The 72,089-nt window shown below is 44.3% G+C and overlaps 4 protein-coding genes across 4 annotated transcripts; 2 read left to right on the top strand and 2 right to left on the bottom strand.

Moving 5' to 3' along the window:
- Positions 1–23,302: 23,302 nt before the first annotated feature.
- eif3ba (eukaryotic translation initiation factor 3, subunit Ba) lies at positions 23,303–30,985 on the top strand. The gene is made up of 19 exons (XM_048246896.1): positions 23,303–23,534; positions 24,378–24,570; positions 24,667–24,786; positions 24,898–24,955; positions 25,057–25,185; positions 25,579–25,736; positions 26,147–26,278; positions 26,408–26,474; positions 27,374–27,420; positions 27,525–27,735; positions 27,957–28,029; positions 28,340–28,462; positions 28,541–28,619; positions 28,737–28,875; positions 29,016–29,141; positions 29,461–29,538; positions 29,650–29,758; positions 30,093–30,205; positions 30,425–30,985. Exons 1-18 carry the CDS (start codon positions 23,432–23,434, stop codon positions 30,191–30,193), a joined length of 2,046 nt encoding a protein of 681 aa, XP_048102853.1. The 5' UTR covers positions 23,303–23,431; the 3' UTR covers positions 30,194–30,205; positions 30,425–30,985.
- Positions 30,986–33,077: 2,092 nt separating this feature from the next.
- chst12a (carbohydrate (chondroitin 4) sulfotransferase 12a) lies at positions 33,078–40,746 on the top strand. Its single transcript, XM_048246850.1, has 2 exons — positions 33,078–33,149; positions 37,037–40,746. The coding sequence occupies exon 2, from the start codon at positions 37,092–37,094 to the stop codon at positions 38,406–38,408; it is 1,317 nt and encodes a 438-aa protein (XP_048102807.1). The 5' UTR covers positions 33,078–33,149; positions 37,037–37,091; the 3' UTR covers positions 38,409–40,746.
- Positions 40,747–49,930: 9,184 nt separating this feature from the next.
- LOC125296385 (QRFP-like peptide receptor) lies at positions 49,931–53,312 on the bottom strand. Its single transcript, XM_048246275.1, has 2 exons — positions 53,099–53,312; positions 49,931–52,562 (listed from the first exon to the last, which is right to left on the bottom strand). Exon 2 carries the CDS (start codon positions 52,447–52,449, stop codon positions 51,055–51,057), a length of 1,395 nt encoding a protein of 464 aa, XP_048102232.1. The 5' UTR covers positions 52,450–52,562; positions 53,099–53,312; the 3' UTR covers positions 49,931–51,054.
- A 983-nt stretch (positions 53,313–54,295) lies between these two features.
- On the bottom strand, positions 54,296–60,919 carry grifin (galectin-related inter-fiber protein). The gene is made up of 4 exons (XM_048246547.1): positions 60,868–60,919; positions 58,332–58,411; positions 54,962–55,124; positions 54,296–54,702 (listed from the first exon to the last, which is right to left on the bottom strand). The coding sequence occupies exons 1-4, from the start codon at positions 60,877–60,879 to the stop codon at positions 54,538–54,540; spliced, it is 420 nt and encodes a 139-aa protein (XP_048102504.1). The 5' UTR covers positions 60,880–60,919; the 3' UTR covers positions 54,296–54,537.
- Between the last annotated feature and the right edge of the window lie 11,170 nt (positions 60,920–72,089).

Here is a 72,089-nt window from a genome sequence, read left to right as displayed (position 1 = left end):
TTCAAATGCGAAATAGTATTTTGTCATTTGTATTTCATTGGGTTAAAGGAAATGGCTCTGTATTTCGTATCAAAATACTTTATTGGTGTGTATTTTTGTATTTTAAAAATACGGCAAAATACTATATGTGAAAAACACAAAAAAAGTAGATACTACACACAGGTGTAATAATTGGTAATTAGGCAACAATGGTTTATGTTTATCGCAATCAGCTAATGTGAGAACAGCTGTGTTCAACAACACTTACAGCTTTTCAGTGACAGCTATTGCTGAACCATCAGCTCTGGTCTGAAGCACTGGTGTGAAGTCGTACGCAAGTAAAGACAAGCAAGTTTACCTCTGCAAGTTCACATAAGGACACTGTCAAAGGCAACCATGTCCCATTGTCTCCATGCCAATCTTCAACAGAAAAATGTCAGATATCTCAACCACAATGATATCAATAGATGGTAAGGTGTGGAGTGTGTTGGAATTCCCTTAATTGTAGCATCCTTTTCTGCATTCCACAGTGGGGAGAAGTTCACCTTGTTTAATTAAATAACAATTCTATTTCCTTATTAGCTGCATACTTGAGGTTGGATATTGAGGCACGTCAAGTCTCTCACATACTGGAACTTCAAGATACATAGCCGTGTGATTTTCTTATTCAGTTCTGCACTGGACTTGAATTACAAATTTAAATACAGATACACAATTATGATTTTGGCCTATTGATTATAATGTGGTTAATTGAAAGCTCTGTCAGTCATTTGGATAAGCATCAGCTAGATGACAATGTAAATGTAAATTCTTGAATTATTCTTAATTCTGATCACACTACATGAACTTGCATACGGTACAATAGGGGCCAAATTGTATTGTTTTTTACTATATAGTTTTAATAGGCTAAATGTTTGGGATAAAAAAAGCTTTTTTTGCAGTGCTTCCTATACTTCCTTGAAAAGTATTTTGAGTAGGCTATTTTCTAAATACAAAAATACAGTATTTTATTTTGATACATAATATTTTGTAGTTTATTTTGATATATTAAAAATGAGGGTATTAGGTATTTTATTTTGAAATACATTCTGATGTATTTTGCCCATCCCTGCTGTTCCCAGCATAAGCACAACACTGCGATGGTTAGCTTGTCACCTGTGAAGATATACATGGATTTCTATGCAACACAAAACATCGTCATAACCAAGAGGCAGAAAGCCATAGAGCAATGCAAAAGAGCAAAAGAATAAAATGAGTTTTTGTGCTGAAAACTGCACCAATTCGAAATCACGATGGTCTGGCTGGTGTTCACATCATCGCAGTTTAACGGTAAACAGCAATCAGAGGTGTCTAATTTTATGCCATAAATATATTGTTTTTATAGACGTAAGTTGCACGCGCTACGAAGAGCTTCCATTTACTGCACCATGCTACTGTAGTGCGGTTTGTCTGTCAACATAAAAAAAACTCCGGGTACCTACAATTTTCGCACAACTTGGTGGAAAAGTGTAGCACAGGTTGAAGAAAACCTAATCATGTTTGGACTCAAAAGGAACTTCAAAGTATTTCCCATATAGTAGCCTTTTAGCTCACAACGACAGTGAAAGTGGAACTTGGAAAGTGGAAGTCTCCACCGAGTGTTGCATTAGATGCACAATCAATGTGAGTCGATGCGTAAAAGTATCAACTGGTAGGTAACAAAGGTAGCCTAATTTTGCAAAATGTGATGACTGCACACAAACTTGGGCAAAAACGTTTAGTATACACTTGTGGTGATAGCCTACAGTTAATGTGAATCGCTGACTATGACCATCTCCATGCATGTTCAGTAGCCTATATTTTTCATTTAGTCAAGCAGTGACATGTGGTTTAATCAGTGTTGGGCAAGCTACTTCAAAATCGTAATATATTATGTATTACTTATTACTGTCATTTCAAAGTAATTCATTACATTATAATATTACTGTCTCTGAATTGTAAGGCATTACACTACTATTGTATTACTTTTAAGTTACTTACTCTTTGCCTGTGAACCCAGACCCGCTTTCGACTACTTCTTTGATCTCCAGCCCGGTAATCTTGACCTGCCTTCCGTCTCTCTTCTACTTAATACAGCCCAGCCCTTGACTGTACTGCTGCTTCGTTTCAATTGCTGTTGTGTGTGTGTTTCCCCAGGACTTCCCGGATCATCCAGCTCCTGCCATTGCTGCTTTCGGCTATTGGGGGAACACACACACGCAGACTCTTGGAACTCCCGAACCCCTGAAACCCCTGTAACCCCTACCCTTAAATAAACATTCTAACGTGGCGCTTTTGTGGTCCTCGGCCCTGTTTGGTGTCTGACAGTACGATCTGACCAAACATGGACCCAGCGCCGGGTCGAACCAGCATGGAAACCGGCGAACCAGAACCACCCACCGCCATGCAACGCCTGGAAGAGACTGAGAGAGAGGCAAACCGCAACACTGCTGACACTGCCTCCCTACTTCAAGCCGCCTACCAACAGCTTCAGCAGTTCCAGCAGCAACAGCAACAACTTGCAATGATCATTCAACTTCTCACCGGCCCAGCACCCGAGTCTCCTGCCCAGTCCACTGCTGCCGTGGCTGCCGGAGCCCCAGAACCCAGGATCGGCAACCCAGAGCGGTTCAGCGGCGACCCAACCCAGGCAGGCAGGCGTTCCTGACGAGCTGCGTGTCCAGTTTACCCTGCAACCCAGGACTTTTGCCACTGAAGGGGCGAGGGTGGGATTCGTGATCACTCACCTGGCGGGCGAGCCGACTCTGGGGAACGGGCGGAGTTCGGCCCAGACCCCAGCATGTGCAACCTTCAACCTATTCGCAGAGGAGATGCTCAAGGTATTCGATTTGGAATCCACCACAGCCGAGGCATCTCGGACCCTGATGAGTATTCGCCAAGGCAGAAGGACTGTTGCGGATTACTCCATTGACTTCCGAACTGTGGCAAGTCGGAGCTCCTGGAACATGGAAGCATTGGTGGATGCCTTCCTCCACAGCCTGGCGGACTACATAAAGGACGAGCTGGTTTCCCATGATCAATCCCCCACTCTTGATGAAGCCATTGCTCTGGCTGTCCGCATCGACCGCAGGATCCAGGTCCGTCGTCGAGAGAGAGGGCGCCAGAGTCCATCCACCAGCACACGGAGTGTCCCAACTGCCCTTCTGTCCGCACCTGCCACACCGTCTAACCAGCGGACCAGTCTGAACCCGATGGAGATCGGCCAGCCTCCCTAACCCCTGCAGAGCCAGCGACGCATCACCTCAACTTGTGCCTGTACTGTGGTGGTGATGGTCATCGAAGTCGCCACCTGTCCAGCAAAAGGCGGAGCTCACCAGATGTAGGAGGAATCGGATGAGCTCAATGAACATTCCGCCCTCCATCAGCCGTAAACCCCTCATCCAAGTCTGTCTTTACCTGTCTGATTCCACCCACACCCTGGCGGCCCTGGTGGACTCTGGCAGAGAAGCAAACATTATTGACACAGGACTTGCTTTCGTCAGCTGGGCTTGAAAGCCATCGGCTTGTCCACTCCTGTTCCAGCCCGGGCCCTGGGCGGTCACGTAATTGGCACAGTTACCAGCATCACAGCCCCCATCTCAATGATGGTGTCAGGAAACCACCGAGAGACCATCCGCTTCCACCTGCTCAGCTCCCCAGGCCAACCCCTAATCCTGGGCTACCCTTGGCTCCGTCTCCACAACCCTCACCTCGATTGGGCCTCGAACTGTGAAAGAGTGGGGAAATGCCTGCCACCTGACCTGTTTTGCGTGCTGCCTCGCTGCCCCCCCGGCTCCGTACCCCCAGCACTGCCCCGACATTTCTAATGTCCCTGAATGTTACCATGGCCTCCGAGAGGTGTTTAACAAGACCAAAGCCACATCTCTGCCCCCACACCGTCCGTACGACTGTGCCATTGATCTCCTCCCTGGGACTGCTCCACCCAAAGGTCACCTCTACTCACTATCCCCTCCTGAAAGAAAAACTATGGAGGTTTACATCAGGGACTCCCCTGGCAGCTGGACTCATCCGCCCGTCTTCCTCGCCAGCTGGTGCGGGTTCTTCTTTGTGGGAAAGAAAGATGGTTCTCTTAAGCCCCTGCATTGATTATCGAGGTCTGAGCGATGTCACAGTGAAGAACCGGTACCCTCTGCCTTTACTCACCTCTGCTTTTGAGTTGCTCCAGGGATCCACTATTTTCACCAAACTGGACCTTAGAAATGCTTACCACCTAGTCCGAGTAAGGGAGGGTGACGAGTGGAAGACTGCATTCAACACCCACACCGGCCATTATGAGTACCTGGTAATGCCATTTGGCCTCACCAGCGCCCAGCGGTATTCCAGGCGCTGGTGAATGATGTGCTGCGGGACATGCTGAATAAATTAGATCTTATTGTGTACCTGGGCGACATCTTAATTTTCTCCCAGAACTCTGTCCGAACACACTCGTCATGTCCAGCTGGTTCTTCAACGGCTCCTGGAGAACTCCCTTTATGTCAAAGCGAGAAATCACGAGTTCCACGCTCAGACTGTGTCGTTCCTGGGATACATTGTCGCTGAAGGCAATATCCAGATGGACCCCAAAAGGTCTCGGCAGTTACCTCCTGGCCAGTTCCGGGGAATAGGAAGAAGTTGCAGCAATTCCTCGGGTTTGCCAATTTCTACCGAGATTCATCCGGAACTACAGCTCCGTCGCCGCTCCCCTCACAGCTCTGACCAGCATCAAACACCCCTTTTCCTGGACCCCAGAGGCCAACACAGCCTTTCATACCCTCAAGGCCCGGTTCACCACTGCCCCATCCTCCAGATGCGGTTCAGACCGGCAGTTAGAGTTGTCGAGGTGGATGCCTCAGGCGTGGGAGTCGGGGCCATACTCTCTCAGCGGGCAGAGGAGGACAACAAGTTGCACCCTGTGCATTTTTCTCTCGCCGGGCTTTCACCTGCAGAGCGCAATTATGATGTTGGAGACCCGCGAGCTGTTGGCAGTCAAGCTTGCCCTGGAGGTGGCGTCACTGGTTGGAGGGGTCCACAGTTCCGTTCCTGGTCTGGACCGATCACAAAAACCTCAAATACATCCATAGCGCCAAGCGTCTTAACCCCAGACAGTCCAGCTGGGCCTTGTTTTTCACCAGATTCAACTTCACCCTGTCATACCGCCCAGGTTCTCGGAACACCAAGCCGGACGCTCTCTCCCGTCAGTTTCATAAGGATGGCGCCCCTTCCCAGGAACCTGCATAAATTCTGCCCGATCCCTGCGTCCGTAGCTGCCCTGACCTGGGATATCGAGGAGGAAATTCAGGAGGCCCTCCGTGACCATCCCAGTCCCAGTGCATGCCCAGGCGGTCGTCTCTTTGTCCCAGAGAATTTGAGGTCCCGGGTCATACAGTGGGGACACAACTCCCGCCTTGCCTGCCACCCGGGCTCCGCCCGCACCTGCCATCTCCTTGCCCAGCGCTTCTGGTGGTCTGCTTTGAGAAGGGATGTCCGAGAATTCGTCCGTGCCTGCCCCACCTGCAATCAGAACAAGTCCTCCACTCGGCCCCCGCTGGTTTTACTCCAGCCCTTGCCTGTGCCCACCGCGACCCTGGTCCCCGCGTCTCCTTGGACTTTGTAACTGGCCTCCCACCATCAGGTGGGATGGCCGGTCATTCTCACTGTGGTTGACCGGTTCAGCAAGATGGCACACTTCATTCCCCTCCCTAAACTGCCATCTGCCAGAGAGACTGCCCAGGCTGTTCTTGATCATGTCTTCCGTCTACACGGGCTGCCCAGGGATGTTGTCTCTGACCGAGGTCCGCAATTCACCTCCACATTCTGGAAGGAGTTCTGCTGTCTTCTAGGGGCCACAGTGAGTCTCACCTCTGGGTTCCAGTCCAATGGTCAATCCGAGCGGGCAAACCAGGAGCTGGAGAAGGCGCTGCGGTGCATGGTTTCTCGCAAACCCCAGGCTTGGGCACAACAACTGACGTGGATAGAGTATGCTCACAACTCCCTCACCTGCTCTGCCACTGGTATGTCACCTTTCCAGTGTGTGTATGGCTACCAGCCCCCCCTGTTCCCCAGCCAGGAGGGAGATGTGTCCTGCCCGTCTGCCCTCGCCTATGCCCGCCGTTGCCGTCGTACCTGGTCACAAGCTTCGTGCCCGCGCTCAAGTCAGCTGTCAGCTATGCCACTGGGGCTAACGCCCGAAGATCGCCCGGCACCCGCCTACCGTGTTGGCCAGAAGGTGTGGCTGTCAGCCAAGGATCTCCCACTGCGGGTGGAATCGCGTAAACTGGCACCTCGATTCCTCGGCCCGTTCCCTATCCAGAGGGTCATCAGCCCAACCGCAGTCCGGCTCCAGTTGCCAACCTCCATGAGGGTGCACCCTACTTTCCATGTTTGAAAGTCAAGCCCGGCGCGCATGAAAGCCCGCTGGTCCCCGTGCCGCTTCCTCCTCCTCCTCCTGCGCCTGTTGGCGGTGGGCTGGTGTACACCGTTCGGCCCTGCTTCGTCCAGGCGGTAGGGGCCTCCAGTATCTCGTCGACTGGGAGGGCTATGGGCCTGAGGAGAGAGAACCTGGGTGCCAGCCAGTCGGATTGTGGACCCGGACACTCATCGCCGACTTCCACCGCCTGCATCCTGATCAACCTGCAATCCGTGGGGGCCGCCCCAGAGGGGTCCCTAACCCGTCCTGCCCGCCCGGCTTCCCTGTCCTGTGCCTGACCCTGACCCTGTCTCGGTACCTGTCCGTCTTCTATCCACGACCCTCCAGCTCCCTCCGAGGATGAGGATGTTCACTCGGACTGCTCGGAGGAATTCTAGCCCTCCACCGGCTCCCCTCCGCCCTCCCGGCGTGGTGTCACTCTTTTGGGACTTCTGGGGCCGTCCCTTAGGGGGTTCTGTCATGAGCTCTCTCTGCCTGGTAACACGCTACTGATTAAAGTCTGATGACCTCCACCTGTTCCTGCTCTGCTCTGCCTCACCCTCGTTTACCTACCAGCTGCACTGCATTCACCACTCATCATGCCCGTATATAAAGCCTTGCTTTTCAGTCCACACTTGTCAGATCGTCTGCAAACCCGCACCAGTTACCTGCCTGTCTTGGAAAACGACTCTTACTCTTTGCCTGTGAACCCAGACCCTTTCGACTACTTCTTTGATCTCCAGCCCGGTAATCTTGACCTGCCTTCCGTCTCTCTTCTCTGAATACAGCCCAGCCCTTGACTGTACTGCTGCTTCGTTTCAATTGCTGTTGTGTGTGTGTTTTCCCCAGGACTTCCCGGATCATCCAGCTCCTGCCATTGCTGCTTTCGGCTATTGGGGAACACACACACGCAGACTCTTGGAACTCCCCTGAACCCCTGAAACCCCTGTAACCCCCCTACCCTTAAATAAACATTCCTAACGTGGCGGCTTTTGTGGTCCTCGTCCTGTTTGGTGTCTGACATTGCCATTTGTATTTCATTGGGTTGAAGGAAATGGCTCTGTATTTCGTATCAAAATACTTTATTGGTGTGTATTTTTGTATTTTAAAAATCTGACAAAATACTATATGTGAAAAAAACACAAAAAAAGTAGATACTACACACAGGTGTAATGAATAATTGGTAATTAGGCAACAATGGTTTATGTTTATCGCAATCAGCTAATGTGAGAACAGCTGTGTTCAACAACACTTACAGCTTTTCAGTGACAGCTATTGCTGAACCATCAGCTCTGGTCTGAAGCACTGGTGTGAAGTCGTACGCAAGTAAAGACAAGCAAGTTTACCTCTGCAAGTTCACATAAGGACACTGTCAAAGGCAACCATGTCCCATTGTCTCCATGCCAATCTTCAACAGAAAAATGTCAGATATCTCAACCACAATGACATCAATAGATGGTAAGGTGTGGAGTGTGTTGGAATTCCCTTCCTTGTAGCATCCTTTTCTGCATTCCACAGTGGGGAGAAGTTCACCAACACACATCCCCAACATACTTACAGCACACTGCCCACACACACACTACACACACTGTGACGGCCTGTTAGGCCTTCTGCATATTGACTACTTGTTTTCAGGTGTGCTTAGGACTTAACGAGCTGATGAGCTGCACCTGTACACTGGAGTCCTGATAAGAGGACTGCTTCCTCTCCCCTTAGCAGGGCCATTCTTACTTTGGGTTTTGGACATGCAACACTGCACTCAGACACATTGCAAACACACAACATCCATGCATTACTGATGACTGACTTTGACCCACCTTACACTGTTTGTTTGTTATTTGGTTAGTTTGGTTAATAAATCCATATTTTAGTGAAAGATCCAACCTCTCGACTCCCTCTTGTTGTGGCCTTACCCCTAGGTCATAACACACACACACAGTCACTGCTCCACTCCCCTCCCGCCCACACACACATCTTCACTGTCATCACTCACATACATCATACATACAGTACTCTGCTTGCAATAGTAAGTCCCTGCCCCCCCCCCCCCAATACACAGCACATTGTCTCATGAGGAAGCTTCCCAACACACATATTGCACACTGCCCTCTCCCCACATACACAGCACACTATCCCATCTCCCCTGTCATCCCCCAACACACACACCAAGACCCCTGGCAGTTGGGTTAGCCCCCCCGAGCCGTGGATCTGCCCAAGGTTTCTTCCTTGGTAAGGGAGTTTTTCCTTGCCCCTGTTGCTCTTGGGTGCTTCTTGTTGGTGCCCCCACCCAATCCCAATCCTCCCCCCACCTTTTTATGCAGCCCTTGCCACTTAATCTACTAAACCCCTCTTCTACTGCACTCTTTACCCCCACCCCCATTAATGCACAAATAGGCTGACACCAGACATCATTTCACTGCATTTCTTACTTCCAGTAACTATATGCATGTGACAATAAACTTCCTTGTATCCTTGTACCTTGTTTAATTAAATAACAATTCTATTTCCTTATTAGCTGCATACTAGAGGTTGGATATTGAGGCACGTCAAGTCTCTCACATACTGGAACTTCAAGATACATAGCCGTGTGATTTTCTTATTCAGTTCTGCACTGGACTTGAATTACAAATTTCGGCACAGATACACAATTTTGATTTTGGCCTATTGATTATAATGTGGTTAATTGAAAGCTCTGTCAGTCATTTGGATAAGCATCAGCTAGATGACAGTGTAAATGTAAATTCTTGAATTATTATGACCGCCGCGCAGCGAAGCGGCAATAAGGACCTAGGTAATGTTACCGTTAGCGTTGGTTGAGTGATGGAGGCATTTGATTTATTGCATTTGTAGAAAACTATAAATGCGGTTATACCAAGCAAATGTATAGCAGCACTGTTTGTATCTTTCGACTGTCATTTATTGCACGTGCTACAAAATCATTCTGTGCAATGGAAGATTTACCAACGTTACACCGGTCTGATACAGTTTTGCCTATACATGCGTGAGACTGAGGCGCCTGTTTATTTTGTTTTAAGTCGCGTGCAGGGTGTGAGAGGGGGAATCGATGTGCTTTGATTACAGCTTGGTAGTTGTAGTCTGTGAAATTAAAAAGCACGTGTGTGTGAAGTATCCAAACAATGACACCTTCATTTCATTATGGCTGCTTTAGCAAAACACTTTAAGCTACTGTGTAGTGGGTCCCATTTAGAAGTGGCTACTTCATTCGCGCTTTCCTTGACTCATGGAGCTGCGTGAATGTTATTACAACTTTTTAAGCGATATGACAGTTTAAGTCCGCTTGATACTGTAAAGGCGTAAGCCATTGGTTTCAAAGGAGATTTTATTTGTGTCGCCAGCATAGCCTATTGACAATTTATGTTGTCAATAGGCCTACCTTATAATTCTACCTGTAGCTTAGGGAAGCTAACAACTTTCTATTAGGATCTAGTTTGTTAGTTACTGTTTTGTCATAACTCCCTGATGCATTTTTGCATTTAGAATAGCCAGAGCGTGTATATCTCATCGGAAAATTAAACAATATCGGGTGCCTATGGACTAGGCTGGGTGAACCCAGCCTGATCTGCCCGCTATTTATTTTTTGATTTCTTAAAAGATTGAGCTTGGTCTGATGAAAGCCAGACTAGCCATGGACCTCAGTTAAACAATGCAAGGGAACATGAATCAGCTTATATTTGCACTAACAATAACGGACAAAAGCTCTTCAACTTTGGCCCGTTAAAATGTGTATGAACAGTCTAGCGACGCATTTCATCAAGGCCCATTTGGACATGTCAGTTATTTGCACCACTGGTTAGATGTAAAACAGCATTTCGTTTCAGACTAGGCAACTGTTACTTAATTTGTGCATTAACAATAACGTTTCAGACTACTGTTACTTAATTTGTGCATTGACAATAAAGTATTACATGAACTAAAGATGACTAAAATCTTATGTAGAAGAAGAAACATTCACAAAAAATCCATCCATCCAAAAATGACCTTTGTTTTTTGATAGCTGTTGAAAATGGCATGGAACTGACAGAGATGTTTTTGTTTATAAATACATAAAAACAAATAAATAAATAACATTATGCTGATACCTTTTGCTTTTCCCAAATACAATGTAGCCTACAGGTGTAAGTGACCTTTCATCAATCCAGTTGCAATGGATGAACTGTGATGAACTGCCCTACTTGTGATTGTTTAGAGATTTTAAAGGTTTTATAACAATTCTACATCTTCTTTGGCTATTCTACAATCTATTCACCTTTTCAGCACCAGTAGGGTACTTTCTGTGCAGCCGCTTTTACACTCAGGCATGCCAAACAAGCATACACAAAAGTTTCAAGAGTGGGGGATGGAGTAAAATATGGAGACAAATTGAAGTGTGATTTATTTTCGCGGAACGGATGTACAGGACTGAGCGGCGGTCATATTTTGTACCGCTATGCGGTACATCTAGTTCTTAATTCTGATCACACTACATGAACTTGCATACAGGGGCCAAATTGTATTGTTTTTTACTATATAGTTTTAATAGGCTAAATGTTTGGGATAAAAAAAGCTTTTTTTGCAGTGCTTCCTATACTTCCTTGAAAAGTATTTTGAGTAGGCTATTTTCTAAATACAAAAATACAGTATTTTATTTTGATACATAATATTTTGTAGTTTATTTTGATATATTAAAAATGAGGGTATTAGGTATTTTATTTTGAAATACATTCTGATGTATTTTTGCCCATCCCTGCTGTTCCCAGCATTAGCACAACACTGCGATGGTTAGCTTGTCACCTGTGAAGATATACATGGATTTCTATGCAACACAAAAACATGCGTGCGCAACCAAGAGGCAGAAAGCACCATAGAACAGCATAGAGCAATGCAAAAGAGCAAAAGAATAAAATGAGTTTTTGTGCTGAAAACTGCACCAATTCGAAATCACGATGGTTAGAGAATGTTAAATATGTTCAATATCCCTCACGGAATGCATGTCTTCGCCAAAAATAACAAAATACGATGTTACATTAATAATGCAAATGAACGGCAAACTTGAAATATAGTCTGAAATTAGATGTTATTATCATTGAGACAACAGGGGTATACAATAAAATCCGATTGTAGCTTACAGCAGCCGACTATTTAGGTTAAGTTTTTTTCGCTTTGACGGCCACCAAGCGTCTTCTGCCTCCCACGACTCTTGTGGCATCTAGTTATGTTGGTAAACGGGAAACCCGTGTATATGCTAGGCCTAAGTGACTGACCTATCTGGGTGCGTTTGGAGATGCCTGATGAAATCAGACGTTGTTAAATAGGCATAATTTATCCTGGTGCCACGCGACCTTGCATGTAGCTGTTAAACTTATTTCCTCTGTGTAACGGTTATTGTAACTGAAAGTAATGATAAAAGGCACAACTCGGGGAGGACTTCTTGTCACCATGGTCAATGCATTTTTTTTTTTATATAACTGTGAGTGTCGCACATAAGCGCATGCGTTCGTTGCACATTATGGCAAAGGCAAAAAATTCACAATTTAAATTAAAAAAAAAAAACATAGTCCAGTATGTGAATGGGCTCGCGGTACCCTGGATGCGGGTGAGGCAATGCTGGACTCTGGGAGGTGGAAGGAGGCTCACCAGGCAAGATGTACAAGCATAGGTGGTGGTTTATTCTTAAAAAAGGTGCAGTTCCATGAATACCCACATGGGGTGAAATGCCAAACGTAGTATTGCAAAATAATCCAAAAATAACCAAAGATGCAAATTAAATAAATGTCCAACAAAAATACTGGGTTTTTAGCTATTAGCTTGTAGCTCCCGGTTTGGCACAAGCAAAAAAAACAACCATATCTTTAGCCAGTCAAAAAAAAACACAAGTCAGCAGAGCATTGTACTTACAGCCATCAGCATTTAGCTCTCACCCCAACGCTTCCTTGAACAGAAATGAGGCTCCCTTTTAACAAGGAAACCCCTCCCTTACAATTTGACACCAATCAGAGCCAAGTGGCTCACCCCATTTCCCCCGTACAGGTAAGTATATCACACAAAAGTATTTACACAAACAATAAATCCCTCTAAATCAAAATATACATAATCGCGATTATCCACCACCAATATACATTCATAACAACATAACAACAAGGAAATAAACATTCATATCATGGCTAAATATAAGCCATCCCCCCCCCCCCAATGTTCACAATGCACGCTCCCACAGCTCCGAGGCTGGAGAGAAAACCCCTCCTCTCCCAGCGAGCGCGCTTCGCATGGGCAGATGAGCTGGAAGCGGCAGACAGGTAAGTTGGGTATGCTTGTGTTCGTGGCTATGGGGAAATGAACGGTGGAAAATGAGACATGGCAGTGGGGCCCTCACTACGTGTCAAAGATGGTATGTAAATTACTTTGTAATGCAGAAAGGAAGAAATGATAAATGAGTGCGTTTTCCTGTCGCTGGAGCTCTGTCGCGTGAAAAACGCCAAAAATCTGAGGCTGTTGCAATGGCGCCAAAACTTTTCCCCAGTCCTGGCATGTTGCCCAAGTTCCCAGCAAACATACCAACATTGTCCACAAGCATTACATTGTTCATCAAAGTCCTGGTGTGTTTCATACGTGTATGTGTGTGAGTGTATGCGAGTGTGCGTAAATATGAATGTTATCACGAACTCCGGCGTTGCTTTTTTTGGCGCAACGTAACCAGGGTACCTGCTGCGAGTATCCTCGCAAAACGCTACTCTATCAAGAGTTCACAGCGTGGCAGTGAGGAGGGGGGAGATCACCTCCTCACATTTCCCACCCCTTCTGGAGTCTCGACAACTGGGTGGCGAGACAAAAAGTCGGCCACGGCGTTCTCCTTGCCCGCCCGGTACTGCACCGTGAAACGATATGGCTGCAGTGCCAGGAACCAACGCGTGATGCGGGCATTGGAATCTTTCATGCGCCCCAGCCACTGCAAGGCACGGTGATCCGTCTCTAGGACGAAGTCTCTGCCCAGCAAATAATATTTCAGGGAATCAAGCGCCCACTTGACCGCCAGGCACTCAAGTTCTGTGACCGCATACCGAGTCTCCCGGGAAAACAACTTGCGGCTGATGTAGGCCACAGGTTTCTTGTGCTCCCCCTCCCCCTGGAGAAGCACCGCCCCCAGCCCCACTCCAGACACGTCCGTCTGCAGCGTGAAGGGCTGTGTAAAGTCTGGGCTCTGGAGTACTGGATCGTGACACAGCGCCGCCTTCAGGTCCTGAAACGCCCTCTCCTGTTCCGGCCCCCATGGAATCCCGCTGGTGCCTGACTTCCGGGTCAAGTCAGACAAAGGAGCCGCTCGCCAGGAAAAGTTTGGCACGAACCGACGATACCAGCCCACCAAGCCCAGAAAAGACCGGGTCCGGGGCCTGGGGCAGTCCAGTATCGCCTGGACCTTGTCTGTCTGCGGCCGGATGACCCCCCGGCCGATCACGTGGCCCAGGTATTGCACCTCCTCCCGGGCCACGGTGCACTTGCGCGGGTGGATGGTTAGCCCCGCCTCCTGGATGCGCCGGAGCACGTCACCAAGGTGACGCAGATGTTCTTCCCAGGAGTTGCTGAAGACCACGATATCGTCCAGATAAGCCGCTGCGTACTGGTCAGTGCCGGCCAATACCCTGTCCATCAGCCGTTGAAACGTGGCCGGTGCCCCCTGCAGTCCAAAGGGCATGACCACGAACTGAAAGAGTCCCTGGGGTGTGCGAAAGGCCGTGCAAGGCCTGGCTTCCTGGGTCAAGGGAACTTGCCAGTATCGCTTGCACAGGTCTAAGGTGGTGATGAAGGTCGCTTTCCCCAGTCGCTCGATTAAGTCCTCCAGTCGCGGCATGGGGTAAGCGTCAAACCTGGACTGGGCATTGACACGGCGAAAGTCTATGCAAAACCGCATAGTGCCATCTTTCTTAGGCACCAACACTATCGGGTTACTCCACTCACTGGTTGAGTGCTCGATCACCCCCATAGCCAACATCTCCTCCACCTCAGCCTTGAGGTGTGGCAGCAGGCGTTCGGGGACCCGGTACATCCTCTGACGCAACGGGGTTGTGTCCTTCAGAGGAATGGGGTGCTCTACCAGTGTGGTGTAACCAGGCCTCTCCTGAAAAAGGTCAGCTGGGATGACTCGTGCCAGCTCCTCCTGCTGGCGAGTGGACAGGTGGGACAGGTCAACAGTTGCCGACAGCTGGCCAGTTGGGAAGAATTGCTCCGGCGTCTCTTCCTCTTCCGCCACTGCCTGCACCCGGAGCTGCAGACTGATGTCCCGGTCATGCCATTCCTTTAGGAGGTTGACATGAAACACCTGGGTTGGCTTTCTTCTCCCAGGGAGGTTAACCTCATAGGTAGCTGGACCCATCTGCCGTACCACCTCATACGGCCCCTGCCACTTGGCCAGGAGCTTCTGCTCAGAGGTGGGCAGAAGCAGCAGAACTTTCTGGCCCGGCCGGAGTTGTCATTGCCGGGCAGCCTTGTCGTACCAGGCCTTCTGCTGCGTCTGGGCCTGCTCCATGTTCTCCCGCACCACCTCAGCCATCTCCTCCATCTTGTCCCTCATTTGAAGGACATGGGCCAAGACGCTGCGGGTCTGTGGTGTCGCTGGTCCATCCCAGGTCTCTCTCAAGACGTCCAGTGGCCCCCTCACCTGCCTGCCATAAAGCAGCTCAAACGGTGAGAAGCCGGTGGAGGCCTGGGGCACCTCCCTGTAGGCAAAGAGAAGGTACGGCAACCAACGGTCCCAATCCTTGCCATTCGCTGCTACAAACTTTCTCAGCATGGCCTTGAGAGTCTGGTTGTAGCGCTCGACAAGGCCATCTGTCTGAGGGTGGTATGGGGTGGTCCTGATGCCCTTGATGCCAAGCAGGCGGTACACCTGCCTCATGGTACGGGACAGGAAGGCCGTGCCCTGGTCAGTCAGCACTTCCTGGGGGATGCCTACTCTAGAAAACAGCTGAAGTAGGGCCTGGGCAATGGGACGGGCAGCTATTTTGCGGAGAGGGAAAGCCTCTGGGTAGCGCGTCGCGTAGTCACAAATGACTAAGATGTATTTATGGCCACTCTGGGTCCTCTCTAGGGGGCCTACAAGGTCCATAGCTATGCGGCTGAAGGGGGTCTCAATAACAGGCAGGGGCTGTAGGGGGTATGGGGTTGTCTTGCGGTTAGAGGTTATCTGACAGGTTGGGCAACTTTTGCAGAACTTCTGGACATCGGTGTAGAGCCCTGGCCAATAAAACCTTGCCGCTATCCTATCGTAGGTCTTCGTCAGGCTAAGGTGTCCAGACCACGGGATGTCATGCCCCATTTCTAACACCCTCCCCCTGAGCTTTGTAGGCACCACCAACTGCTCTGGCCTGCCCTCTGCTGGCTGGTGATACAACAGACCCTCTCTTACCACATAGTATTCCCCAGAAAAGTTGGTAACAACATCTGTACTGTCACTGTCCTTAGCAACACGCTCAAATGCTACCTTCAGTGAGTCATCCTCTCTCTGCATCTGCTCAAAATTCTCCGGGACCTCACCCACATCAATATCTGAAAAGCAGTCAGTCACATTCTTCTCCATACTGCCCACAAGTCTGGCCTGCCTACGCTGTCGTCGAGTCCTTCTGGTCCTCACTCGAACTGGAGGGCTGATTTCAGCATCGGCCCAGGCTAACTCGTCCATGTGTTCAGCATTCCTGTCCTCGTCTTTATTGGTTTCTTGGGCCTGCCTTTCACGCTGAGCCCGAGTCATAACAAGATTCACTGGATTTGTGGTGTGCAGCAGATCAGGAAGCACCACAATGTCCTGGCCAATAACCACTGGGTGACTAAGTCTTTCCACAACACCCACAGTAACTTGATAGGTCAGACCCTGCACTTCCAAGTAAATCTCCGCAACAGCATATTCATGTTCATCCCCATTAACACACCAAACCCGTAGGCACCTCCCCCCTATGTAATCCCGTTTCTCCACTAGGTGGGGCTGTACTAGTGTTTGCGTGCTGCCAGAATCTAAGAGGGCCATAGCATGTTTACCATTTACAGTCACTGGCATTGTCTGAACTTTTCCCATGAAGCCTGCACTACCCTCATCTGGTCTCGGGATGCAGCTATGACTGGAGTATTTGGGCTTCCTATTGGGACAGTCATACTTAATGTGACCTTCTTGTTTACAGTAATAACACACTATGGGGCCATCAGATCTTTGTGCAGAGTCAGATTTGGACTTGAACTGAGGCTGGGGCTTTGGGCTGGGGCTTGGGGCTGGGGCATAGCTAGGGACAGGCATCGTTCTGGGCACAGCTGTCTTTGGACCACCCCCATAACCAAACCCCTCAGACTTACCCCGCGGCGCTGGACGTGTGTAGGCTTCCTGACGGAAGTTCTTCACTCCCCGACGAGCCGCCTGTAGTTCTCCATCAAGTCTGCTGCTCCCTGGCCATCCTGGGGGTTTCGCTCCTTCACCCAGATGCGGATGTCTGGAGCCAGGGTGCGAAGGAACTGTTCCAAGATGAGCACCTCAGACACTTCTTCAACCGTCTTCCCAGACGGTCTAATCCACTTTTGGAACAGGTCTTTGAGGCGGTTGTATAGCTCGCGGGGGGTCTCTTCTGGTCGTACGTCAGGCTCCCGGAAGCGCCTCCGGTAGACTTCCTCGCTGATCTCGTACTTCAGAAGTATAGCCTCCTTCACCAGATTGTAGTCCGTCGCTTGGTCCATGTCCATTGCCACATAGGCACAGCGAGCTTTCCCGGAGAGGTAAGGCACCAGAAACACGGCCCAGTCCTCCCTTGGCCAGCGATATGCCGTGGCCAGGCGCTCGAAGGTTGTGAGGAACTGCTCGATGTCATCGCTGTCCTCGAGCTTGGGAATGCCACTTCTGGTCCACGTCATCGGTGCTGCTGGTGCTGCCGGGTGAGCGGGCGCTGGTGCAGGGGCGGGGCCTGGAACTGCTGGAACTGCCGGTTGTGGGTCTTGGTGTGGCGTTGGTGATGGTCTGCGGTCCACTTCCACATCCTCCCTCAGCTGGTTCAGCTGCAGCTGGACACTCTGCCAACGCCTCTCCTGCTTGAAGGCCTCTTTCTCCTGTGACTGCAGAGCCCTCTCCAGCAGTTGACGCAGGAGCCCGATCTCCGATGCCTCTGGCTGAGACGCTGCACCCACGGTGGTCAGGGACTCTGCACCATCATCCGGGAACAGCTCCTCCACGCCAGCCAGGTCACGGGTCAGTCTCTGGCCGTCCATCCTCAGCCAGGCACTGACACGGCTCACCCTGCGGCTCCCTCCGCCTCGGCAGTCTGCCCGACGTCTTCCGCCTCTCTTGTCCAGCCTCTCTAAAAAGGCGTAACACCCAACACTTCTGACACCAAATGTGAATGGGCTCGCGGTACCCTGGGTGCGGGTGAGGCAAGGCTGGACTCTGGGAGGTGGAAGGAGGCTCACCAGGCAAGATGTACAAGCATAGGTGGTGGTTTATTCTTAAAAAAGGTGCAGTTCCATGAATACCCACACGGGGTGAAATGCCAAACGTAGTATTGCAAAATAATCCAAAAATAACCAAAGATGCAAATTAAATAAATGTCCAACAAAAATACTGGGCTTTTAGCTATTAGCTTGTAGCTCCCGGTTTGGCACAAGCAAAAAAAAGTGGGTGGGGGAGGATTGGGATTGGGCGGGGGGCACCAACAAGGAGCACCCAAGAGCAACAAGGGCAAGGAAAAACTCCCTTACCAAGGAAGAAACCTTGGGCAGATCCACGGCTCAAGGGGCTAACCCAACTGCCAGGGGTCTACCCAACTGCCAGGGGTCTAAAAAATAGTGAATTAGTGAAACACACACAGCACACAGTGTACACACAGTGAGGTGAAGCACACACTAATCCCGGCGCAGTGAGCTGCCTGCATCAACGGCGGCGCTTGGGGAGCAGTGAGGGGTTGCTCAAGAGCACTTCAGCCGTGCCTACTGGTCGGGGTTCGAACCGGCAACCCTCCGGTTACAGGTCCGAAGTGCTAACCAGTAGGCCACGGCTGCCCATTGACATACGAATCAGAGAGATCTTTTTTGCTCTTTTTTTTTAATAATGTAATTTCTTTAATAATTTAACTGATAATTTGATAATAAATTCAATTAGATTAGATTCAACTTTATTGTCATTTAGCAGAGTACAGGTACAGAGCCAATGAAATGCAGTTTGAAGTGCATTAAATACCAAAGTGCAGGTTGAGTACAGCATTCTGTGCAGTTATGTGTAGACAATAGAGATTATTGTACAGTTGGATAAATACAGGTTTTCCAGATGACATGTCTACAATGACAGATAAGGAGTATAGAGGGTTATGTTATATATTATGATAATATGATAAAAATATATATAATTAAGAACAAAATTAACGTTAAGAACAAAATTATTCATACCCCTGCCAAATATTGATTTAATGTTGACTTCGCTTCTTTTTTGATTCCATGTTTGTCCTAGCCTGGCGGGCCATCCTATATCATTGAAATGTATAGTCTGGAATCGAACCATTCACCTCGCTTAATCCAAGGGGCGGGCGGAGAATTGTCTTTCAAACTGCCTAGGCATGCAATAGGCCAGCGCTACGACCATATCCGTTATCCGGGTCGGCAAAAGCGGCAAATACATCCTTCTTCAAAGGAATGACTTAAGTGCATTGTGTTGCTTAACTTTCAAAGAAAAGCACAAGTCCAACTCCTCCAAAGTTGACGCCAACGCCCGATTCAAACAACCGCTCTTAGCTTAGCCATAGCCACCTTCCTTGTTGTTCACCATCGCAGGTCTGTCGTTATCCTGTTAAGCCCGCCTTAAGACTCTCTAACAAAATAGAGCGCTGTGATTGGATAACGTCCACAGCGTCAGCCAATAGAAATCCCTATGGTTTGATACTAGACGTACAGGCTGAGTAAAATTAATTTGCCGCCGCTAGGGTGCGTCTAGATTTCTAGGCTATGTTTGTCCCACATTGTCTTGCAACCTTTTGGCATGTGACAGTATAATTTTCAGTCAGAACAAACAAAAAAATCAACATTACAAACAACAACACAATTAACATTAAATCAATACTTGCCAGGGGGTATGAATAATTTGTTCTTAACTGTATGTATATATATATATATATATATATATATATATATATATACTGTATCTATCTATCTATCTATCTATAAACACACACATACATGCACACACACACACACACACACACATGTAATATATGTACAGTATATTGCACAGGTTTGTGGGCAGGTTATGGAATATAAAAAAAATACATATAAATATAATGTGTATAGTATTGGGTGTTAGCAGTGCAAGGGCATTGATGAAACAGTGCAGGAGTAAATGTAAACAGGTAAACAGTGCAGTGCAGCCAATGTAGCCTAAACAAGTAAACAGTGCAGAAATTAAAAGTAGGCTAGCAGGTAAACGAGTAAACAGCTAAAGTGCAAATGCTAGATAGAAGGTGTAGTTTTGTTTAGCAGTGTTACAGCCTCTGGAAAGGAGCTTGATATGGCTAGCTGGGCCTCTATCCTTCCATCTATCCGTGAGCGGTGCTGCACTTGGTCGAGGGGATTTCTTGGGACAGCTGGACCTAAGGTTGCCAACCGTCCCGAATTGTGCGGGACATCCCGTATTTTGGGTGATTTTGATTTGTCCCGTCAGGTACAGCACCAGTCCCGATTTTCCATCACAGCTCATCGGCCTTGTTAACTTGTCAATAGTAGGCTACTGTAAACGCACCTGGAACAAAGTGACCAGTGCGCTGCTACCACGTGCATCTCTCGCTCTGCGCACGGCACCAAGGGACAGAAGGGGCACCACAATTTAGCCACAGAAGCTTTACACTCTTCTTAGAGAACGATTACAATGTCAAAATGCAGCAACAGCATCTTACATAAGGATGATACTTTTTGGGTCCTCTCAGTCTCTCTATTATGCAGCAGATCTAACTTGAACGTTAAGCTACTCGTTTTAATTGGGAACGAGAGGGAGAGAGGGTGGAAGTTTCCATTGTTGGTAATTGATTTCACTCTTTTAATATAAGAGTGAAAGAGTGGGGACAGTTGCTCCACTTTTTACCTTTCCTTATATATCTCAGAGACTGTTTTCAATAGAAAGGCCAAATTTGTATATATTTAGCCCACATCTGTCACCTATCCATGTATAAGTATGCAACATGTGTAAATATTATAATATTGAACTTGTCTTGAGGGACAGTTGCAACACTTATTAAAATGACATAAAATGACAAAAATCACTCTTGATTACCATTTATTTTTTAAACAGTGATGAAACAACACTTAATTTTGACTGCTCAGTATTAATTATTTAATTAATTAAAGAAACAGACCTAACAAAACACTCAGAACTGTTTTAATGAGACATCTTGAATTTGAGGCCATCTTGACCCTTTGAAGAGTGTGGGGAGGGGAAAAAACGTTGCCAGGATTTGCATTTTTCCAGTAATAAACATGACAATCTTTCAAATGACAACAGAATGTAACAGAACCTTGTATTAATTGTTACAATTAATTTGTACTGCTCAGTATTAATGAATGAACACATGTGGGGACAGTTAGCATTGCAACCATCCCTACAGGGTCAACCATTTTAAAACTAGCCATACTAGCTTAGCACATTAGCTTTGACACATGGTAGCTATGCCTATTAAAAGTTAAGAAACTGCTGATTTAAATGATACAACTTTACAATACTCTCTGCAAACAGTTTAGACACTATGAGAAAAATTCTGATCATATTTTATTTTTACTTTTTACCTTTTTTTTTTTTACTTTTTTACCTTATTAATCTAAACACTCTACTGAGTGCTAATGTACTTTTATATTAACTTAGTAGGCTATTTTAAATTTATTTTTTATCATAACTTAGTGTTCTCCTCTTCTGCTTTGTACAAGTGCAGTGCTTGAATGCTTGATTGTGTATTGTGGGATTATTGTTTATGTTTATGTCTGTGGTGAAACTGAAGACAAATTTCCACTTTGTGGACAATAAAGTATTCGTATTCGTATTCGTATTGCTTTTTGGTTCTCCCAGAAGAGATGATTTACAAAATGTGAGGGCACTTTGACATAGGCTGCACGCACTGTGATTTGGACTGATAGAATATGAAGAGTGGTCAATTGCCTTTGTGTAATGGAATTGGTGAGTCTTGAAGTCTTCAATAATCTGTTTCCCTTAAACTAAGCATTTACATGAAGCACATGATAGGCTATGCCAATTGAAACACTTTCCACTCAGATAGCTAGGTGGCTACCAGGTTCATAATTCACTTTTAATTGCATACAGAAAATATCTACCTAGCATCATTACATGCTTCTATTTCCACAGGAATAAAGGTTGTTTACACCAACTTCATATACTTATCATTGTGCTATAGGCCTAAATGTGGCACAAAGAATGTTAGAGTTTGTGGAATAACCATAGGCTATATTTGAATGGAGCTGGCAAAATATTATAAATACTGTATAGACAATGCTCTTAAAGTGACAGTACACCATTTGTTATTTATTTTTTATTTTTTTGTGTGGGGGGTGTCCCTCATTTGAGGTTGAGGAAGTTGGCAACCCTAGCTGGACCAGAGACGGTTGTATGTATATTAAGGATCTTTGGCTGGGCCAAGGCTAGGCTAGGCTACTCTGCGAAATCTGCTGCAGCCACCGAACTGTTGCTGACCTGCGCAGCTCCGTCTGGCATTTTTTACCTTATGTGTTTGTCTAGTGTATGCTGATTATAATGATTTTTTACCATGTTTACTCTGTAAAGCTGGTTAGTGGCGCAAGCAGGTTGGTGTCAGGTTATCATGCAAGCAGTTTAATTTGGGCAGCCGTGGCCCACTGGTTAGCACTCTGGACTTGTAACCGGAGGGTTACAAGTCCAGGTTGCCGGGTTGCCGGTTCGAGCCCCGACCAGTGGGCCGCGGCTGAAGTGCCCTTGAGCAAGGCACCTAACCCCTCACTGCTCCCTGAAGCCGCCCGTTGCAGCAGGCAGCTCACTGCCGGGGATTAGTGTGTGCTTCACCTCACTGTGTGTTCACTGTGTGCTGTTTGTGTTTCACTAATTCACCGATTGGGTTAAATGCAGAGACCAAATTTCCCTCACGGGATCAAAAAAGTATATATACTTATACTTAAAGCGACCTTGGGTGCTTTGAAAGGCGCTATGTAACAAATAAAATGTATTATTATTATTATTTTACATCAGCCTAACTATGAATGGAATCCACTTGGAGAGCAAACAATAATTTTTATGTAGCCTATATAAAATGATTGTTATATATATAATTATATAATATAATTATTATTTTTTTTTTACCACATTTGTTACCATGCTGTTCCACAGATTGTAAGGAATGATTCCCTCTTCCTGCTGTCACATTATAACAAAATTGTTTATGTGTGGCTCATTTTACCCCGTTCTCCTCTAAAATTGCTGTATTGCAAAGTAGATCCAACAGACAAAGACAATACAACTTGAAACTTGAACTTCCGAAAGAAGTTGACGCAGCTGCGTCCTCCTGACAAGGAAAATCGAGCACGTTTTCTACATTGTGATGAGTTGGTCATGACTGATCCAGAGCCCGTTTACAGATAGGCCTACTCATATTAGAAATTCTCTGACTGATCGAAGATCAGCTTTGAATACCAGTGTAGAAACGGAAACAGTTCCGTGTAGGAATAGACCAAATTATTTTTTAAGGTGGACAACAATTCTCCCCACATACAAACGTTTACTTTGGACCACTTGAATTTTAAATCTAACAGTGTCGTGTATTTTATTAATTCATAGCTAAGCAACATTCAATGATGCGTGGATTTAACAAAGATAAATCGTAAAACGGCTGACTGTCTTAATAGCCTTACCTTTGTTCTAGGTGTGGTACAGTCCTTTTCTCGACGCTCAATGGTTGGCGCCGGGTGGTGTCCACATGGCTTTCTGAGTAAAATCCTCCTTTCTTACTAAATATTACGATTCTTTTCATTGACCGAACAAAAAAAATTACATCAATGCGTGAAACAGAGGATATGGAGGCCGAGATGGACTTTGATGATGGCGAAGAGCCTTCATTCAGTGATCCAGAGGATTTCGAGGATGACTTAAGTGACCAGGGTAAGTAAAAAGAGGAAAGTAGCCGGCTTTTAGGCCTAGCTGCTACTACCGTGAACCAGAACACTGCCGTCGTAAAGCTAATATCGATAGCTAGTGTACATGGCTTTGGTAATGATAGCCATATTAGTCAATGTATTGAACTCTGATCGCCATTTGAGATCCAATGTTTGATTGACCTTTCTAAGAAACTTGGAACTAAACGTCTCTTGCTGCAAATCCACTAACTACCTAGTGCTACGCGACTTTGTCAGAGTTGTTGTAGCTAGCTAGTTGCGAAGCAACGTTAGCAAGTGTTAGCCAGACCCATGATAACGTTACCAGCGTTGACTGAAATGAATTGGAATGTGATAAATATGCAGTATTGTATACACATGGATGATTAATTTAACGTCCTAAACTATGAGCTCAGAGTGTTTTTGATGTAGATGACTATGAACAGTTGTTGGCAGACATGGTTGGCCTACTTAAAACGTACAGTTGAGGTGGCTAATTTGTCAAGTTATGCTAGGTAGCTAGTAAGTAGCAGCTGTCAAGGCATTGTTTCCGCAACAAGTGCATATTTTGTTAGTGTGACATTTTAGTGAAACATCTTAGGAAACGTAATATATCTAAACTATAAATTGAACTTTAACCTACCCTCTTGAAAGACACATACATATTTGATATACTTTGGCATGAGAGCTGAGAACTAACACTGAGAAGTGAAATTTGCGAGATACTTGAGCGTGCGACTCAGAATGTAATTTTGCTCATTAATTCTCTATAAATACCAGCGCTGGGAAATGTTAATATGAATTTATTTGGATCTTGTGTTAACTTTGCTGACTTGTTTTGGTGATCCAGAGCTTTTGGAAGATCTCCTCGGGGAAAAACCTCAGGAGGCAGATGGCATTGACTCCGTTATAGTGGTGGACAATGTGCCCCAGGTTGGACCAGAACGTTTGGAGAAACTAAAAAATGTAATCCACAAGATCTTCTCTAAATTTGGCAAAATCACCAATGAGTTTTACCCTGACACTGAGGGCAAAACCAAGGGGTAAGTCCACAACCCTCTAGACTGCATTTTGTTTGTGCATGGTCTTGAAACCATGTAAGGCGACTAACATTCCCCTTCACCATCATTCTCTTTCAGGTATATATTTTTGGAGTATTCTGCACCTTCTCATGCACAGGAAGCAGTGAAGAATGCAGATGGCTACAAATTGGATAAACAGCACACTTTCCGTGTCAACCTTTTCACAGATTTTGATAAGTATGTTACCTTTTGAGTATCCTTTTGTTGTGGTGTTCTTTTGAAAAAGACGTTTGCAAAACAAGGCAACTGTACGATGTGTATAATGTTCAACCAACTTTGTTTATTCAGGTACATGAATATCAGTGATGAATGGGAAGCACCAGAGAAGCAGCCATTTAAAGATTTTGTGAGTGCTTCTTGTAACACTTATCAAGCACAGAAACTGTGACATCTGGACGGCAAAATTCCTTAATCATCATTAACATTGCCCTACTGTGTGTCATACAGGGTAATCTGCGCCACTGGATGGAGGATCCTGATTGTCGTGATCAGTACAGTGTGATTTATGAAGCTGGTGAAAGGACAGGCATATTTTCCAATGATGCCAAAGATGCAATCACAGTGGAAGAGCGAGCGGTAAGTTGGTGTCCTTGGCATTTCACACCACTAGCATAGCCTTCATCCCAAAGTGTGTATTTAATTAGGGGTAAGATTGCTTATCAAGACACTGTTGACTTTTACTTTCGATTTTATTCAGAGCGAACAACGCTTCGCATACAGCGCCCTCAGGTTCGCCAGGTCGCTGGATGCGAAACGTGTTGTTCGCTCTGAATAAAATCGGGTAAAACGTCAACAGTGTGCGCGGTAGAGCAATCTTATTTTTGGTATTTAGGTATGTTCCTGCAATCTACCTGCACCTAATCAGGCTGTGTGTGGATCTTGGTTTCATTTGGAGTGTGTATTTAATTGTTGACTTTATTACTGACTGTTTTTCCCCTGCCTCTCTTCCTGCTGCGTTCCTCTCTGTAGCGCTGGACCGAAACTTACGTGCGCTGGTCTCCCAAGGGTACCTATCTCGCTACATTCCATCAGAGGGGCATTGCATTGTGGGGTGGGGAGAAGTTCAAGCAGATCCAGAGGTTCAGCCACCAGGGTGTGCAGCTCATTGACTTCTCTCCCTGCGAAAGGTAACGTCACTGCTCTAGATTTGACAGCTGCAAATCCACCAGGGTTCCCAGGGGGCCTTGAAATCCCTGACGTTTGTGAATTAAAGAGGGGGATGCAAAACTTTTTTTGAAAAGACATGAATTGATATGCTTTTTGAAAGTGCTTGAGGTGATGTATTTTGTGTGAGAGAAGGCAAGAGCCTACGTTGTCTTCCAGGACTTAACACAGCAGTAATAACATTTGACTTTAAACTGTGTCTCAAACAACTGCTGTGTTGGGTTATTTCATTTGAAGGAAGTGGATCTGGAATGTCCTTGAAAAAGTCCTTGAATTTGATGTGAAAGAAGCTGTGGGAACGCCACCATGGTTCCCCGCTCTGCTTTTAAATGGACAAAATGACTTTGTTTGATTTGTGTATCGGTATTTTTAGGTATGTGGTCACCTTTAGTCCCCTCATGGACACGAAAGACGACCCCCAAGCAATCATCATATGGGATGTCCTGACTGGACAGAAGAAGCGAGGCTTCCACTGTGAGAGCTCTGCCCACTGGCCCATTTTTAAGTGAGTTCTGATGCTTTGCAGATGCTGTAATGGTTTTTGGTCACAATCTGCCTTGGATGAACCAGCCCCACTCTATTGTTAATGTTATGTGTACTTTCAGTGACATTTCATTTCCCACTTATCTCGCAGATGGAGCAATGATGGGAAGTTCTTTGCCAGAATGTCTCAGGATACGCTCAGCATCTATGAGACACCTGTAAGATTTTCAACATTTAATAATTAGAAGTAGATACTGTATTATCTCATTTATGTGTTGTGTAACAGGTAGTAATGTAAGGCCCTACATATAGTAACTCTATTTCATTCAGTGTTTCCTGCAGTGCTTTACAGCTTAGGCGTCCGCCTAAACAACACATGCCTCCTGCGTTAACTATGTTGTCCTAATAAATAATATATTTTATAATTTCATAGCTCTTTCATTGTAGAGCTATCTGCACCTATACCTTGCTTTTTTTAACCTGACTTGAACTCCGACAGAATCAGCACCTCTACTATCATAAGAAAGGCTGGCTTGGCTTATACACATAGTAGGTTAAAGTTAGCCTGACGAGCCAGACCCACATCAAGATGTAGGGTCTGGGAACTTACCATAGGCACTGCTCAATCCGAGGTGCGGGATAAACGGTTGTCTAAATTTCCTCTGCACAAAATAGGATGGTGCTACAATGAGTCCCATGCATTTTTCCACAAACGGAGCTAGTTGATCAAACTTTTGCCAATTTAAAAAAAGCTAACTCGAGTCACGATTCAAAGGCCACTGTTCGCCAGCAGCAGCATCCATCGTCTTTGTTTTCAAGTAGCAGGAAATTCACGTGGAAATTCACCGTCGCCGACTCTATACACGATGTGATTGGCCTGATAGAAGTTTCATTTTTCCAGTTCGCAAGCCAGACTACCCTGGCTGCAAATTACATTTGCTGACGCTAGGGTGCGTCTAGATTTCTAGGCTAGGTTAAGTAACAATCGTATTTAAATTCAGGGTAAATGGTGGAATTTGTACAATTGTCAGAAGTCAGGAAGTTAGTGAGTGATCGAACTGCCCTCCCTGCTTTACAATTGCGCGATTTTAATTGAGGATACTTTCTTCCTGTTTAGTCCATGGGTCTCTTGGATAAGAAGAGTCTGAAGATCAATGGTATTAAGTAAGTTGAACCATATATGTTTCCATTGACTTTGGTTTTGCTGATATAACTAGCCCTTTAAATGGACCTTTTCATGTTTCAATGTGCTTTTTGTTCTCTTTCAGGGACTTCTCTTGGTCACCTGGTGACAACATCATTGCCTTCTGGGTCCCAGAAGACAAAGACATCCCGGCAAGGGTGACTCTCATGCAGCTTCCAACCAGGAATGAGATCCGGGTGCGCAATCTGTTCAACGTTGTGGACTGCAAGCTCCACTGGCAGAAAAATGGCGACTACCTGTGTGTTAAAGTCGACAGGACCCCCAAAGGCACACAGGTAACAAGAGAAAATTCCCCGGGGTCCCATACGTTTTCAGTTTAGGCATGGACTGCTTAGTATCAGTGAATAGATCGTAGTAAATACAGGCTTTGAAAATGTGTCATAACGTCACGCAGAGATATTTTCCTGCTTCAAGCTATGTATCCCATTATCCATATATCTGTTAGTTGGATGTGAAAGTGCTGATCTCATCCCTTGTGGGTTTTTTTTCCCCCCAGGGGGTTGTCACCAACTTTGAGATTTTCCGGATGAGGGAGAAGCAGGTCCCTGTGGATGTGGTTGAGATGAAGGGTGAGTAAGGAAACCGGGCTCATCTTTCTTCTGACTGTAACGTTATTACTTAAAACTAACATAGTTTTGCAGTGATTAACTACTCTGAATCATAGAGAGAATGTTGGAAGACATTGGGGGAAATTAATGTTTGCTTGCAGTTTTGTTTGTTAATCTAGGGGCTAATCTTTAGAGATGCTATCTGTCATCATTAACAAACCTACACACTTAATTACCTATATACCAACACACCTACACTTTAAGCACATGGGCCTCCCCAACACGTGCCTGTGTTTATGTAAAGTCTTGATGGTTTTTGTCTTGCTTGCAGACAGCATCATTGCGTTTGCCTGGGAGCCCAATGGCAGCAAGTTTGCTGTGCTTCATGGCGAGTCTCCCAGAATCAACGTTTCTTTTTACCATGTCAAGAGCAATGGGAAGATTGATCTGATCAGTAAGTCGTGTTCCCCTCACTAAAAACATGAATTGGTCCTTTCTTGACGTGCACCACTGAAAATGGTTTGTTTTGCAGAAATGTTCGACAAACAGCAAGCAAACAGCATTTTCTGGAGTCCCCAGGGTCAGTTCTTGGTGTTGGCTGGATTGAGGAGGTCAGATGTTTGTTGTTGTTGTTATATGAATACTGATCACATTATTCCCCTTCACCTCAATTTGTTGATGGTAAACAAACTGCACCCTTGGGTTTTTTTGTTTCTTTACCACTCCAGCATGAACGGTGCTTTAGCTTTTGTGGACACCTCAGACTGCACCATGATGAACATCGCCGAACACTACATGGCCTCAGACGTGGAGTGGGACCCCACCGGTCGCTTCTTGGTGACCTCTGTCTCCTGGTGGAGCCACAAGGTGACTATCAGCCCTCATATCAGCTCCTCCTTCTCCTCAGTGGAGCCATGTGATTGCGTGTGTCCTCCCGTCGCCCTAATTAAGGGTGTCATGACTGCTTAATTGCCTTATCAGTTTAATCCCCTCTTGGCCCTCTGCAGGTGGACAATGCCTACTGGCTGTGGACCTTCCAGGGCCGCCTGCTGCAGAAGAACAACAGGGATCGCTTCTGCCAGCTGCTGTGGAGGCCACGGCCCCCCGTCCTCCTGTCCCAGGAGCAGATCAAAGTGAGCAGGGCCCCATCGAGGCTTTTCTTGTACTCTCCGCTTCTCGTTCTGTGGCAATGATGAGCTCTCTCTCTCTCTCTCTCTCTCTCTCTCTCTCTCTCTCTCTCTCTCTCTCCATTTTTGTAATTTGAATAAACTTGGTGAAATGGAAACAGCCACAGAGGTTGATTTCAATAGTTGAGTTTGGTCTGTTGAATGTTTACCTTAGTCCAAGTAGAGGACTGAAAGGGATGAGCTCAAGATGAGTCAAGGAGCCTGCTCTGATTCCATTCCTTTTAGTCTGGTGCACTTTGCCTAATCAGACCTCCTGTTTTTCTAGACCATCAAGAAGGACCTGAAGAAATACTCCAAGATATTCGAGCAGAAAGATCGTCTCAGTCAATCCAAGGCCTCCAAGGTACAATTTCTGCATTTCCAAGTGTCTGCACCAACACGTTGTCATCTCCTCATAGAGGTTTGTTTAATACCTGTGGATTGTTCTCAAGTTTGATTGTAATCTCTTGTAAAGGAACTGATTGACAAGAGACGTAACATGATGGACGAGTACCGCCAGTATCGTGACGCTGCCCAAAAGGTGTACCAGGAGCAGAAACTTCTCCGTCTGGAGCTCAGAGGAGGTGAGATTACGGCACAGACTAGAAAACCACAGAATAGGCCTATTTATTGGCATTGTGTACACATGTAATATCACAATGTTATATTTAATATCTAATAGATATATATATTGTCTTTTGTATTGTCTTTGTCTTGGCATGAACAGTCTTTGGCATTTCACTACGTATTGTACTTTTTATAATTGTATGTGATAAATCAGTTTTAATTTGAATAACAACAATAGTTTGGAGATGTCAAATTGTGATTGATACCATAATCTCAAGTCTCAACTCACACCGAGGCACAATTTAAGTCTGAAAAAAGAGCTGATGTGTTCGCGTTTGTAAATTATTAAAGGAGTGGACACCGATGAACTGGACAGCAATGTGGATGACTGGGAGGAGGAGACCATTGAGTTTTTCATCAATGAAGAAGTTATTCCCTTCGGCGAGCTGTAGTCCTAGGACCAGGTGGTTGTCTCTTTCAGTACAAATCTGAACTGTATAAATGAAAGGAAAATGTTCTCCCGCTGTTGGTAACAGCTGCTCTCCTCTCTGCCAATAATGCAAATGTATTCAAATGATTCTATCTGGCAAATAAGTATTGTGTGGATGCAAATAAAGTTGCGGCTGCAGCTCTGCACTTGACCTGTATCACTAGGCTCATGTGCTTCTCTTTCCTCTTTACAGCTTGGTGATTTGGAGAGGAATTGGTGTGGATTTCAAAAGCATCAGTTGTCTCTCTCTGGGCCTCGGGGAATCTCTTCAAGCCTATAATAATCCTTGTCTTGTAGAATTGCCATCGATCACTAGTGCCTTTTAATATTGGTGGCTGCTGTGGGAGAGTCGTGAAGCCTCTGTGGATTTGCTCCTCTGGCACCTACTCCAGTTCCAACAGGACCTCACTCTGTCTCCAACACTTTGGACCCCATCTGGACACAGTCTGCTCTGTTGAGGGTTTTAAAATCTCAATTGTTTAATCCTTTTTTCAGTGATTGAGTTGATTTTTTTTTTTCACCTCTGTCTCTTCTTTCATAATATCAAAGGCTGTGGCCATGTCACGACGTGCCATGAACTTTTTTTACACCACAGAGTGGAAAGAAAAGTGTTGGTCTCAGACATTTTTCCGCGAAGATAAAATGTGGTCTAGTGTGCCGACATGGCACTACAGTGGGCTATACCCTCCCCCTTTCAGATTACCTTATATTAAAATGTGCACGAAGATGAATAAAGAATATACTTACAAATGTACAAAGGCAAAATGTTCTTTTCTTACCCTCCAGGGGATTTTGGAAGAGTACTGTTTATAATTCACCAGTGATGTTTATATTCTTAACTGCCAGGAACATATCTCTCTATTGCAAGATCAAAGATGGGGTCATTGAGTTCTTCCCGAACACGTACAACAAGGACCTGGATCATTTGCTCTAACCAAAATTACAATACCTAAAATTTGATGTACTGTTTTCTTTTATCACTGGCATCATTTTAAACTAGGGTGACCAGACGTCCCGAAAAATTCGGGACAGTCCCGATATCCAAGCAGTTGTCCCGAATCCCGAATCCTGCCCTAATTGTCCCGAAAATTATACTCAATCAGAATACTGAGTAGTTATTTTCTGATAAACATTAAAAACTGTCCGTAGAGAGGTTGAGTCGACTGCATACAGCCCCCGACGGCGTCTGTCTGGATGCAGCCCGGCTACTTTGTTTCTTTTTGACGTTCTATAATTAGGCGCGAATATGCACTGATTTCGCGAAGCCGAGGACATTAAATGTGCAGGCAGCGCAGCAGGCAGAGCCAGCGTGTGTGCAAAAAAAAATACGTCGGAAGTTCGGCCTAATGTCCATGTCGTTTTAACATAATCTACTTAATCTAACAATTATTTTGTATTCTTATTTAATGACCCATAATTTTGGCAAGGCTTGTTATTAGCGTTAGGCTATTATCCTTATTCTGAAAGGTCTGATTTGCACTGTTACGCAGTCATTGCTTTTATTGTTTTTTTTCTTCCCACAATGACATTTTGAGTTCATGATTTCTCTGTTATATTTTGAGGCAGACTTGATGTTTGAATAAAAATGTGTTTTGGTACAGGTTTGAAAATTAGCTGTAGGCCTACCCCCTCCGAGAAAAAAAAGCGTCCCGAATTTCAGCCAATCTCATCTGGTCACCCTATTTTAAACAAAAATAGTATTAGTTTCAGACTTTGCCATTACATGCTCAGGGAAGGGAGAGTGCTGGGTGAAAACACTGAGTTATTATGAATTAAGTATTTGTGACCTTGATCTCCACTTGAAGTGCTCATTTCAGGCCTATTTAATGCTGCACATTAGCTAGGGCCCAGCTGCTGTGCACAGAGTTTGGGCGTTGGGTGCAGCGAGGTGTCTCGGGTCACGTTTTCCTACCAGTTTGGCTCAGGGCCTCCTCTGTCACACACTACCTAATCTGACCTGAAGTCTCCTCTCCTGACTCCACATGGCTGCCATGTGCTCCGGGTGTGTTGCTGCTCCGCTCTTCTCTGTGTGACCCAAATAGGCACTCACGACGCGGGGGCTGAAATGGAGTTAAAGCATCTTTTGCATTTTGAGTTTTAGATCCTGTCCACTGACTAAACAAAATGGGTCGAGGATTATTATTAACAGTGTGAAGGGCACTTTGCTGCTTTTAAAGCATGTTTGAAGTGTGCTCTCGTACATGAAAAGGGATTTAGGGCGACTAATCCTCATTTGCTGTGTCAAGCAACAAGAAGGCGGCAAGTAGAGAGACAGGTGGCCGCCATCACTTCTTTGGAATTTGGATGTTTGCTCTGCTTCTACAAAACAAGTATTATGAGTAAAAATGTCTTGCACACTTAGGTTTAGAATCCTTGTACCAATACTAATATCCAATACTGGTATATCTACTTTAAATCAACAAGAAAAACATTCAAGGTACATACATATCCAACAGAGTGAGAACCGCTTGCGCTCTGACACGACCACTGATAGCTACACACAAATCCTAGACATCCTCTCATTCTCTTTTAAGGCATAATTGTCTCTTCTACAGAAGTTTCCCTGTCTGGGAAGAACAACGTAGCCCTACGGTTGTTCACACAAAACCCGTCTAATTACTAATTATTATTAATTTCCCCCGAAGTCTACATTGCCTGCCCTGACATGAAATTTGTTTTGCGCTTGACTCAGTTCTCATTACAGCTCAAGTGAAGTTCTAGTAGGCTAGGCTACATAACTGACCCAGGATCTGCAAGATAATACAGTTTTATGAGAAGTGGGGTTTGAGATCTCGCGAGTTTTTGTGGTCTCCACTTGGCTGCTTGGTGTGTCAAAATAGCCTACCCCGCTCGTTCGCACATCCTTTCTCAGCTGACGCCGTCTGGGGCGGAGAGCGCAAAATAAGTCCTGTGGAGAGGTGAGTCTAAGCTACTGTTCCGGCAATGTTTTTAAACACCATATGTATTTGCAACTCGCTGTTTTTTTCGAAACAAACTCTTTAATGTCAACCATTGCTGATAAAGGCGAATCTCATCTGCTGGTTCTGAGCAGCCAGCGAGCGATATCTGGTCCTGGGGAGGGGGGCAGTGATTCGGAATATGCTTTCGTTCTAGCGGATTATATTCACTTTTAAATGAAGAAAGTAAACGCTAGCGCAATGTGGAACAGAGTGCTAAAGTGCATATAGATAGATTTGTTTTATGAGTTCACGTGTAACGGCGCTCTCGCCAGCTGCCCTCCCCGGTGATGGTGTCAAAGAGCTACATTGTGCGATTCGGTAGAATGTTGTGGTTGCTGCCGCACATGATGAATAGGTGTACAGTGCTCTAGCGGGCCAGGCGTGTAGCCTACCGAGTTATAAGAATATTAATTAGTAGTGTAATCATGTTGGGAATGTGATAGTTCACTGGCAGCAGTGTAATACCTAAGCTTAAGAAGGACAGTTTAATATCGTTATAGGAAACGGAAGTAATAGCCAGACTTAGGCTAGACCAACCGCTATTTTCGATGGAAATAATATGCCTTCATTCAAGTTCGTTTGCCCTCCGAAGAAAATGTGTTTCCTTTTCTTTTCCTTTTCCGTTTCCTTTCTCTAAAGAAATATGAACGCATAGTTGTATAGCTTGTATTTTAAATTGTGGTTGGTTAAAAAAGCTTTTAGGAAAGCTTTTTATGCGAGAGTTGATTTATCGAAACTCGTGGCTTTTATATCGCATAATAGTAAAGGGCCTAACGTCTGTTTTTCGCCCTGCCAAAACCTTTAGCCTACAATCCTGCAGTTCTTCTGGTCACTCGAGTCTCACAACTGGCCACTATTTTGTTTTCATCTCATTATGGTGTGAAGTAGGCTGCCATACTACTTCTGAGAGACACACTGTAGGCCTACTTTTTCCATTACGAATAGTGCCTGTTAACCTTTTTTTCATACTTGCTGTTTTGCTACCCTACTGCAGGGGCCCAATCCACAAGCACACAATAAAGTGTATTGTGGAATATTATTCTGGTGTCCTGTGTCTCAAAATAAGCTCTCCCTGGAAATTGATGTTAAAATAGATTGTATGTGCACATTTGGATAGGGTAAATCACGATTTTTTAAGTGCTTACATAATTGCAAAAGGGTCCTCGACTGTTGTAGAAAGAAATAGCTGATCTTTAATGCAATATCTACATTGCCCATTATCAGCAACCATTAATCCAATATTCCAAAGGCACATTCTGTTTACCAATCTGATATCATTTTAAAAGGCTAACTGAGAAAACATTGGAGAACCCTTTTGCAATTATGTAAACGCATAATGTAATCTGAAAACTGCCGCCCTGATTTAAAGAACAATACTACTGATCTCAGCTGGTATTCAGCTGTCTATAATGGAGTGTGATATGAATTTCTAAGTGACCCCAAACTTTTTACCGGTACATACATACATACCAAATACAACAGACTTGTACACAGTCAAACACAGACGTTATTTTATTAATTGAACCTTTATCTGTAGGAAGGTTTACACATACTGTATGTATACTAGGGCTGTCACTTTACGTTCGAAAATCGATTGCACAATCGATTGGACCAACCAACACAAGTTTCGAAAACTAAAATAGGGAATCGATTTTAACCAAATATGTACACTATTAATTTTAAACGAATTAAACAAATGAAAAAGATAGATGTAACAAAACAGGAACAAGCAGAAAAATAACAAAGAATTCCGAAGTGCAGTAAGCATTGCGAAAGCTAAAAAGAAAATTCCCACCAATTTTACGCACCGGAAACAGCTTTTTCAATCGGCTGCTGTGCTGCTGGTTTTTTGCCAAAAATTGAGGACAACGCGATCAACCTGTGCGACATGAGAGATACGAGTGATAGGCCCTAATAACTTGAGGAGTTCGATATGGAAGCACTTCGGGGTTTGGGTATATCAGACTATGGAGAAGGACAAAGCGGTATGCAAACTGTGCAGTCGTGAGTTCTACGTAGGCGAAATTTGTTTGACATTTCTAATTGTAAACGCAGCCACGTTGAAGCCTGCAGTAATGTTTTTCACTGATGTTATGGCAGTCCACTCTGCTTATTGTTTTTCGAGAATGTTGCATTCCTGTTTGTCACTGTGCACGAAACTTCACGCCATTGTGCGTCTTCAAGCGCCCCCTTTACGTTCGTCCTAATGCCTGTTAGTTGTTCGTGGATTGTCCTATATTTGGTGTTGAAAATTAAAACGTCTTTAGACATGAAAAATCGATTTTACAATCGATTCAATGAACAATTATGTCTCAAGAATCGAACAGGATTTTTTCACAAAAGTGACAGCCCTAATGTATACATATGTCTTTACAGGTTATTTATAATTATATGATGATGATGATGATGATAATTCACATGCCCAAAGTGCATGTCTGACGTAGTATCACCATCTGGCAACAGAAAAAATGGCTACATTAGTAACACATGATGTTGATGCACTTCTGCTACAACAGAATGATTCATCGGAATCATGTCAAAATTAGACATGATGTCAAGATGTTGCTGATGTTGAATTGTGAAGGGATTGTTTATAGGTTGAAATGTGTCCAAGTGGTGATGCAGTGAATTGAAATATATCGCCAGATAAACAGGAAATGTGTTATAAAGTCACAATGAATTGGTTGATTTGGCTAAAACTTCACAAGTTCTTATTTATCATGGTAATGATCTAGCAACAGAAAGATTAACTATTTTACTGGTCTTAGCTGTACAATTCCTATACGTTTCATCAGATTTATGTGTGCATGTACATGGGAGCTCACAGACACCCCCAGAGTGTAGTGCTGTAGCTGCCTGACTGCGTTAGCTTCGTACTGACAGTACTCGAGAAACGGAGATCTGCTTATGTGAAAACAAGCCAGATTTCTCCTTTAAATGAATTTGTATTGCAATGTTATGTATAAGCATGTAACCAGGGAACTTCAAAGTCATCACATTTCATAAAAATTATTATTATTCACTGACTTTAAACATATAATAACCCCCTAGAGTGTTCATGGTATGCAAATTATGCAGTGTCTAAGTCATGACATCACAAAATTTTAAGGCAAAGTGGAATGTCTATAATCTACCCCAGTTCTGTCAATTAAAGCAAAATCCAGCAGGAATACACAAGGCACCAGACTATATTGAAAAATGCATGTTGTGGGCTACTAAAAGTAGGCCCTCATGTTCTATAACACACAGTAGGCTACATTCGGCATTGAAGAGTGTTAAACAGAGTTAACACTCCATAGACCAGAGGGTGAACTATACGTTTGCTCACAGCTCTGTGTTACTTTAGATGTTTAACTTGAAATCTTTTGTACATGGCCGTAAAATCTCCCTATTAATGTTGAATGGTTTTAAGAGACTGTCTTGTATCTTTCTCTGCTAAATTCCATGTGTGTCTATGTGTTTTCTAAAAACATCAAAAGGTAAAAGGCAGAATTGTCCATCTCAGGTTATGAAAGAGGGACTTTTAGGTGTCTGAAAATATCTACAGAACAACACAATTTGAGGTTATTGTGGCAAAGGACTTGGCCCTTACCACTGTAATTCTTGGTGGAAATGTTGTATAATGATCTAGCAGACACCAACATAGTGAGATAATAGCATATTTTCATGTGGTCTGAGTTGACATTTACCATGATCCACGCTACCTTAGAGATTACAATTGTTGAAACCCGGCAAAGGGAATGTGTCTCTGCTGTTTACACGGCTTACCATGCTGACGTGTAGTTTCTGATGTCACTGATAGTAATTTCTCGTTCTCTCTCTCTCTCTGTTGCTTCCCCATCCAGAGGTTGTAATGCTTTCCACTGGCTTGGGACCTGCTAACATGGAGCTAAGGTGAGGATGGACTACCCACCGCCAAAATCAGACAGAATGGGGAAATCCAGACTGTTTCGCATCTTTCTGATCCTGGGCTCCGTGTTCATGATCCTGTTGATCATCATCTACTGGGATGATGTGGGGGCGACCCACTTCTACCTGCACACCACCATATCCGGCCCACACACATCCCGGCAGCCCCCGGAGGGTAACACCGATCCCAAGCCCAAGCCAGACACGGACAAAGAACCCTCTTTCCTGTCGGACATTGATGCCTTTGTCAACCAGTTCCTGATTGGCACCGCAGACCCCACCGAGCAGGTGAGAGGGGAGCCCCTTGCTGGCGACGCCAACCAGAACCAGTCCAACGAGTCCAAGTCCGATGAGAAGTTTGTTCCCAGACGCGAGTGGAAGATCCACTTGACTCCGATCACCCAGGAGCTAAAGCAAAGACAGGAGGACCGGAGACATATGGTCCGCGGTCTCTGCAGTGGCAACAGCACGCTCGACTTCCCCGGCAAGAACAGGACATTTGACGAAATCCCCAACAAGGAGCTGGACCACCTCATCGTGGACGACCGGCACGGGATCATCTACTGCTATGTGCCCAAGGTGGCGTGCACTAACTGGAAGCGCATCATGATCGTGCTGAGTGAGAGCCTGCTGGTGGACGGCGTGCCTTACCAGGACCCCCTGGACGTGCCCACCGAGCTCATCCACAACAGCAGCCTGCACTTCACCTTCAACAAGTTCTGGAAGCGCTACGGCAAGTTCTCACGCCACCTGATGAAGATAAAGCTCAAGAAGTACACCAAATTCTTGTTCGTCCGTGACCCCTTCGTCCGGCTCATCTCCGCCTACCGGAACAAGTTCAAGCAGGAGAACGAGGAGTTTTACAAGAGGTTCGCTGTGGTCATGCTCAAGCGATTCGGAAATTACTCGGATCCCCCAGCGTCGGTCGTGGATGCGTTTGCTGCCGGCATCAGGCCAACTTTCTCCAACTTCATCCAGTACCTCCTGGACCCCAACACAGAGAAGGAGGCCCCCTTCAATGAGCACTGGAGACAGATGTACCGCCTGTGCCACCCATGCCAGATCAACTACGACTTTGTGGGGAAGCTGGAAACCCTGGATGACGATGCCGAGCACTTGCTAAGAATCCTGCGTGTGGACAATGTGGTCCAGTTCCCAACGAGCCATCGGAACCGAACGGTGACCAGCTGGGAGCAAGATTGGTTCTCCAACATTCCGTACGAGTCGCGGAGAGAACTCTACAAGCTCTACGAGGCTGACTTCAGATTGTTTGGATATGCAAAACCCGAGAAACTTTTACATGAGTGAAACAGTGCCCCATTTTAAGTATAGGAAATATGGAAAATATTGCAGTTTTAATGTCATTGTTATTGTACTGACTTTTCTTTCTTTTTTCTAATACCCCCTGAGGTTTTGTACAAGGGATGCTTTTATGGTTATGGTCATGGTTATGGGATTTGGCAGACACCTTTGTCCAAAGCGACACACAAATACAAAAACAAAAACATAATATTTAAAAAACAAGAAGTACACCAAGTACTTTTATTTGTGCTGTCTGGTCATCTTAGTGATTCAGATATTTCATTTTGCAATGCAAGGGTTTGAAAAGAGGACAGCATCAAAAACAGTAATGCTTTTTAATGGGTCCCAGCAACCTCAATGAGTTAGTCAACAAGGTAGCAAGCAGTGGAGGCTGTGGATTTTCATGTTAGAGTTTGTCCTCTGGTGTAAGAGATTTGTATTATTTTAATAAGTAAATGTATACAGTTGAGGCACTTTGTTCACAAGAGAAAGAAATATCTACTGTATATCAGCAGTATTTTCAAAAAGTCTAATGGTCTTTGCTGCTCACAGAGAGAATTAGGACAGCTTCTAAAAAGGGGAAACGTGCAACCAGTCAGTTGATGATTTTTATAAAACATGTTTATTTGAATGTTTGTTTTTTTTGTTCATTTTATATAATTCCCCTCTCACAACAGAGGAAGAATGAATGTGACTATTTGTGTGAATGTGTTACAAATGCAGCTATCTTGCATAGATTACATTTTTTTTATCTTAGTTTGTACATATTTTTCTGTTTAAATGGCACAAGCATTCATCGTAGCAGTGATGTTATTTAGCATGCAGTGATGCAGATATACTTTGCTGCCTATCAGCATCAAAAGGAAATTCCTTTGTAGCAGATTATGTTTCTGAGGACGATTGTCAGGCCTCTTTTCCCTCTGCATCCACGCATCCTCCTCCTCTTAATCGTCATGTCCATTTGATTTAAGGCTGTCTTGCATTTGGAAGGAGCACTGTTAAACTGGCGGAGTTTGTTTGCTGTAGTCCTCTGCATGCCATAGATTTGAACGAAGCATGTTTGCCTTGCAGTCCTTGTCGACAAATGCAGACAAGAGGGAAATACAGTGCTTCCTAACTCAAACAGTCCAGTGGAGTTTTTAGTCTCTGTTAAATTAATAGGAATTAGGCTAATAGAAACGATATAAGACATCAGACAAATCATTTTAAGCACAAAACAATATTTGGTTTTATAGCTGGTTACATTATACCTTTTCAGCAGCAGCAGAAAAACATTTTTTGCAGAGCAATGCTTCTTCTTGGGGCAGAACGATCCTAACAAGCATCTGTTAGTAGAGAGGTTAGATGCTGGGCACTTCATTATCCATTATCCTGCACTCCTTCTACACCTTTTGTTCTTCTCTTTTGAAAGATGCCATCAAAAAATTAACCTGATGCACTTTGCACAGAGGACTGTACGTTCTGTCCTTAACTCTGAGAGTGTGTGTGCATTTGTTTGATTTCTTTTGGCAGTTGTGTGTGTGTGTGTGTGTGTGTTTCCTGTATGGGTCCCTGTGATGCTTCGGTGGGTTGGGGTCAGAGGGCGAGTCAGCAGCAGGAAAGCTGGAGAGCATCCGTTGGGACAGGAAGGGAAGGGAAAGAGGGCTGGACGGATGTGTTATCTCTTCTGACCAGCTAGCCCCCAGGTCAGGGCTCACCTCTGGAGGAGAGGAGATTTCTGGTTAACACTGCACTGTTGCACCCACACTGTAACGGTGCCTTTTTAAAGACAAGGGAAGTAACGTTTACACAGCAAAAAGCATAAAAGAAAAAGTATTTTTCTAAGTATGACTATATTTGTCTATGGGAAAAAGACTATTGTTTAGGAAATTGTTTGGGAAATATTTTAATGATGTATAGGATATTTGATGTATACTGTATGTTTATATTTGCTATATCTGGCCAAGATTATGGCTATAGGATGCTGAATCTTGTCAATGCATTTTTCTTTCCTTGTTGAAGTTTGGTTTGGTGCGGACAAAGCACATCCTTCTCCCATGTTCAGTAAAACAGAAGATGCTTAGTTCTATGTACTGTCCTTTGCCTATGTATTTTTGAATATGGTTGTGCAACAATACAAAACTTGACGTTATTTTGTTAAAGTTATGTGCCATAAGAACAAGATTATGAGCTACATGTGTTTATTTGTGACCTTTTTGATGCCTCTATCTAAACGGAAAAAAAGAGTAGAATGTCTCCTAACAGGACTAATTTCAGTCACAGTTGCATGTAATGTTTAGTTGCAGGGTAAATTATAGTGTTAGCTCAAAAAGGGATATCTTTGTGTATAGTTTTCCATCAGGTCTGAATAGTGAAAAAAAAAAAAAGGTCAAGTGGACTGGTTTTAGGTCACAGTGATCAGTCCTTTATTTATTATTGTATTATTTAAACCATGTTCAGGCAGTTATATCAGAAAGGATGGGGTGGGCATGATGTAATATATTTTCATCATTTTCTCAGTTTTTCAGTTTCAGCCTTTGATAAGATCTTGTCATGTGTGTTGCATATTTTGGTTCTCTGTCTGGGCATTAAAGTGACATGGTTAAAATATTAAGCTTTTTTTTTCGAAGAGTTCAATGGGAGTGTGTGGGTATACTGAACTGTACTGTACTGACAGCAGGACTTCAATTCAGTTGAAAAAGAGTAGACCACTAAAAATGACCGCTATAGATAATATAACCAGAAAAGGACACCCTTTTTATTTTCACTGAGCTGAGCCACAACTGAGCGTTATGTTCCTCCTGCAAACTGTGTGCAATGTATGGACATAGACTTTTGCTTGAGCACAATGACAGCTAGATGTCATATATCATTGTCTTGAATGTCATACACCTAAATATTGGGGTCTTTTTGATGTCACACATGCTAGTAAATGTCAGACACATTCAGGATCCAGAATAGCTGAATCAGAAAGATCCTCTTGTTCCACCTAGTGTCTTGGCCACTAGGTGGAACCAGTGCTCTAGTGTGTGCTACATCTGTTTTGTAATGCTGGGGGTTTATTATGCTCTGTGGATAAGCTCCCTTCTTAATCCGCTATATCAATGCCACAAGTTTGCTGTATCTTGAATGTGCAGGCTCAGATTGGGTGGACAGAGTGACTGGTCTCCAAACCTCTGGACCTTTGTATTTTTAGAAGCGTCTCTGCTGAGATGCCATGTAATGTGACGGCATCCAATGTGCTCGAATAGACAGCTTTGTGAGGCGTGCTTCCCTTGGCTTTGGGGAAAAGGTCAGTGTTTGAACTAACTGTCTGTGGACAGACGCTACGATACCAGGATGTGCTTTCAAAGACGCCCCTCTTCAGTGTTCATGTTGAAACTCATGTTTCATGATTCATTCCTGCCAGACTGACATAGCTTAGCACTGAGGTAACTGCCTGCCTTTTTGTGTGGGGATTTTAGGTTGACATAAACATTTAGCGATCCATGTTTCAAAGGTATATTTCATTTAAAGAGTAAAACACTTAAGTTTAAACAGATGAATAGCCTCTCATGAATGCATATTAAAGATCCATGAAATGGTTTATCTGAATCCACTAAATTTCCAGAAGGACAGTACGAGTATGCATATGCAGTGTCTGCCAGAGGGATTTCTAGCTATTAAGATTAGCCTGAGATTAAATGTTTGCTCCTATAGGGGCAACACATTATTTTCAAAAATATCAACATTCAGCACTCAGTGTTGATATTTTTGAAAACAACGATTATTGTTCATATCCAGGGTAGCTTTGCAAAACATTCAGCAATGGCAAATTCATTGCTGCCATGTGGGATTGTGATGGTCGGACAATTAGGTGTCAATCAAACTGGTTTTAATGGAAATGGGATGAATTATCCTTTAGGCTTACTACGAATTGTCTTTGTTCGAGCTTGTGTGATGTGTCCTGTAATTGTCTGCCTTCAGAATTCTCAGTGGCAGGCCCGGGCAGGCCGCATAAAACCAGAATGGAAATAAAAGCACAATACAGCCATCAGAGAGAAAAGCTATTACCTTGCAAAGTACCAGCACATTAATTTACAATGCTGGGATTGAGTGGACTCCATGAGCAGATGGTTCTCTGTTTATTCTTCTCTCACTATGATTGACATCTACATTTTCCCCAAACCTGTCTCTCGAAAACAGACTAGGCTACTTATAATTTATTTGGTAACCCATTGGAAATATGAGCTGGGTGATTGCATATGACAGTGTTGTCAAAGTCACTTTGGGTCTGTGACGTAACTCAGGTGGCCTGGCTCACCTGTCCATCTAGCAGAATGGGTATTATTTGGACTGGATTTGTGGGGTTATTATGAGTTGTGATTTTGCAGAGGGGAAGGCTGAAATTCTACTGTGAGTTTTTGACTTCTAAGTAAAGGCAGCTTTGCCTTTCTACCCTGATCATCCTGTCCCTTTGTATTAGATGTCTAATGTGATATAAATGTCAGGACCCTTAACTGATAGGCCGTAGGGCATATTGGGTAAAGCAATTGCACAGGGCAAATGAATGCAGTTAAGCAAAATGATGCATGTGTCAGCTACTTTAATTGAATAAGTATTGGCCTTGGATATCTGAGGAGGCATTGCATTGCTCATCTTGCCCTTTCCCCATAGCTTAAAAAATGAAGGCACTCAAAAGGTGTGTAGAAATAAAAGAAAATATCTCTCGGATTATGCTTCCACCTGATTTGAAATTATTGAGTCAGAAAAACTGATAACAAAACAACAAATGACAAGAGAGCAAAATGGAGTGACAGCCTCTTCTGTATGGTATCCATGCACCACTTCAGCCTATGCAGTGTGCTGCAGTGACTGACAGGTTGAGTCACCTCTGGAGCTTGTTTCCATAAAGGATAACTTTAGAAAGACACTTTGAGTTATGTGGATACAAGTGTTGATCAGTTCAGTTCTACTCATCTGAACTACTCATCTGAACACATAACATGCTCTTTTGCTCTGTGTGAGATAAACTTGGTAATGATGTTGCATCAGCAGATGGTTTTTAAAAAGATTATGTGCAGTTTGATAATCCTTATCCACTCCTGGAAATAAACAGCCAGATTTTCATGTTTGGCTGTTAACACATCCATTTTAAAAGGGTAGCTGTGACAGGTTCACAGATTCACTCTTCAGCTGGTAGTGGTTGTTGACACTACAGCAATGTTATGTAGACATTGTCATAGCTATTTATTCACAACACTTCCAATCATAATTGTTATCATTATACAGCCGTGTGTGTGTGTAGTTTATACTGTGCATACTGCAATTTGGTTGAATGGCTTTTATCCTTGCTGTCATCTGTGTTGTGGTTTTCAATCTAAAAAATGTGAATATCAAAACACATGGAGGGAGTTGGACCACCATCATATCAAAACACATGGAGGGAGTTGGACCACCATCATATCAAAACACATGGAGGGAGTTGGACCACCATCATATCAAAACACATGGAGGGGAGTTGGACCACCATCATATCAAAACACATGGAGGGGAGTTGGACCACCATCATATCAAAACACATGGAGGGAGTTGGACCACCATCATATCAAAACACATGGAGGGAGTTGGACCACCATCGTGTCAAAACACATGGAGGGGAGTTGGACCACCATCATATCAAAACACATGGAGGGAGTTGGACCACCATCATATCAAAACACATGGAGGGAGTTGGACCACCATCATATCAAAACACATGGAGGGAGTTGGACCACCATCATATCAAAACACATGGAGGGAGTTGGACCACCATCATATCAAAACACATGGAGGGAGTTGGACCACCATCATATCAAAACACATGGAGGGAGTTGGACCACCATCATATCAAAACACATGGAGGGAGTTGGACCACCATCATATCAAAACACATGGAGGGAGTTGGACCACCATCATATCAAAACACATGGAGGGAGTTGGACCACCATCATATCAAAACACATGGAGGGAGTTGGACCACCATCGTGTCAAAACACATGGAGGGAGTTGGACCACCATCATATCAAAACACATGGAGGGAGTTGGACCACCATCATATCAAAACACATGGAGGGGAGTTGGACCACCATCATATCAAAACACATGGAGGGAGTTGGACCACCATCATATCAAAACACATGGAGGGGAGTTGGACCACCATCATATCAAAACACATGGAGGGGAGTTGGACCACCATCATATCAAAACACATGGAGGGAGTTGGACCACCATCATATCAAAACACATGGAGGGGAGTTGGACCACCATCATATCAAAACACATGGAGGGAGTTGGACCACCATCATATCAAAACACATGGAGGGAGTTGGACCACCATCATATCAAAACACATGGAGGGAGTTGGACCACCATCATATCAAAACACATGGAGGGGAGTTGGACCACCATCATATCAAAACACATGGAGGGAGTTGGACCACCATCATATCAAAACACATGGAGGGAGTTGGACCACCATCATATCAAAACACATGGAGGGGAGTTGGACCACCATCATATCAAAACACATGGAGGGAGTTGGACCACCATCATATCAAAACACATGGAGGGAGTTGGACCACCATCATATCAAAACACATGGAGGGAGTTGGACCACCATCATATCAAAACACATGGAGGGAGTTGGACCACCATCATATCAAAACACATGGAGGGAGTTGGACCACCATCATATCAAAACACATGGAGGGAGTTGGACCACCATCATATCAAAACACATGGAGGGGAGTTGGACCACCATCGTGTCAAAACACATGGAGGGGAGTTGGACCACCATCATATCAAAACACATGGAGGGGAGTTGGACCACCATCATATCAAAACACATGGAGAGTTGGACCACCGTCGTATCAAAACACATGGAGGGGAGTTGGACCACCATCGCATCAAAACACATGGAGGGGAGTTGGACCACCATCATATCAAAACACATGGAGGGGAACTGAAATTGGAACACTGGACTCAAGAAGGGGAGACAAGTAAAGTCCTCTTCAAGACAGAGGGTCATTACAGCCCATCCATGCTTCATTACAGCTTCATTACAGCCCGTCCATGCTTCATTACAGCTTCATTACAGCTTCATTACAGCCCGTCCATGCTACAGCTTCATTACAGCTTCATTACAGCCCGTCCATGCTTCATTACAGCTTCATTACAGCTCCCCATCCGTCCATGCTTCATTATTAGCTTCATTACAGCTTCATTACAAAGCATTACAGCCCGTCCATGCTTCATTACAGCTTTATTACAGCTTCATTACAGCCCGTCCATGCTTTTGCTCTGCCTTGTTTCTGCAACATTACCATTGCCCTTTAGTCTTTATGTTGACAACATGGGATGAATTGCACCACATGTCAGATAATGTTTGATACAGATTGAATGCCTTAGAAGAGAGGAACTGGAGATGATGTATAGATCCTTTCAGTCTGTTCATGTTTCCAGCCAACACAGGTACTTTGAAATGAAAATGAATCGGACTTTAGCATAATGCTCTACAAAATGTAGACTTGTTTTTTGCGTTTTAGTTTGTCCCCAAGTTACCATTAGCTCCCTGTTGATTTCTATGCCACTGGAAATGCTTTGGGAACACACATGTTTGTTTATGCCATTGAAAGGGTTTATACACTCAGATGCTATGTCAAGTGATACAGACAAAACAGTGATACTCTGTTTTTGTTTTTAAATAAGGCACTGCATCTGAAATCTGAATTGATGCTTGAGGTTTCTGCTGTTCTTTGATCATCCATCATCATAAATGTAATCTGATTACCTTTACAGATGTCTAACCCATAATAGACCAACAAGGTTGCATTTAACAGTCAAGCCAGTCTTTCAGAGACCTAAACCCTGATTTCTGTACTTAGTAAAATATAAAATTCAACCAGAGGGAAATAACAGGAAGAGAAAGCCAGGGGATGGATTTAATATGGATTTTAAAGGTCTCTGTGTGTTGTTCATAGATCACACACAAACACACAAGTGCAAGCAAGCCCTCACTGTTTTGCCATTCTATACACCTTCTTCAATCTTTCTCCCCCATCATTGCTCCCTTAACACAGTGGAGAGCTGGTGGAGGTTATAACAGGGACTCTGGGGGGGACGGGGGGGGACAGGGGACTGAGGAACAGGGAAGGACCCTGGAGTGCTCTCCTCAAGCTACTTATCCCCATGCAATAACTCATGCGGTCAACCACTCTGCAACAGTATTAGTATAAGTATATATACTTTTTTGATCCCATGAGGGAAATTTGGTCTCTGCATTTATCCCAATCTGTGAATTAGTGAAACACACTCAGCACACAGTGAAGCACACACTAATCCCGGTGAGCTGCCTGCAACAACAGCGGCGCACGGGGAGCAGTGAGGGGTTAGGTGCCTTGCTCAAGGGCACTTCAGCCGTGCCTACTGGTCGGGGTTCGAACCGGCAACCCTCCGGTTACTAGTCCAAAGCGCTAACCAGTAGGCCACTAGCCAGACCCTCCACAGTGCAACAGGGTGCAGAAAGGAGCCAAGCATGGGTTATTCATGTGTTGGGTTGCTCACTGCATGAGCAGCGGACATTTCCATGTCAGGGATGGTCTATAAGGTCTCCAGTGATTCATTATTTGACCTGGTTCAACCCTACATGTGATCTCAGCGTATACCTGGTGCTTGTGCCTTTTCTTTTTTCATGTGTGTTGTCAAATTGCTGTTGTGCTAGAAACCCCTGTGGTGTTTTATCTGAAAAATGTCTAAAAACAATCCTAATCACAGGCCCTTTCAACCCATGGAATGAATATTTAGCTGTTTGATGGTCTCTCGCCTTGTCCCTGCTGCCTCATGTGCTATGTGAATGAATCGATCTCAAGACGTAATAACAGCAGTCACTCGGCTGGAAAGGGAACACAACACTGGGAGCTCCAACCGAGACATGGGGCATGATTATGTTGTCATTTTCCCCCACTTGGCCATGACAGAAAGTCTGTCCTGTTTCCACAGAGACAGCCAACAGCCTTGTGTCTAACGACCAAACCCCACCCCAGCACCCCCCGGCCCATCCCCGATACCACTCACCCTCTTCCCCCGCCATATACCACTGCGTCCTGGGAAATGGGAAATCAGGGTACATGGCGTGAACACGTCTGGGTAAAGGTTACTAGAGAAGCTGACGCTAAGCCACATGTCCTGCCTTGGAGACCATGTTGTCCCAAAAATTAGCTCCACGCACATTCCTCTAGTTAGCCTAACGGGTGATTCTCTTCTCTCCTCTACTGCCTGGTACTTCTGTAGGACTATGGCTCAATCACAACATGGTGCTTCTCCAAACAACTGTTTCTCCTCATGTACAATAAAAACAGTCCGATTTGTACACACGACAGGAATGGGTGATTCAATCAAAAGTATCCGAGTATTGAATTTCACAATATAATTGTATCGGTGGGCTAAAGGTGTGAAATTGCTCTTTTGGGGGTTGGATGTAGTTTGGTAGAGCAATCAAGCCATGGTTTTTATTTAGGCAGGCCAAAAGATTAAGGAAATGCCTTTCGCTCCTCTCAAGTGAACAGTGTATTCCTGGAAATACAATTTCCTCCAAAGTTTGATTGCAATCTTATTTTGTTACTGCCGAACAGCACGTATCCTGAATCCACAGCAGAGAGAATGTGTACAACCCTACTGAGAACAGTCCAAGGACAGCATTTCAAATCAAATTTGATACATTAAAGCAGGAAGTTATGATTATTTGTTGTGGTATCATGTAATTATACATTCAACCTGACCAACCTAAAGGAATGCATGACAGAGGATATGAGTAAATGTAAAACGTATTCATTTTCCAATTGACTTTCTCTGGTTCCATTTTCTGGATCAATATGATGACTACAAAGGCATTCCCATTGAGAAGAGTTAATTATAAGAATTGAAAAGAAGCAATCTACAAAAAAAGATGTTTTGTACAGGACTTAATGTTGCCTTGCAAAACCACAAAATGTTCATCTGAAATGTTCATGTAGTCATTATTCACCAGATGACAAAATGCCATGTTATTTCATATTTTCGTTCCGTATGTGTTGACACATACTGATGAGGTAGACAGGCTCTGGGGAGTTCTACAGCATCATATCCACCATCGTCGGAAGTTATATGGTAAATATGCAGCGTGTAGGTTGATGATTTTTGAAACAAAGGCAAGTCTTTATAAAGAATGTAGTGATCAGATAAAAGTAATTGAACAGCACGTTGCCAGTTCTGCTCCCAAACTGTGTTAATACATTTAAATGCACTCACTTCTCAGTGTACAGTAGCAAGCATGCACGGAAAGCAGCTCACAAACTGGAAACACTACAAGAAGTATTTTATGTTATATTTCACAAATAATTTGATTATGAGAAATGGAAGAAGCCTTTTTGAACATGACGAGATTTGAAACGCTCTACTAAATCATCAGTTTTCTTCTGTAGGCCAAGAACACATGGGAGATTAGAGCAACCCAACAGAGCAACTGAAATAAGCGACAAACATGAATAAATGAACAAATAAGTATCTTGTTCTCAGTAAGCTGCTGGAAATGTGGAAGACCAAGGTATGCTTCCTCCACAGAGTTTTCCATTCGGTGCATGTCTTTGAGCTGCACCATGTGGTTGATCACATTCCTTTTCACAATTGACTGAATGGAGTATTCACTGAATGTGAAGGGAAAAAAAGCCCAGTGGGATTTTATTATACAGTAGGTGCATATCCCTCTCCTATTGCGTCCATCCAAAGCTCTTCCTGCTGCATACTCATTGTATATAACAGTGTATCCATTATACAAAAAAAAGCTTCTTTATTCTCTATGAAACACTTAATTTACTGAATGTTGCCGTGTAGGGAAATCAGGCACTGTTGTACTCCAAGGGCTTTTGTGTGCATTGCTGAGTACCTCTTGAGAGTTACGTGATGCTTTCATTTGGCTTTCCAAATCTGTGTAAATTGCATTAGTGCCAGTTATAAGATAATCAGAGATTGTTTATGTAAATGTGCAGTCACATTTATATAAAAAAATCTCTGGTTAACAGTTAACTTGAATTTCCCCTGGGGATCAATAAAATATCTATCTATCTATCTATCTATCTATCTGTGGCCCAGTCAAGCAAAATATACACAGATGAGGTGAGACTTGGTGATTAACAATTACTGCGTTTAACATGCTCTACCGTAACATAGAGATGTGCATATCTGGAAGGGTGCAAAGGCTTTAAGGTGATTAATTGCTTCTCTGCTATTCCACTGACATTACCACATAACATTTTATGTCACTTACTTTTTCCTGCCAATAGAACACCTCTATATATTATTTTGCCAAGCTGTTGAAGATTGTTATTTTTCTCATCCCTTGTCCCTTATCCCAGTTTACACATCGAGCTTTCATCATTTTTACTCTGCCTAAAACCATGGGAAATGGATTTTTTATCAAGATTAGTTGAGAGATTGGGTTGAAATTAAACCGTGCTGAAGTAAAAACACCATACAGAAATATTGAATCAACATGGTTCGAATTGCTATGTTTTATTTATATCAACACTGTAGACATGGAATATTCACTTGACTTTCGCAAAATGTACTGAAATATTCCTTGTGGCAGAACTGGCTAGTCTTTAAGATCATTTTTCAGGCTTAGATATATGAAGCCGGATCTCAAAAAGCACCCAAGCCCATATTAAACACATTTTTTAAGATGAACACGTTTGTCTGCAAGGGTAGGCCTACACTGTATATCTATTGGCCAGCTCTGAGAGTGTGCATTCAATCCTAAATTATGCACTGCACTGTCAAAGATGTCACTCCCAACCCTTTGCACATATTGCCACAGGAGTCATTTTCAGCTCAACAGAAAACCATTCGCTGCAATCCAGCCAGACCATAGCTCCCATTAACCCTGTGTTTCGCCCCGAGCTGGCCCCCGGCCTCAGTTAGCAGCATCTTAATGGCTGTAAACACACACACACACACTGACCTTCTACATCGAACACATGCAGCCCTGTGTTAGAGGATGGCTAGGATACAAATCTGCACCAGCACAATGCAACTGCTACATTAAAACCATGTATCCTGAAACACTTGTGTTTACTAGTTTTACACTCAAGACAAAGTGTATGTTGTAAACAGTTCAAATGGAAGTACATCAAGTGCTTTTTCATATACAAAATTTGACATTAAATATTCATAATGATTTTTACTGTGTACACAGTACATTTGATCAAAATGATGACTAAAATTGGATAAGATACAGTTGTTGATGTTTGGATGATGAATCCACTTTTTTCTACTTGTTGCAAGCCGTTCATTTCACATTCACTTAAACTTGATCCACTCATTTAGCCAAGACTAACAAAGTACATTCTCCACACTGCAAGTGGGTTTGCTGAGGAACAACATTCCATTTTCCACTTTCACCTTGTTCACTCCAAAAAGCACAGACACTGGAAATTTTATGTCAACCAAACGAATGGCATACAATTTCAGAATTGTCACACACTAGCACCTCCACAACACGTGCTCCTCCAAGGACCACTTCATACCGACCACTGATTTCATGCAGCACACTGTTCAAGGGCCTTTGGATTCTAAAGGGGGGGGGGCAAAGCAAGGCTTTGATCACTCTAACCGACTCGTCCTACAGGTTTGTTAAGTCAGAGGTGCTTCTCGACCCTGTCTTTTCTGAGAGACTCTGAAGAGACACCATCTGACTGGGGTTCTCATACACACTGGTGTGAGAGCACCACTCCGAGAAGGTCTCCTCGGACACCTGGGTCATCTTCCCCGACCGCTGGCCCGACTTCTGCCGCCGGAGGGAGAACATCCGGGGGATGCTGCTGCTGCTGCTGGCGGTGGAGGAGGAGCTAAGAAGCGAGATGAGCCGATGGTGGTACTTGCTCTTGATGACCTTGGCCGAGCGATAGAGGTCGCCGATGAAGCAGTAGCAGATGGGGTTGAGGCTGGAGTTGGTCAGGCCCAGCCACTGGGCAAAGGGCCGCAGCTGCAGGACCCAGTGCGGGGGATGCTGCACGTGGTCAATCCAGATGTCGGCCAAGTACAAGGGCAGCCAGGAGACGGCGAACAGCAGCACCAGGGCCACCACCATCTTGGCAATCTTCTTACGCATCTTCAGGCGCGATGAGTACAGCGCCTGGCTCTGCGGGTCGAAGTCGGCAAAGTTGCGCGAGGCCCACCACAGCTTCTTGCCCGTCAGGAAGCTGATGACCAGGTTGAAGGTGACCGGGATGCAGTAGAGTGTGACGAAAAGGAGCACATTGTAGACCTGCTTGAGGCGCGGGTACGGCCAGATCTCCCGGCAGATGGGCAGCACGATGTCGCCAATCAACGAGATCTCATCGCGCTGGTTCATGAAGATCAGCGGCGAACACATGGCCGAGGAGAGCACCCACACCACCACGATGGTCCAGGCGATCTTGCGGCGCGTGAAGAAGGAGCGGGCATTGAGCGGGCTGTGCACGCTGTAGTAGCGGTTCACGCTGATGACGGTCAGGCTCAGGACACTGGCTGACACGGACACCGCCTGTGTGAATGGCACAGCGCGGCACAAGAAGTCACCATACACCCATGCCGTGTAGATCTTGTGGCCCAGGGTGACGGGCATACAGACAAGCACCACCATCAGGTCGCATACGGCCAGGTTGATCAGAAGGCTCCTGGTGGCACTCACACCGGACAGGCGCTTGCTCCTGCGGCCGGTCAGCACGTGGATGGCCATGACGTTACCCACAAAGCCCACCACGAAGGACAAGATGTACATGACAGTGAGCGCGATGGTGGTGGGCTCGTGGATGGTTACCAGGAACAGGGTCTCCAGCTCGCTGCTCCCGTGGGGGAATATGCCATTGTCAATGTCACCTGCTTGTCCAAGGGATTCATTTTGTGGCTTAAGGAGTAGCCCAGCTTTCTGGTTTTCTGCTGAGAAATTCATTTTATTCTCCGGGGCATAGCAGGATGAGCAGGTGTTCTGAGGGAGAGCAGAGCACTCGATTTGCATAACCTGGTCACTGCACATCCCAGCGCAGAAGTCCTGGAACTCGGAGGCAGAGTGGGACACTCTTTCATCGAATTTCAGGTGGCTCCCATTAGGCTCCGCAGAGCAATCAGTTTAGTTCCTTCAGTTCGCTGCTGTGAATGAAAGAGCACGCGGGCAGCATCAACGGCAGTTCACCTTCTCCCAAAAAAAACAAACTTGTCTAGTTATACCCATAAGATGTTTTAATACTAAACTAAATGCTGTACTATACTGTACAATACTATATTGTGTGCTATATTAAGTGCGTAAAAGTATTTCACTCGATCAGTCATTGATATGTCAAATAGATTTTCTACCTCTCAATCAGTAGCACTATGCAGTTACGCAATACAGGAAAAAGATGCAAAATTACACCAAATGGACCTTAAGTAACCCGCACCAAGGATGCACAATATTAATATATATGTTTGAAGACTGAAATAAATGTGGTGGAATAAGGTGCAATGCGTGTAAACAGGTGTCAGATATTACACATCACCAACCGTTAGTTCCTCACAACAAATCGATGAATGTGCTCCGGAACAAATCTTATCACACAAACTGTCACTTAACACCTGCTTTCCATATGTATTCAGCAAACCTCTTTATGAAGAACAGCCAAGTCGAAAGGCAGTTGAATAATCCCTACCTGTTCCCATGATAATCCCTGGAAAAACGGCAAAAGCCACTAAAACGACTCGATGAGGAAGTGAAGCCCAGCCTTCCACTTTTCTGCTGCCCACATTATCACACTAGGGGAATTGATATCTTTTGAACGTCCCTGCCTTTCTCTCTTGGAATGAAACCTCATAGACACGACTGCATGTCTGGTTAGATCAGAGTGCGGAGAGGTATGTCACTTGCGCGCCACGGCACTTGTGAGAGTGTGGAGCGCTGTTTGATCTTTTTTCATCAGGCGTGTGCAAATTACAGTGTTATGTCAAGGAACCAATCGAATGCTGGCGGCCAAAAAGGGTGGAGGCAAGTAGAAATGGATATCTTCTTAATAATTAAAATGCGCTAGAAGCCTTCTAACTCTCATACTAGATTTAGGCTTCAGGCATTTCGTAAACATCACGTACACGATGCAATCAAATACCAACAGGAAGTGCATTTAACGGTATTATGAATCTGAACTAACACTGTATTGGAAAAAAAACATTTTTTTAAGGACATGAATCCTCTGCAGAGGGATTGTGTTGTTTGTGTGTTGACTTTCAACTTGACTTGATATTTCAAAACAGTGATCAAAGGAGAAATCCTTTCAGTAGGGTAATTCTGGGTGGATGAACTCATTTCAATAAATGAGTCTAATCTGAAGACATGCAGCAGCTGTGGCCCTAGAGGTATTCCTGGGGATGAGGAGCAGTGGTGTAGTCTAGTTAGCTGTAGTGGGTATACTGTGATCAACCCCAAATGTTAATATCCTTGTCTATTTTAACTGGGTATACTGAGATGGTGATGCTTTTTAAGTGGGTATACTGTGTAGTCCTGTGTATCACGTAGACTACACCACTGATGGTGGAGATTCATGTTTAGATTGTATTGCTTTGAATGTTAAGATTTCTAATATAGACATTTATCCCACACATCCATACATATGTTTATTGCGGGTATCTGATTACCACTATAGTGTTGGAATTAAACTTCACTCTATGCTCTCGAACCTTTTGAATAAATGCTGTAGGTTACATTAATGCACATACATTCATTTGCATGCCATCTGGAATGAAATATGTATAAATTCGACATTTGACATTTGTGCTCCCCATCCACATGGACCTGCCTGATAAAAATGGAAATGAAATCCATTAAGCATCAAGGATTCTTCAAGTCAGCCAATAAATCTCAGTGGCTGTCAATTCTGCCATTTATTTTCACATTTGTTCCTCTGATCATGACATTCAGTTAAGCTATATCCAAATCAAGAGTCTAAACATTTCCTGGCAAAGTTTTAATTCCATATATCCAGCAAGATTGAGTGTTTAAAACACACGATGAGGGACAATGACTAAACCACTACAAACAAACAAAAGCTTACTGCTGCTAACTTGCATCCAGAAGGCATCCTCTGAGAACGCCTTTGACTCAGTAAAAGTGCTTCTTGGTGATCTCTAAAGAGGAGATGTTGACGTCATTCACCACCTGCACCTTTGTGATCGTCTTTAGGTCTTCCACGCGGTGTTTGTACTGCATGATCTTCGTCTCGTCGATGTAGACGTGGAAATTTTCATTGTCTGAGTAAATCTCAATCTGTGAAGATAACAATTAGTACTAATGTTAACTGTGCTCTTTGATTTTAGGAGGAAATTTAATTTATATTGCTCTTATATATAGTACACACACACACACACACACACACACCTGTTGTTGTTGCACACTTGTTTTTTAGAAGTTAAAAAGCAACCCCACAAGTATATGAGTTACTAAAATTGGAGGTGTTACCAAAACGAAAATAATACACATTCTTAAAGTTTGTGTATAGACAACTGATGGTAAACCAGACAGTCACCTGGAAAGGCTCCTCAGCTCCGAAAGGGAAATTGGTGCATCTCTCCTCCTGTCCCCAGTGGTTGGCCATGAAGGAGTTGCACACGATGTCCGACTCTGTGAAGCGTGGGTTGAAGTGGAAGGCTATTCTGTCATCCCGATCACATAGGAAATTAATCTCAAACCTAGGGTGCAAAGCATGGAGCATTAGAAGAGATTGCCCCAGACCTAAATGAAAAATGTAGGAGCAGACAGTTTTGCATTAGTGAAAACAGAATAGGGTCGTAGAGGTCATCTTCAAATGATGGCAGTATGATGATAAAGTAACTGGATTTCTCATCTTCCTCCTCTCTCTCTTCTTTATCTTCGTTTGACCCTAAACTCAGATGTTGAGCCACATTTCTGACAAGTGTAATGACAGATTATCACTCTCCCTTCCTGAGATGGGACTAGATTGCTCAAGTGTGCACCCTGTTCACATTTACAAAATATACAATCATCAAAGGCGTTCACATGGGACGGCCAGTTTTCCTTCTCTCTTGAATTAATTGTTTTGCACATAACTGCTTTCTCCAGTACTCTGATTGGTGCTCCACCTTGTTAGAGGTTATTGGATTCTTTTGTTGCCACTTGTAATTTAAGGATGATGAATGTGCATCTGTCTCTCAATGTACTGGGTTACCTATTGGGTGTCATTAAGTATTCTCACTCCATTGGTATAGAACTGGCACACTGTGAAAATGATTTCAAGTGGCCATGTTGTCAGCTCCATGTGTCAGTTGTATAGCTCCATGTAATATTCACCCACAAACAACATTGTGGTGTGATTGTCTCCCAAAGAATACAAGAGGTATGCCAACTCAGTGAATACATACCTGTCAACATTTAGCTTTCCAAAAACGGGAGATTTTTTTCTGGGGGGGTCAGTGTTTGCATATTTAACATGTTTCATACACGTGTTTCAACACTGCATTTCGGTCGTTGCTTTTACCTTACCATTACCTTATGCATGCCAGTTATGTATCCACCAGCTGCCTGCCTGTAGCCTACTTCCAAAACTCCAAAGCTGCTTGCTGTCTGATTTGGTTGCGAGGACACAAGTTCAGTGTATCAACAACACTCAATAACAGTTTATGTGATGTGTTAATCAATTAAATTCCCAACAATTTCACAACAGCTAGTTCTGGAGTAGGCCATTCAACTAGCCTGCTTGCTTACGAGATTCAGGCTGCGCACTGCGCAGTCAGCACCAGCTGCCTTATTTGGGTTTTGGATTGCCAGGTTTTAACCCTAGCTATGACAAAACGGTTGAAATTGAAAGTAAAGGCCCATCCCATTTCTCCCCCCTTAAAACTTCCACTTGGTTTTGATTGCCCTCAACATTAAAGCCCCCTCGACAAGGGAAGTGGAGGTGAAGATCTTTCCCTATGAATTGGGATACCACTATATGCAAATTAGCGTAGCGAATGTGCTCACCTATGTCACGCGCAGCACCGACGTGTCTACCGGTAGTAGCCTGCTACTTTTTCATTCAGGAACATGCCCATTCCAGCGGTCATTGTTGTGTGGGCTGTACTGGTTTACCTACGTCTGGTTAATTAACAAAGATACGTGTTCATGTGAAAGCCAGAACACACATCTTTTAATATTGACGAAACTACCCAGATCAGATATATAACGTTATTTGATGGGCAGACTCTCTCAAAGCACTCAGCAGATATCATGAACATCCTTCGATAGCTTCGTGAGATATTTTCTAACATTAGTGTTCAAAACTCAACAGTCCATCAGATGTGCATCAAACTAACATATTCCAACATATTTCGAAATTTTAATATGCTTATTTGCGAAAATATATGAAAAATGCGGCCGGCTCGGTGAGCTCGCACGGTATCCTGGGTAATTTCATCTCCCACTTCGTTTTAAGCCTGCATTGGTCCTGGCTATATTTTGAGGGTTAATTTTAAAGGGAAAATAGCACTTCCCCTTTGCTCCCTAAAGTAATGGGACACCCTAGCCCTACTAGCCTAGAAATCTAGACGCGCCCCTAGCGGCAGCGCTAGTCTAGCAACTCTCCGTTGGCTTGTGAGCTCCAGAAATCGAAACTCAATCAGGCCAATGAAATCGTGTATATAGAGTTAGTTAGGTGGGCTTAACATAATGATTGATGGCAGAGTTACAACGGTTTGGCTTGGATTCCCTGCTACTTGAAAACAAATAAGATGGATGTTGCTGTTGGCGAACAGTGTGACACGAGTTTAGCTTTTATTAAGTTGGCAAACGTTTGAACTAGCCAACTAGCTCCGCTAACTAATTAACTAACACATGGTACTCATAGCGCTGCCGCTGTCCTATTGCGTGCAGAGGGAATTTGAAAGACAACTGATTATCCTGCCCCTCGGACTGAGCACTGTGAATGGTGAATGCCCAGACCCTACATTTTAATGTGGGTCTGGCTCGTCAGGCTATAGCCCTACACGTGCACGCGCAAAAACGAGGTTAGGGCAAAAATCTAGGGGTAGGGGAGGTATTGGGACGGACCCTAAGTGATTGTGTATGTGTAGGGTGTATTTCATACACAATCTGGCAACCTGGGAGATGTCAGACTAATAGAAAAATTAATGGATCAATGATTTTAAAATTAAGTTTGAAGGCCATGCAAATTACAGGAGTTTTCCGGGAAAAATAACAAAACGGGAGGGTGCCGGGAGATGACCTTGAAATACGGGACAACCTGGGAAAAACGGGAGTGTTGACAGGTATGAAATACCCTAATGATATGCTGTGCAGGACTTCACAGAGGTCGGACCTGCTCTGCCTCTTTCCCAGAAGGAAGTTGGACAGATGACATCTGTTTGATGTGTAGTCAGAACACGACTCTCCCTTGAAATCTATCTTGAAAAACCCCGAGGACTGACCTGAATAAGCAATTAGGCCTAACTCTATGCTCACAATCTCTTCATTTGAAGTTGCAGTCACAGATAGCGACCACAGTGACTATAGGCTACTGCTATGTAATATTGTTGAAATTATAAGTAAGTAAAGTAAGTGAGTCTGTCTTTTATTCATAGAGCGCATTTTTCATACACAACAACACAAAGCGAAGAGGCGTTATGAACACAACAGGGGTGGGAAACTAGATAAGCAGCATTGGACTGAGTTGATATAGTATTAATCCTGAATTATGGAAGAATAAATACTCTTCCCAATATAGCCTTCTATCGATCTTAAATCATATTCACACCATTTCTCTAAACACAGTGGATATATCTGGCACCAACATGAGACATGTCAACTTTTCCCCCTGTGGAAATGACGTCCAGACCAATAATAGAGTATGAATAGACTAGAGAGCGATCAGTGGTGTCCGTTGGGTCATGTCACATACTTACTTGTTTGCCTCTGAGGGGGTTTCTCCTTTGAGGATGATGCTCCAGCCTGGACACAGGCCATCAGGACAGGAAGCCTCAAACTGTGAGGGACAAGTAACGGGTGCTAATCACTTTAGCGCCGCCAGCACACGTCATTGCTATGTGCTCATGACTCAGTGTACTTTCAAGCTCGGCAAGGAAGCACAGTACATCTGAACACACTAAAGAACAGTGTAATCTTCTCAGACAATCAGGAATTTTACATCACATTGCTTCTAAGAGGGGCAAACAGAGAAATGGTTGAGGTGGAGAGAAAATGTAAAACAAAACACACTGTAGGGTTAATTACTCTCTCGAATTTCCCCTTGGGGATCAATAAAGTATCTATCTATCTATCTATCTATCTATCTATCCATCTATCTATCTATCTATCTACTCCTAGACTCCTAGTCTTCTCTGGCAATCCACCCCTGGCTGTCCGGTCCCGCTTGCTATCAGCATACCATTATCAGCTCATTGTTATGTGTGACTATGAAGGGATATGCTAGATATTCCATCAGAGACCACACGCCTCTCTTAAGCTTGCAAGTACTGATAGCAGACTCTCTCTGGAGGCCATCTGAGGAACAGTTAAGCGCTGTTCAAACAAATAATTTTCTTTCATTAATGGTAGCAGGTATGTTTACGGAATGCATTAACTGCATAATTTTCTGTGATAATCTGCATTTGAAATATGGAAGTCTGAATTAAAAGAGATTTCAGATTGAAAAAATAGGATCTTATTAAGGGCAAGGTTTGTTAATTTGTTATAATAACTACAATAAAAATCAATCTTTCCTGAACAGTAATTTCCTTCAGGCAGTACTCTGACAAAATGATTTATTATTATTATGTTTCTTTTCCTTATTTCCTTTGATGTAGCTTTTTGAGAATTTAATCCGTGAACTTTAAAGGTCTTATGAGGCTCAGGAAAAACATACACATCATTTTGAGTCATGCCATTCTGAGGCCACAAAAAAAAAAAAACAGATTACTCTTAAGGTGTACTCTTGCTCAGAAAAAAGACTTCACTCTCTGCGTCTTTCTCTGTCTCTGTCTCTGTCTGTCTCTCTCTCTCTCTCTCTCTCTCTCTCCACTCTCCCCTCTTGCTACTGGGAATGCAACACTTTGCCATCTCACTGAACTACACCAAACAAAGCACTGGGCTCCAAATGCTCAGCTCAGCTCTCGGCTCCAGGAGGAGGAGCATCTCTCCCCGGAGTGCGGCGCAGTGATAGAGGAGAGGAGAGAAGAGGAGAGAAGAGGAGGGGAGAGGAGAGGATAGGAGAGGAGGAGAAGTGATTAGGACGGGAGCTCTGCTCTCCCTCTTTAGACGGCTACTTGTCTTGGAGGGTGGTGGCGGGGCATCTTCCATCTGCAGTATCACTGCTGCTTCAGCAACTTCCACTCATCTTATCTGCTGCTGCTTCAGCGTGCCTGAGAACATTATGTCTGCGTCTCTCTCTCTCTCCCTCTCTCTCTCTCACACACACACACACACACTGCCATAGCTGTCTTATCTAGGTGCAGTGACTGTCACCTTACCTCTCCCAAGCCAGGGGCTAGAGCAGCTCCCAGTGTGGAGAGAGAAATGGAACATGTCACTGCCTCACTGCCCTAACCTAAACACTGTATACAACACCTGCTCTACACAACATACAACACTGCAGATGCCACCTGAAGAAAATAAGATGGTAAACTGACACAAGCCTTTGAGTGGTTTGTGAGGAGGTGTGTGTGTGTGTGTGTGTGTGTGAGTGTGTGTGTGTGTGTGTGTGTCTGTGTGTATGAATAAGCTTAAATGAACATGCTGCAAAGGTGAATAAAAGATCCTTCCTTGAGTGCATTGTATTAGAACTATGGCAGCCTCTAATTTTTTTCTTCTCAACCTAATGATAAACTATCAAATTGTACCAGTGTTTAGGGGTGACACCATGTCATTGCCTAAAGTGCAGCAGCACGGAGAATAATTAAATACCCATCACATAGAATGAGAGAGAATGATGAGCTGTGCAAAAACGTTCCAAGATCTTTTTTTGTCCATATCTCCTTTAAAGGGACAGGGTGTTTCCATTGGGCTACATCTGACTCTTTCTCTGCATCTAATGGCCTGTAACAACATTTCAATGAAAGGGAGAATTGTGTATGGCGAGTTGTATGAATGTGTGCATTATTATGTGCATACATATTGCATTACTGCATATTGCATTATTGACTCTACAGCCACTGTGAAGTAATTTGTGTATACCCTGTATGCATAACCTATGTACAGTCTGTATTCTTTTTTACTATGGCAGTGATGTATTTTACAGTAAGTTACACAGCGTAATAGCATTTGCTAAAAGACTAAATGCACCCATATCTGTTGAGTACAGTATTTCACTTTATTGACCCACCAGGCTCTGTATGTATCTGTCTGTGTATATTCTAATATGGTAATTTAGTTTACTGTAAATGATCCTGGGTGATAGCATTTGCTAAAAGACTAAATGCACTGTATCTGAAGTGTGCGTCTTACCCGTAATGTCATCCTTTCTGCAGGGTTTTGCGATGTCCAGTTCGCGTCAGGGATCTCCGGTTGCCACTGTTTTGGCAGAGGGATGTCATTTAAAGAGCGGTATGAAGACCACGTGAGTGGCAGGCTTTACTGGGATCAGGGAGGCAGAAAGAGGCCTTTGTCTGAGGTGAGACCAGCAGCGTTCATCACTTTGTTCATTCTCTGCTTAGATCCTCAAAGAGCGCCCGGCTGTGTCTGTTTGGTTGTTTGTGTGTGTGTGTGTGTGTGTGTGTGTGTGTGTGTGTACACACTGCCAAACATTAATCAATGTTTTCATGGTGTATATCTGTGTCAATTTGTGTGTGTGCGTCAATGTTTTCATTGTGTATGTGTAGGGCGTGTTTGCGTTGGCGCGTGTGTGTGTGTGTGTATAGGTGTACAGTATGTGTGGTTAGGCAGCAAGTGGTAATGCACCACCTGTTGCAGTTCATGTGGAGATGCATCCATTAGACTTGAGCTGCAGATAATAAAATAAATAAATGGCTCCAATATGAACTGTAGAGGTCAGATTAAGAGAAAAGTAATGAATTTAGTGTATATTATTTAAAGCCACAGAGTCATCCTGTGGGACCCCACACTGGAGGTTCGTTAAATATTCATCAACGTTTTGCACAATGACAGCTGATTTTCAGAAGTGCATCATTCAGTCTCATTCATCATTCAGAAGTGCATCATTCAGTTGACCTCTTCAGTCCTGCCCATCAATCGCTAACTTTCCCCTTCAGCACCATGCTTGTCACCATGGAAAACTTCATCAGCCTGAAAAATGCTTACAGATAGAAAGTTTGATGGAGGCAGTGATGGTGACGGTGCTGGAGGTGCCGCGGCTGAGGCACGTGCACCCCCACAAGGGCCCTTTGTGCCGGGAGCGTGATTGGCCATTGATCCCGGGGATTAGGTCTGCCATATGGGTGTCTGTTTTGGTTTCACAGCCCATCAAATCTGCCAGCCCGTTGGAATTTCCTGTCTCTGTTGGCACAAAGGCCTCCCGAAAGCTCATTAGGCTGCCGCGTGTCACCTCTGCTTAGGGTGGCAAAATGCTCCACATTGCTTGGAGGGCACAGGCACACCTCGCAGCCTCCTCACAGCCTCACCAACCAGTAAACAGTCCTATCTGTTATGACATCTGAAGGAAAACGTCACTGGGATGAGCATGCAGTTAAACAGTGATTGGACAAGGAGGTTAATGGACAACGATTTGGCCTTAAAACATGTAATTATAGATACCACATTTGCATGCATTAACATGCTTCCTCCACTCCGCATGTTGTGGGTCTGTGCACAATGCTGTAATGGTTTGCTATAACTCACATGAAGTCTGGTCACATTATTTTCCCTATGTTCATGTAAAACTTTGCATAATGTCATGAAATCTTGTTAGTATAGGTGGAGACTTCAAATCCCCGGCTCTTTCTTGTGTACTTTTCATCTTTCTCGTCTTGTGTATTTTAAATTGTGCAAAATGAAAAACCTAAACCTATATGCACATGCATGGATGAGTGCATTTCCTTTCAGTAATTCATTTTGCATCCATGTATTTAAAGTAGATGTGAGATTGTTTAGGCACGACAAAAAGCAAACAGCTAATCAATAAGATTATCTTTGATGATAATATCTGCTGCACAATCTCATTTCAATTCTGACCAGACTAAAGACACAAGTAACTTTTGAAAGTCAGTGGAAATATGGATATGCATTCATTGACAAGATTACAAATGCCTACATTTTTGGATAATAAGTGGTTAAAGTAGAAAGACATATCAGATGGTATGTTGATTGTGGTTTCCTGAAGTCTCATATGACGCTGCTTTTCCTCATACCGACAGAGAACACTTGAATAGCCACACAGATAATGGGAGCTCACACACCAGCTTGTAATGGCAGGTGGAGCAGTCAGACCTGGATGAGGAATAGGAGGAATTCAGAAGGCTGCTCTTTGGGGCAGCAGCAAGGACTTCAGATTTATACATGCAGCTACCAGTGCTCAGTCGAGAGGTGTGAGAGGAACTGTGGTTTGACCTTTACGGTTAATTGGCCACGCATCCTATCATATTCTGAATCATCTGGTGGTGTCATTGGCATTTCAGTAGAACTGTCAGAACAGCAGAACAGCATTGTAGTTGACACATCTATCTATCTATCTATCTATCTATCTATCTATCTATCCATCTATCTGTCTATGTATATATCTATCTATCTATCCATCTATCTGTCTATGTATATATATATTGTGAGGGCTCTGTCGGGGATCAGTGCCCCACATGGCTACAGACAGGCCAGCAAAGGCAGATGAGAGGCATAGTATTGGATGGGTGGTACTACCTAAGAGCAGTGCATTAGGAAGCTCCGCCTCCCAGGTGTCTGTGCTTGCCTCTGGCCAGGTGCAGAGGGTTAATCAGGCAATTAGCTGCCTTTTTAAAGCTCAACAGGACAAACCTCAGGTAGACTGGCTTGAGCGTAAGATGAGTGGAGACCAGATGTCAAAGCCAGTCTCAGGGTAAGGGCTTACGGCCACCCTTTTCAGAAGTAACCTGTTTGCCCATTGTGGAACGTTGTGTTGTGATTTTGTTGAAGTGGAACCTAGCTGAAGTGATTGAGCTGCTAGAGGATAAGACGGCTGGAACAGGAAAGAGGGCCTGAAGACTCACCAAGACAACCAATAGGGCTGGGTGACAAGGTCAGTGGCAGGGACCTAGGGATGGGCAAAGTGAGGCTTTATGAAACACTGAAACGTTCAAAGCAATTGTTCCGAAGCTTTGAAACAATTCCGACACCTCAGAAAGGGTGAAACAAATCTGTCAAATGCTTCGTATTGGAGATGTAGTCTTTAAAGTTCGTGGCTCGCTGTGTTACCTGTGTTCTGTCTTTGTCAAAAGCTAAGCAGCATGTCCTTGGTGAATTATTGGATGGGAGACCACATGAAGTCACAATAAAGAGAATCTTATTGCTGCCACTATGTGTTCTCTAAATCACTTTCTTCTTATAAAAACTCAATTTTTGACCATTCTGAGAGTTTAGTTGAAACTGAGTGGTTAATGGTGAAGTGAGAACATAAACAGATACGATCTGAAACAATACCTTACAAATCAAACGGGGATCGAACCACATTTGAGCAGCCTGGGCTACCATGCAAAAAACACCCTCACTAACCACTACACCATCATGGTTATTGCTTAAGAGAAAGCTACACTGTTAATTGAACGTGCGGGCACGCCTGCCGACACCGGTGAAATGCACCAAAGGTTCACTTAACTTTGGTCACATGACATGGGGATTTTGAACGATGTTTCGAAGCAGTGGTCACATGACATGGTTGTTTTGAACCACGTTTCGAAGCAGTGTTTCAAAACACTTGTGCTTCGAAGCCTCGACACTGATTCGAGACGTCGGTTTCGAAAGTCACACCCCTACAGGGACCGAACTACCCACTAACGTTTCTCTCTCTCTCTCTCTCTCTCTCTCTCTCTCTCTCTCTCTCTCTTCAATTCAAATTCAAATGGTGCTTTATTGGCATGACAAATATGACACTTGTAATGCCAAAGCAATTGTTACATAAAAGTACAGTATCAGGATCTAAGCAATTATACAGGTACAAGGGATAGGGGTACATGGACAAAGTGTAAAGAATATATATATATATATATTTTTTTTTTTTTTTTTTTTTTGTCTGTGTCTGAGTACAACATATTGAGTTCAAGTTCTGAGTGACTCAACATAGGCAACAAACTTACAGACATACAATACATCAGGGCACAAATCTAAAGTGGACTGAGTAGAAACTTCAAGTATGTGGCTGTGGCTGTGAGAGAGGGGTGCGTGTGTGTCTGTGTGTGTCACATGTACATGCATACAAAAATCACTCAGTGTCTCTCAGCTGGTGACAGGCAAGGACATATTGGGCAGCAGTAATACAGCTGTCTGTGTCTTCTAGTATTTTTATAGGTCATAGAAATTAGGGATTTTTCTTTCCTTTTGGGAAGTATTTCTATATTCAAATTTTGTTCATTAAAAAAGTCTTTCAAAACATCATCTCTGCACTGCTGGCATAGACGAAGTCCTTCCTGACTGCCCTGTTTCTATGGCTAAACGGTCCCGCCTCGGTCCCCAAGACTGAAGATTTGAGTTGAACTCTGCTCATCCCATCCCCTTTCCCCACACATTATAAATAAATTCCTAAGTTTATTTCACTGCAACCTCTGCGTCTGACTGCTTTGTTCCAATTGGTTGACCCACTATTCTGCCTCGCACGGCCGGGCGGCCACAATATATATATATATACACACACATACAGTGTTACAAAATACTTTCTATAGGCACTGTATATACACACACAAATACAGAGATTTACAGTATGTATATAGCCTATATATATTTGATATTGATCAGGGATTCCTAATGTTATTTCCTACTTCGCCTAAACTTTTCAAACTGATAATAAACAGCATTGGCAGTCAGGAAACAATGTATGGAGACCTACTTTTACTGTAAATAATTGTACGCATTCTTCTGAGTGTAATATTTGATGTTTGCAGGCATTGCTACTACCAATTTTGAAACTATAGCATCATCCCTTCTCGTTGCTGATTGGCCGGTCCTTTTTGGGGTCTGATGGAAACGCTGAAACATTGAAAGTGAACTAGTATCTGCCTGAAAAAAGCTCTAGGTGGGTGTGGCCAGGCTAGACATATGGTACCATGTGCCATCCATCATGACTGTCTGAAGAATCATCTGGAGAATGTACTGATCCAATATTGACATGTAAGTCTCAGTACATACATCCCTCTGCTGAAGGACTAGCCACAAAACCTGCCTGCTGCTGGGAACAGACAGCTCGTTGCCACCTCTCCTTTCCCACTGGCGGCTTGTCTGCTTGCAGAGTCGTGGAAGGTCAAGGTGATAACAATGGGTTAGTAGAGGGCATAATCTTGGATTTAATATTCAGTGCAAAAGTGACAGCTACTCTTCAAGGCTTATGGGGTGTGTAGATTAGACAGTGGTTTTGGATTAGACAGTGATTGTTGATTTGTGGCTGTTGGGACGAGGGCCAGTGGAGGCTTGCACAGGGTTGCATTATGAACCCTTGTAGGAACAGGAACATAAGCATAAGGATGGGACCCCACACCCATGACACACATCAATTACTCGATCATGCTCCAGTGGAAATGCAATATATTACACAACATTGTATTATTATACAGTAAAACAGTAACCTGCATTAAGTCCCCATCTTGAGAATTGTAGCACCTTTTGTACTTAACCTTAGTTCCATGTCTTTCCTGTAGACTATCAAACACTGATTTTTTTATACCATTTGAACAGCATGCTGCACGAGCCATTCAGTAGGTTCTTCTGCTGTCCTGCCTCTGATAAGCAGGCCTGTGGGGATCCACAGTGGGGGCTGAGGGGCACAATAAAGGCTGCAATTTCATCACACCATGACCACACATACACACACACACACACACACACACACACACACACACACACACACACACACACACACACACACAGAGCTACCTATTCACCCTCTGAGACCCTGTCACCCACGTGGCCCTGTCTACCACAGAGCCAAACATCACACAACAGCAAGTTGTTTTTTTCTTGTTGTTGTTTACTGACATCATCTTAGCTATTGCTCTTGAGGCTTGACGGTTAAAATGTGAGTTTTGTTGTTGCTGTTTATTTGTTTATCTGTTTATTTCTGCTACAATACTGAATGAATGAATGGCTATAACCCTATTACCTCAACCTGTTCTTGCACTGAAATAGTTTTTTATTTGACCTTGTCTACATTATACTTTACTCTTTTATTTGTCCATATTATTTATGCTGGTCTCTAGACCTTACTCTTGCACTGTTGCACTGTTGGACTAATGTTGGACTACTTTTGCACCTTCACCATGACACTCACTCCCTTTAGCACCTTACCAGTCCCGGCCCTGTCACTACAAGCGTCTTATGCTTGATCACCCTCAAGCACATTGGACTTTCTTAATTTAATTTATATAGTGTATTTAGTTTTGTTATCTTTCTTATCTTCTACTGTCTTTATTGTACAGTGGAGTTTAGTTATATGTTTATACTTATACTTATGTTTACCATTTCTACTGTCAGTGCATGTTGTGTGTGATGTCTGTATGCTACTGAGACCCTTGAATTTCCCCATGGGGATCAATAAAGTATCTATCTATCTATCTATCTATCTATTTTTGTTTCAGGAAAAAAGGCGCTTGCAATAGCATGCTCCAGTGGGATCGTCTGTAGACAGGTAATATTTCAACTTTTCTGACAGGGGCCTCAAGACTTAGAGTATGTGCTTTGTTTAGACCACCTCCAGTCTCTTTAGCTGCAAGCTATCTCTGCAATTGCGGTGCACTGAAGCAATGCAGATTCCAAACGTGTTCACCTGAGGTCTGTGTGTGTGTGTGTGTGTGTGTGTGTGTGTGTGTGTGTGTGTGTGCGCGTGTGTGTGCATGCGTGTGTGTATGTGCGTGTGCGCGTGAATGTGCGAGTGAGTGTGACAGACTGAGTGTTCAAGTGAGTCTTCATGTGTGCATAGCTTCCCTGTGTGTGTGTGTGTGTGCAAGATATGTTGAATCCTTTGTTCTGACAGAAGCCCCAAAGTGCTATCGGGAAAAACAAGCTGCAGGCAGGGAGCGACAGGGGGAAGATTTATCAGAGTCACAGGTTGCACTGGAGAACATAAATCTCGTTACACACCACCATGGATGAGCACTTGACGCTCTACTGGCCTGTCCAAAGACCCCATCTGCTTCTCAGGCTGCCACATACCTGACCCTGGTTAACACATTCGCATTAGACCCGCCATTAGGAGTACAGGAACTGAGACACCAATTATAAACCATGTATCAGTGGATTTTCCTATTTCAGATTCATCTGCTCATGATCAATGTTTACCTAGGCTCTGCCCAAGGAATGAAACTGTACTGTGACAAACAAATCAATGCAGTCGATAGGAATTAGGCATGTTAATTACTGGCTTGTGAAAGACAATCAATACCCTTGCACAGATTTTTCACTGTCACAGGCTTGTGTTCAGTAGGGTTTATTAAGTGGACAGGTTTAGCTAGGTCCATGTTGCAGAAATACTGTATGCCAAGTCAGACTGACAAAGAACTGCATGTTTCAATTATTTCATCAGTTTTATTCCTCGAGTAGTATTGCCTTTTAGAAATGTGCAGGTGTAATGACGTCTAACGACTGGTGCTACTGTGCACAGTAAATGATTACAATGCACATTTCCCAGATCATGCAATTTCCAGATCAATCACTACACCACATCCTCAATTTCCCACAAGATTGTCAGATTTCCTCTTGATGTTATAGAACTGTGAATGAAGTAGATAAATGGCTTTCTGGATCAAAAGGAGCGTGAGAGACAGACAGAGCTAGTAAATAGCTCATATACAAGTAGAGATAGAGGGCTTTATCCCAGGCCAACCGTGGAGATAGCTGTGAGATTGGATGGCAAAGCAGAGTTGAAATCAAGGGGTTGATTTGACATGGTCTGATTCCTTGCTTTAACCAACAGAGAGAGAGAGAGAGAGATTGAAAGAGAGGGAGAGAGAAATAGAGACACTGTGGAGTGTCAAACGGGGACCAAGGCTCCATGTTCGGGAGCGCCGGATCCGTGACTGGTATTGATTCCACCCCACACTGGTGTGCAATTATGAGAATCCTTGCTTTGAGCTACACTGTGCACTGATGAGATGCCTCTGCAGCTGGGGCACTTAGTTACAGACTTCACTCCTCAATCAGCATTCTACACTGGAGCCCAGACTTCTGATTATATGCTGAGTGTGTTTGCCTTCACTTACAGCAGCATAGATATGCTCATTTCCAAGGATGCTGGCAACACTAACAGACATGGGACCACAATGTGATGGCTCTTATTTTCGTCTCAATAATGTGAAATGGATGCAGAATAATTCCTTGACTGCTTATTGCCAATAGTGATAGCTGAAAATGAAGTTGGCACTGAAAACACATGGAGCCAGATAATAGGGGCAAGAAAGACAACCCTTGAGTAAACCTCTCCATCTGTTTTATCACCCAGAATAGAATGGAGGCGGCAAAATGTTCTCAGCAGCAGAATATCCCAACAGACACTTAAATCCTCATCCAAACAGGAGACTAGATTATTGTTCATTATGCACCCCCAGCTCTTCTCTGGGGGCAATGAGCAGGCAATCTGTTTGGATGACTTGCTCAACTGTAATGATCATATGTCACCAGCAGGGGTCAACAGACATTCACATATAGGCTATGCTCAGTGGACTCCCGGTGTGCACATAGCACATGACTGGACTGGAGTCCCACATGACCTGCGCCAATCTGGATAGAAGCCCTTTGGTCACATTAGAGAGAATGAGCTCATGCATTCCAAGGCAGCAGCTGATGCTGCAATGGAGCCAGATCTGGAGCGGGTCCGGTCGCACACACTCCACAGTGTGCACGGCTTTAGTAAAGTGCATTATGTATGCATGGATCATTTTCACATGGCCTGTTGTGCAGCGAAGCAATGTCACATCCTAATAACGTTACTCTAACTGGCTAGCATTTCATCAGTATGTAAATGGAGGTGATGACTGATGCCTATGGATCATGCTAATGTTGCTGAACTGATAAGGCACGGTGATGCTGGCAGAACAAAGGCCACAATCAGAACCCAATGCAGGCCAAGAGATGACCAATGCCAGTTTGTGTCAGTGCTGAACTGAATGTGGTTTTGGTTAACAGTGGCTATAAATGTCCGTATATACCACCGCTTAGGATTTTTTTAAAGGCTCCCTTAACAGTTTGTTTTACCTTAACATAACATTTCCAAAATCATGTTGATGGCACATAACCTCATAACATAACAAAGTGCACTTCAGCCATTGTCTGATTGGCCGTCTTTAGGCGATTACCGACCTAGCAACTTTCTGTGTTGATGTAGGAACACTGCACCCTCTATCCCTATCGGTGCATTCCCTCTATATTGTATCGAAGATGTTCATACTTTGTAGCAAAAGATACTTATTTTGATTGTTTATTATTGCGCTTCTCAATTGTATGGGGAACCGACAGCAAATCTTCTTCAGTGCTACTTTAAGATACTCCATACTCCAGCCACCTCACGACTGGCTGTGAGAATTTCCTGGTGAAACTGTGACTCTAGATGTAGTTAAAAAACAACAACAGTAAAGGCCCATATGGGCCTGTGCAGACACAGTAATAATTGGCTGCATCACTTCACATCAACGCTGTTGCCCAAATAAATAGAATGTGGAGTGTGTAGAGATGTGTTATGTATGTGTTACGTTGTGGTCCAGAGGGTACGAATTGGTGGCATTCCCACACGAAAGTTTCTCTCTGCTGCCCCATTGCACTGTAGGTCACCCAGAAAGGACCCTCGTTAGGCCTGACCGATGCCTTGCATGCCTGGGTCTCGCTCAGAGGAAGTGGGCCTGACGTGGGCTGTTTATCTGGGCAGTGGTCGGCTGCACATTGCTGCTCCTCTCCGCTCCTCTCCAGCATGTGGTGGCTTCTTATTCAAACAAGCGTTTAATACGAAGCCACCCATGACCTCCGCGGACTTCAAGGCCTGGGAGCGGCGAGGCGAGCCGAGCGCGGCCTGTGAACGGTGTCATGACGGGGCACGGGATAGTCCCTCAGAGGCCCGCGCAAATAAACCCGCCGCCCAGGACACAGTCAAGTCAGAAGCGCTTTATCCGACATCTTGGGGTAAATAGTTTAAATGACGAAACACAACAAGGAAAGCCAGATCTTTAATCAGATACAGCTTCCTGTCTGTTTATATACACATACACACACTCACACACACGCTACATACATTCTCAGACATCAGGCTGTTTTTTTCTCTTTCTTCTATGGTGAGTGATTCCCTGAGCATGCAGTATGAGCTTGGAGCAAGTTAGCTATGGACTGGAACTAGAAGAACAGAGCCCAATTGACAATTCCATTTTTTTGTTTTTTTGTTGTTGTTGTTTTTTGCATGTCTGTGAACACATTCATTTGGGTGACCTCATAAGTGGACTAGAGGGGACAAACTCAAACTCTGTCCCCTTGCTCCATCTCAGCCTCATTCCATCATTGTTTACGTCTCGCTCCAGTGTCTGATGGAGTTTGATGTCCTCCCCACCACCACCACCACCACCACCACCACCACCTCCACCACCACCACCACCACAATTCCCAGCGGAAACCCAGACTCGGCCTCCTCTCCAGACCCAGACCCAGACAGCGGACCCAGCCAAACACACACACACACACACACACACACACACACACACACACACACACACACACACACACACTGCCGTCATCGTCCCCAGTGCCACCACGACGCAGCTCCATTTTTAAATGGCCCGTGCTCATGCTCAGATGACTCATGAGAATGTGGCATTGTCCTCCGTCCGTGTTCCTCTATGCTAATGAACCGAGCTATCAGGGATGGCCAGACGGCCGGGGTTAGGGGACAGAGAGGGGGTCGGAGGGGGACTTGGGGCCCACAGCCTGACTGGGACAGAGGAGGAGCTCTCGCCAGCAGACAGCATCCCCATTAGCATACTGATGCCTGGGGCAGCCTGGTTCCCAGTGTGGCGCTGAATGCGAGCCATATGGTGCGACAGGGGGCCAGGCCCGGAGCAGGGGCATGTTCTCACACACTGTTGCTGCGCCGCGCCGCACTGGGTCAGATGGCTCAGATGCTGATAATGTTTGTTCTGCATCCCAGACGCACATACTTATGGATGCCTCAGGTCTGAAGACTGGGGCACATTTGAAAAGTGCCTTTATGACATGGCCAATGATTACATGGCCAATGATTACATGGCCAATGATTACATGGCCAATGATTGCACTGCGTTGGCAGTTGAAAAAGGTGGTGGAAAAAGGAAAGGCCAAATAAATGTAAAAAAAAAACTAATTTGATCAGACATCACCACCATCTGACATCTTGATAATGATAATCTGACACAGATTATCATTATCATTATTATTATTAGACATCACCACCATCTGACATCTTGATAATGATAATCTGACACAGATTATCATTATTATCACAGATTATCATTATCATTATTATTATTAGACATCACCACCATCTGACATCTTGATAATGATAATCTGACACAGATTATGAGAATTTTAAGCTC

The sequence above is a fragment of the Alosa alosa genome, chromosome 6, assembly GCF_017589495.1.
Source record: "Alosa alosa isolate M-15738 ecotype Scorff River chromosome 6, AALO_Geno_1.1, whole genome shotgun sequence".
NCBI classification, from domain to species: domain Eukaryota; kingdom Metazoa; phylum Chordata; class Actinopteri; order Clupeiformes; family Clupeidae; genus Alosa; species Alosa alosa.
Note: the sequence above shows the minus strand (reverse complement) of the source record. Positions and strands in the feature narration are given on the sequence as shown.

Coding starts and splice junctions, on each gene's coding strand:
- eif3ba (XM_048246896.1), top strand. CDS start 23,432: ATGCGTGAAACAGAGGATATGGAGGCCGAGATGGACTTTGATGATGGC. Junction 27,736..27,956: donor GGACCCCCAAAGGCACACAG/GTAACAAGAGAA, acceptor TTTTCCCCCCAG/GGGGTTGTCACCAACTTTGA. Junction 29,142..29,460: donor TGTCCCAGGAGCAGATCAAA/GTGAGCAGGGCC, acceptor CTGTTTTTCTAG/ACCATCAAGAAGGACCTGAA.
- chst12a (XM_048246850.1), top strand. CDS start 37,092: ATGGACTACCCACCGCCAAAATCAGACAGAATGGGGAAATCCAGACTG.
- LOC125296385 (XM_048246275.1), bottom strand. CDS start 52,449: ATGTGCAGTGACCAGGTTATGCAAATCGAGTGCTCTGCTCTCCCTCAG.
- grifin (XM_048246547.1), bottom strand. Junction 55,125..58,331: donor ACCCCCTCAGAGGCAAACAA/GTAAGTATGTGA, acceptor TTTGCACCCTAG/GTTTGAGATTAATTTCCTAT. Junction 54,703..54,961: donor GAGCTGAGGAGCCTTTCCAG/GTGACTGTCTGG, acceptor TTATCTTCACAG/ATTGAGATTTACTCAGACAA.